General features: G+C 37.6%; 1 protein-coding gene across 1 annotated transcript; it reads right to left on the bottom strand.

The window, feature by feature from the left end:
• Positions 1 to 35,362: 35,362 nt before the first annotated feature.
• LOC149568729 (uncharacterized) lies at positions 35,363 to 36,640 on the bottom strand. The gene is made up of 2 exons (XM_089816768.1): positions 36,010 to 36,640; positions 35,363 to 35,496 (listed from the first exon to the last, which is right to left on the bottom strand). The coding sequence occupies exons 1-2, from the start codon at positions 36,638 to 36,640 to the stop codon at positions 35,363 to 35,365; spliced, it is 765 nt and encodes a 254-aa protein (XP_089672894.1).
• Between the last annotated feature and the right edge of the window lie 35,449 nt (positions 36,641 to 72,089).

The following is a 72,089-nucleotide window of genomic DNA, read 5'->3' as shown; positions in this document are numbered from 1 at the left end:
TGATGGCAATATCCTTTTCTATAGGGTGTTTCATATGTATTCCAATGAAAGTTGATTTTTGTTGAATGTTTATGCTCCCAAAGAATTACTAGTCTAAAGTTGGGGAGCTGGTGTAGACCAGTAATTTAAAGAAAGGTATTATCAGGGGGGATTTTAACACTCTGTTAGTGGATGAGGAGAAGATGGATGGATTGGCACCTGATTGGGAAAGTAAACAGGATCTCTCCAGTTTTATAAACAGCTTGGCTTTTTTGGATCTAGATCTTTGGGGAGGAACTTTTACTTGGTCCAATAAAAAAATTGGATAGGAATGTATTCAGGTTTGATTGGTTAGAGCTTTGATTTCCCCTGATTGGTTACAATCTTTCTCTTGTAAGTTATCTCTTCTCCCAAGAGTTGGCTCAGATCAGTCTCTAATTTCCCTTTCGGTTGTTCCCATTGAACCAAGAAGGAATTTTCCTTTTAGGTTTGAAAAGATGTGGACTTCTCACCCTGACCTTTTAGACAAAGTGAAATGCTGGTGGGGAATAGATGTGGAAGGTACTGTTATGTTTAGAGTTGCTAGAAAGTTGAGCAATGTGAAGAGAAGGATTAAAATATGGAATAAAATGGATTTTGGTCATATTTTTCATGAGAAAGAGGATCTTTTTATTAAAATTTCCTCCATTTAAGATAATATTCAGTAGGAGGGCTATAATGATTTAAATAGGGAGGTTGAGTTGGCTATATTATCTGATTTGCACAACATCATTAGTAAGAAAGAGAAATTTTGGAAGCAAAGATCAATAATTAATTGGCTAATGGAAGGGGATCAAAATACAAAGTTCTTCCACTTATCCACTCTAAAACATAAAGCAAATAATAGAATTTCAGGGATTAAGAAAGGGCAAGATTTGCAAACTCAAGAAAAAGATATTTCTGCTGAGGCAGTTTCCTTTTTCTCCTCTTTGTTGTCTTGGGATCCCTTGTTATCTAAGACAGATCATAATGATATTGTGTCCTGTATTCCTTAGATTATCCAACCCCATCACAACAAAATGCTTTAGGCTATCCCTAATGCTCAAGAATTTAGGGAGGCCTTGTTCTCTTTTCTTGCTGAAAAATCCCTAGGCCTGGATGGATTTCTCACCTTCTTTTTCCAATTTTATTAGCAAGTGGTTATGGATGATGTGGTGAAGGCTGTCCTGGAATTCTTTGGAGCTAGGATTATCCTAAAGGAGATAAACTCCACCTTTTTGGTCCTCATTCCTAAATCTATGGGGTAGATTCTTTGGATAAATTCAGACCTATCAGTCTTTGCAATTCCTTTTACAAGATTATTTCAAAGGTGCTAACTTCCAAGATGTTGAAAATTCTCCCATTGATTATCTCTCAGCAACAAACACAATTTGTTCTTGGAAGACAGATTTTGGAGTCAATAATGATGGTGCATGAAGTTATTCATTCGATGGAAGCTAGTAAAAGAGAAGGTATGCTTGTAAAACATGATCTCTCAAAAGCTTATGATCGGGTTGACTAATCTTTTCTTGAATTGGTGCTTCAGGCTTTTGGTTTTGATTAGAAAGTTTGTGAGATTATTTCCTAGCTTATTACTACTTCTTCTCTTGCTATTCTAGTTAATGGTGCTCCTTTAGATTTTTTCAAACCCTCAAGAGGTCTTAGATAGGGAGATCCCCTCTCGCCAATCCTTTTTCATAATCATGGCTAAATGTATTGGAAGGTTAATTGAGAAAAATAAGCATGAAGGAAGGTTAAAAGGGCTAAAACCTTCCTCCAGGTGGGCTCCCTTCTCCCATCAACAATTCATGGATGATATAATTATGGAGGGGAGGCCTTTGTTAAAGAGGCTAAGGTTATGGAGGATATTCTTGATTTGTACACTAGAGGTTTGGGACAGCTCATTAATTGGGAAAAGAGCTCAATCTTCTTTGTTAATACTCCTAAGGTCAGGCAGAGAAAATTTGTGAGGATCCTGGGTTGTGGAGTGGGAAAGCTTCCTTCCACTTATCTTGGGCTCCCTCTGGATACTAAGCCTCTTGACTCTTTCTGGAATGGGATCATTGATAGGTTCAACAAAAAGCTGGTGGGATGGAAAGGAGCTTTTCTTAGTCAAGCTGGAAAATGCCAATTGGTCAAATCCACTCTTCAGAATTTGCCTATGTATGCTTTGAGTCTTTTTGGAATACTAGTTAAATTTGTTGAGAAAATGGAAAAAAATTAGAGGGACTTTCTTTGGACTGGTTTGGAAGGGAGAAAAAGGTATCCTCTGGTGGCTTGGGAAAATGTTTGTCTTCCTAAGTGTTATGGAGGCTTGGGCATCAGGAAATTAACCCACCTTAATAAGGCCCTCTTGGCAAAGCAGATCTGGCACATTTTTAATAGTACTGGAGAATGGAGAGATGTGGTTAGTAAATACATCAGAAGACCTTCTCTTCAGTTTGCTCTTAATAATGAGGATATTCTGAAGGGATCAATCATATGGAATGGTATACAAAAGGCTAGGGATTTGGCTAAGGCCAGGGTTATCTAGAAATTAGGCAATGGGGAGGATATCCAATTCTAGTATGATAACTGATTAATACAAGGCCCCCTTAATAATAATCCTATGTTTAAAATCTGGGCAAATGTATGCATAAGACAATTTGGGTCAAAAGTTATCAATTATAGAATTGGTCAGGAATGGAGAGATCTTTCTCTCATCTCAGGGGACCTTAAACCAATAATGACAATGTTAAATTCTATGGTTTTAAGCAATAGAGAGGATGGGATTATTTGGGGAGATAATCCCAATGGTTGTTGTTATGTTGCTTCGGGCTATAATTCTCTTTGGAGTTTAAAGGAGAAACCCCTAATGGGCAACTGCTTGGATTCCTAGCCTTATTCCAACGATCAATATCTTTTATTGGTTGGCTCTTCAAAACAATATTATAGCTCAGGATAACTTAATAAAAAGAGGCCATATTATGCCTAATAGATGTATTTTATGTAAAGGCTAGTTGGAAATGGGAAATCACCTGTTCATCCACTATCCTTTTTCAAGGGAGGTTTGGGATTTTTTAACTAAGGATTTTGGGATTAGCTGGTGCATGCCAAAAAATCTTCTCGATTTCTTTTGTCAGTGGAAAAAATTGTTTCAATTTTTCTATCTTGCAGGAATTTGGTACCTAGATTTTTCCTCATTCTTGCTAGGGAATATAGAAGGAAAGGAACAATAGAATTTTTAGAGAAAAAGAGGAGCCTACCTTCATTCTTGGGGAAAAGATTAATAAGAGCATCAAGGAAAATTACCAGGTGAGGAAGGGAGGAGAAATTGAGAAGGGAGGTAAGAAGATGGAGAAAGAAAAGGACAGGAAGATGAAAAGATAGGAAGTTAAATGGCTTCTTCCCCTAGATGGATGGCATAAAACTAACTTTGATGGGGCTTCAAAAGGTAACCCTAGGCCTTCAGGTTGTGGAGGTGTTATAAGGAACAACTTTGGAGAAGGTGTGGTACCTTTTTGTCTTCCTTTAGGAGTGCAAACCAATCATTTTGTTGAAGCCAGTGTTGCTTGTCAATTTGTTAAGCTGGCCTTTGATATGGGCATCAGAAAACTTTGGTTAGAAGGGGACTCTAAAAATATTATTCATTTTATTAACCATATTTCTAAACCTTCTTGGTCTATTGCTAACTTAGTTGAAGAGACTCGTGCTATCCTTGATAAATTTGAATGTGTCCACATCACACATGTGTTTAGGGAAGCAAACCCCATGGCGGATTGGTTTGCCAACGAGGGTGTCAGGCTTGATAAGTTGTTGACATGGCACTTTGGAAGGAATATTTTGGTAGAAGCAAAGAGTCTCATGGAGCTGGAAAAAATCCAGGGGTGTACGGTGGAAATCTAATTGCCATTATGATTATTTATGGATATTGGGGAATGAGATTGAGTAATAAGACATTTACAAAAAATGCAAGCAGCTGAGGTTATCTGTGTCATTTTGACACTTATTGTGGGTCAAAAGTTTCTTTTGCTACTTTTTATGGGGTTATGTAAAACAATTTGGCGCTTTTTAGAGGAACAATAATTTTCTTGTTCTGTCTTTTGTTGTTAGATGTTCGTTGTTTTTTGTTAGTTTTTGCTTATTCTGGCTTTCTATTTGGATGTTCTACAGGCCTTTTCATTGGCCTTTGTTTTAGGCTGGGCTTTATGCTTATTATCAGTTGAGAGACCTATCTTTTTTTGGCTGGGCTTTAATTGCTTATTATCAGCCATAGTTATGTAATTACTCTTGGGTTTCAAGATCCTTGTAAAACTTGTTTATCTAATCAAAAGCATTTCAAAAAAATTGATATAAAATGTTGAAATCTGATTGAAAAGATCATTATTGAAGAAGGGAGATTGTTGATAAAGAATGTTTTCAATCATTTTTTTGTCACTGATGTCAAACCTGTTATTTGTTGGAATGACAATTGCTTATAAGATCCAAGTACTAACACTTAGTTTATTGATGAAGAGGATTTAATCAATAAGATGTAACAAAAGAACCTAAGGGAAAGGTTGAGTTATGGTTTTGTAATGAAGTACAAGGATTAGTTAAGACAATGGTAAAATGATGTATTGATAATACACTTAAAGATATAGAGGTTGGCCACACTTAGAAACTCTAAAAGAATAAGTTATAATGAAACTATCTACGAAGCTTGACTAAATTCATTAGTGGGTGCCGAGAAAGTTAGTTCATGCCTAGTAGATTATCAGTAAGTGCTGAGAAAATGCAAAATCTAATGTGTGTTGAGTGAAACAGAAGGTGTCGAGAAAGTTCAGGTGCCGAGCTAGACAAAAATGTAATAGGTGTCGAGCATCAGTAAAACTTAGTTGATGCCAAGTGAATCCACAGTAGGTGTCGAGTAACATAGTATTTGTCAAGCATCAAAAAGTTAATAGTGTCGAGCTGTTGCATTATTTGAAAAGTCAAAGATTTGCTAGATTTGAGCCAACAAGTTTGCTACCTTGAATTTTGTGAACCAGATGGAAGATAAGAATGTTGAGCTGGTGGCATAGAATTCTAGGCTAACCATTTTAAGGTGAATATAGGTGGATTCCACAAGATGTTTCTAGAAGAAACAAGATAAGGGGAAGATACATTGTATGTTACCTAATCCATTCAAACCCAAAATAAGAGTGGGAAGATTAGAGTGGGAAAGGTATTCCAAACTCCTATTTAAAAAGTTTCAGGTCAAGAAGTAGAAGAGATTGGAGAGAGTGTGTGGTGTCAAGAAGAAGGCATCAAGAGGGAGGAATAGAGTACAGAGACTCTACTTTGATAGGTGATCACAAAGGTGATTGCATTGGCACAATGAGCATTGAGACTTAGGGAGACAAAGTTTGAAAGAAGGACAAGTTGTCAGAGCTGCAAAGACTAAAAGCCAAGCAATTTTGTAAACTAAATTAAGATATGAAATCTACAAGTTATGTTTTGAGTTATATCAGATCAAAAGCCCTTATCGTTACTCTCTAGCAATTGTATCAGTTAGGGAAAAATCCTATGGACTTAGGTTTGGTTTAACGACCATTTTAAAAATCCTTTAACAGGGTGGCATTCTAAGTGAATGTTCTAAAGTCCTTTAACCAAGCCCACTTCTAACAGAGTGGTTGAAATCCTTTAACCAGGTCACATTTAACAGTGTGTTTTGTAGCCTTTAATAGGGCAGGCCTTTCATAGGGCATCACTTCAGAAGAGTGAGAAGGAATAGCATGTTACTGGTGGTTTTTCTCAAATTGGGTTTCCACGTAAATCACTGTGTTATGTGGTGATCTTTCATGTCTTATTCCTGCATGTTGATTTATCAGTAACTTGCTAAGAAGAATGTTTAGCTTAGATGTATGGTTAGTTTGAATGGGCTCACTATACTTAGTGAAAAGTTTTATCAGGACATTTGGACCTTAAATAACTGATTCACCCCCCCTCTCCATTATTCTAAAGCATTTTTAACAATAAAAATCTAAAAATAATATCTTAAATAGGTATCATAATGAATAAGTAACAAATTTAAATTAGCATCTTGTCTAAAGTTTTCTCTTGAATCATAACACTGGATGATTTAACTGAAAGCAATAAATATGATTATTAATTTTTTGATTATGCATCATATGAGGGCCTCTATGTTTTGGCTATAAATTCATAAAATACAACTATAAAGTTTTCAATTGTGTAAACCTCTCTTTTAGAAGTGAACCTCATTATTATGAAATTAAAATATCTCCAATTTTGATGGGGATATTGCGCTTAGTAGAAAAACAGAGCAAAGCACTTAGTGATAACATTTCTTGTCACATTCCATAAAATGATCGAGGAGACACAAGGGGGCATCTGGCTAAGGAAAGCTTTGACAACATATGGAGTGGGTGAGAGGACAAGGAATAGTTGAAAATATCTCTCTCATACCAATGAGATTACTATGCAAATTCATGCACTTCCAAGCACATCATGCTATCCAGGGATCCAGTCCATAAAGTAACCCATTTTCCAACATATCATGACATCCTAATTTGATGGCCCTCTCAACTTTTACAAGAATGTGATATTATGAAATGCATCAAAAATTGTAGAAAATGTAATGGACGTTTAAGCTTCTAAAATCAACACACTAACACTTTCTTCTAAACCAATTTAAATCTCTACAAGTATATTTTCCAAATGCCTTTTACAACACTTTTTCCACAAAAAGTCTAAGATTCTTGAATTGTATTATCACACTTCTTCCACAAAATGTATGAAGATTCCTTCCAATTGTTATGGTTCGAGTTGAGTCAGCTCCCCAATTCGAGTTGGTTGCGGTGGGGCTTAGGTCGGAGGAAAGGGGGTGGGTCAACCTTAAGGCACAATACTCTTCTATTCATTATGTATTAACAACCATTGATTCTAATCCTATTTGTTGTACCAAATAGTGAAATGTCGAATCCAATTATTCACAAGTCAACATATTATTATTATTTCCTATTGTCATAGCTTGGTTCTTCACCAATCGTATTCATTTGATTTAACTACACTAATTGTGATGGGTTATTGTTATTCCTATAAATCATTTAATGGAAAAAATATTATGCCCTATCCAACAATGTATATGCATATGCTACACACATATAAGTATGTAATATTAGAAAGAATCTCAGTTAATAATTTGGCACTATAGAAAGCTTCATTGCAAAAAATAATTGGTGGTATGAGGAAAGGCACTAGCAAGTTTCAATGAGCTTTTTATCCAAAAGTATAATATATTCTTAATACCATCTTGGCTACCTAAAGACTTGATAGGAATACATTAGTAAATCTTCATTAAAATCAAAAATCAAAATATCTTCTTATATTGAAGGCAACAAATGTTCATAATGTCATTTTGTATCGAAAGCAACATATCTTTAACCTCTATCTTTGGCATCTTGATTGGAAATTGGACTACTACTCAAGATCCATATCACCACATTACATATGTGAACTACAAATCGTAGGGATGTGTCTAATTAACACCTCTATTGCTATACTGATCACACAATCTATTTTCACCTTTTTAATGATCCATGGAAAAATTCTGCTAACTCTCTACCTATATGCGATTATGTAATACCGTCTCACACACAACAGTGAAATCCATTCTCATTTTCTATTATCTTATAGTATTTTCAAATTTTGGAAAATACGATGTATTCAAATTAGATTTTATGATTTGTTGTTTTTGCCCTACCATCAACTAGTATAGTTAAACACATCCTCTCAATAGACACACATGCCCTATAAAATAAACTGCTCTATTTGAAAATGAATATATTAATGCAAAAATGCATGAAATTAAACGTTTAGATGATAGCATCTAGAAATAAAAATTGAATTAGTTCATTACTGCTTATATAGAGCTATGGAAGGGCTAGGATAAAGAATGAGGTCACATAATCCAATTTCTTTCCAACCCACCTGATACTAAAGGATGTGTTGTGGCAGTATCATCAATTACATTAAAATGTTTACTTGGTGCACTGCCAATTCTCGTAGTCTAAGAAATATATAGAGCTATGGAGTATATTTTCCTTGAAAAGTACAAATATATTGTTGTAGACAAAAAGAGCAACATGTACAAATATATTGTAGGTATAGTGGCTATGAGTTGCACAAAAATGTAGTGGCCAAGATGGAGAATCTCAAACTCTGTGGGCTATTAGCTGAAGAAATTTGGCAGCTGCTAGGAGCTTACCCTCTAAACTTTGGTTTGTCTAAGGAAAATTTTAGGGAAAAGATGAGCTTTCTAGTTAATAACGCGAAAATCCCTGCTAATTATGTTGGGAAGCACCCTATCTTGTTTCAAATCAGTTTGGAAAAGTTTGAGGCCCAAGTTTCTAGTTTGGCAGGAAATGAAATCCATCAATGACCTCAACCTCTCCCTTTTGATGGTATTTTGGATTTTAGAGGCAAGATTTGTTAGCAAGATTTTAGAAATTTTTAGGGGAGCTAATTGTTATAGCTATTGTGTGCTAGAAAATGTGACCTGTTGGGAGCATGAGTTAACAAACAAACATTAGTTAAAAACCTTGAAAGTGTATCAAAGATTCATCAAAATGAAAGAAAACTAAACTAATGCTTGCTTGGGTTTTGCAACCCTAAGAAGCCAACAAATCAAGTCTTCCAGTCACCTCTACAGCTCAACAAAGGCACCCATGAGAGGCCTTGTTGGTGTGTTAAGATGGGGGGTATGTTTGGTGTGCTCTCCCAAACACAACAATATATTGAATCTCTTGAGTGGATGTGCAAATATGAGTAATAATGAAATATGAACCTAAACTGCAATGAAATGAAGAACACCTCAAGAAATGGCTATGGAGAAAGCCATACTTGAAGGCATTCAATGGTGAAAATATGAAATGCAACCAAGAAAGTAACTAGATATGCAAGCTAAATTAACAAGTAAATGCAAAAGGAAAACTAGCTAACAAATGGTTAGTATTCACCTAGAAATCTCTATGAAAACTCAAACTACAATGAAAACCCTAGCATGAAAACTCAAGACTCAAAATGGCATGGTAACAATGCAATAATGGGAGATGCCAAATGCTTGAGATAAGGCCTCTATTTATAGGCTCAAGAGAGGGCTTGGTGAGGTGGCATCCATGTAGATGCCACATAAGATGATATGCAAGCCATGCAAATGGTCAAGAATTCAAAGTTTGCTCACACATGTGTGAGAAAACTTGAGAAGAAGAGTGGGAGACAAGAGTGCAAAGGGGAGTGTGTAGGCATGCCATCTCACACATGTGTGAGCACACTCTTAGGCTAATGAGGGGGATTAGGGAGATGGTTAGAAATGATTAAGTGGGATTAGAGAAGAAGTAGGCTTAAGAGGATGAAAATGATGGTTATAGGCTAGGCTCTAAGTTAGGCTTAAGATTAAATTAAATGAAATTTAATTTAATCATGGGTTTAGAGGAATTAATAGGATGTGAGGATTAAATAAACAAAATTTATTTAAAAAGGGAATGATGGAGAATCATGTGTTAAATTAATTTAACACATTAAGGCTAGAAGTATTTAAATTAGATTTAAATACTTAAGAGAATGAACTCATTTAATTAATTAATTTAATTAAATAAGTAGAAGAATGTGAGAAATATAATTAATTAATTAATAATTAATTACAATGTTATGGGCAATATTAATAAATTAATATAGTCTTTAGGATGATTTTAAGTGTCTACAGCTATAATATTAATAGATGCAATTTTTGTTACTTCTGAAAGCCATCTCTGGAATCACATTATTATGTTCCAAATAGAAATCAGGCTAGAGCAAGGAGTGAATTGTTGTCACAAAAGTCTTCACCCGAGGTTTGACCCTAAAACTACCTCGCGCAACATGGAAATAACCTCCAAGTGTGGGACTTGCGCTCTGAGGCTGAATCTCTAGAGAAGGTCAATTTCCTTTGCTATCAAGGTGCACCTAAACTACTGCTTGAGAGGAAAAGGGAGAAAGAGAACTGAAATTAAAATGTAGAAAGGGAAGGGAGGTGATGCACTGAGATAGAATGGTGGTTATGACTCTATCCATGTATGCACAACACATCAATGAAAAGTTCATAATACACTAGTCTCAACTTTATTCTATCTCCAAGAATCCACATGCAGGTTTGGAACTAGTTGAAGTGCTAAAAGGAAAGACATCTTCACTTATACAACAACCATCAACAGTTTGGACACAACATACAAACCTTGAAAACTAGAAAGAAACACCCAACAAAAGGCAAGATACATGCACATTTGACAAATGGCAAGAAGAGGTAAGGAAGAAAAACTATTTCATTAATGGTAGGCAAGTAATTACATAGCATAGTGATGTTGCAAAAAATGCAGACAAAGAAGAACCCAAAAAAAAGTTTTACACTTGCCTTTATAGAGTTCAGGCATAACTCAGATCAACTTGAAGTTCAAACCCCACAAGATGGAGTCAAGTTGCAAAGAGCAACAATAAATTAATATCAGAACTAAATCTAATCTTGAAATCAATCTGCTATAGAAGTGACATGAGGAAACCAAAAAATCAACGCATCCAACCACAAGAGATCAAATCTAAAAAATCTAATCATTTAATGTAATAAAGAGGCACAAAGATGCATTAACACCATGGAACAAGCCCCAAAATGTCAGTTTTCCTTGAAGAAATGATCCTTGCAACTTGCCATAGCCGCAACAAATAAATATGCACCACTGTCAAAGAAAACATAGGATAAGATAACACGCAAGTTAACTCGCCACAAAATACATAGTTGACCCGTGTGGAAAAAAATTGATTTTCGTAGCAAAGATGTGAATTGTCAATGTAGATCTTAATTCAAATATGGACGACCAAGATATTGCAAAAATCTCCTCAATAAGTGAATAAAACCCAACCATAGATGCATATTTTCCTTTATAACCACAAACGACTAAGATGCACTCAAAATACCCACAAGATGCCCCAAGATCTAACGACCATTGTATCTTTGCAAGAGCAAAAGGAATCAATGCAAAAATATGACCATTGTTTGATTAAAAGCATCCCAACATAAGAAGGATCTGCCACATGGCATGCAATAGTTGGTCAACACATTTCTTGAAGGTTCGGTTGAAGAAACAAAAATGATTATGGTTAATGTGAGATGTTAACCCTGGAAAAAAATGTGCATTAACCTATAGCTTGGCACATGAAGGAAAAAGGAGCTAACTCAGCACATGAAGAAACTATGTTAACATTGTAATCACCTAAAAATGGTCATCTAGACTATTAGCCCCCTTTTCAACATTTTGGCTAAATTAATTTAATCACTTACCTAAGCCAAATTGCTAATAATCAATTTATTTGATTATAACCTATAGTTTGACTATGCTATCCTAAGTTCATTATTTGATTAAAAGAACATGTCCCCTTTTAATTAAATAAAAGACCCCATTCTTCTAACCCACTTAAAGTGCACACATAAAGTCCTTTTTATATTTTGCAATTAAAAGAAAAGGCTTTGTGACTTTTGTCTTATGTGACAAGTCAACTTAAATTCTATTGGTTGACTTGTGTGTGCACATGGATCACTCCTCTTTTCAAATTCCACCGTTGATCATCCACCATCTTCATCTTGATCTCTACCGTCCATACATCTTTAAAAGGGAGAGAGCTTTCCCCCTCAAATCAATCCATCTTTTGAATATTGTTATGCTGCAGGTTTTCTAACAGGTTTCTTTGGAGCTTTGTGGAGAACTTCTATTTCTTGTCTACATTCTCTCATCCATGGCATCATGGCATTCTATCTTAGCTTAGCTTTCATTTTTACATGTAGCTTAATCTCATATAGCTTAATAATGGTATTGTAACACTCTCATACATGTTCTAGCATAGCTGCATTTTGCATTATCATTCTAGCTTAATTTTCATTTGCATTGCATTCTTGAGGAACTCCTTGGGACATTTGCACTCTTGCTCTTGTCTCAAAGAACCTCCCATTGCATGGTTTACTAGCAAGAAGAGTATCTCTAAGGCTCATCTAAGAGCCTTCTTATTCTTAAAATATACTCTCTTGCACTCCGTGGATAGGGAGCTCTAAGCCGGCATCCAAACATTCCAATCTCATAGAATCGTTTGGATAGAAGGGTTTAGAGTGGGACACTTTCGAGTGTACATTTTTGGCGCCCACCGTGGGGCTTGAATCAAGTTCTAGCTCCATTTGCTTTCATTTTTTATCTCTGGTTTTTTGCAGCAGCATATTGGATCTAATCAAATGCTTTTGTAGAATTATCACTTTGGTTTTAAGGCCAACCCATAAGTAAATTGGTTTGAAGGCCAAAAACTTAGTTGGTTTAAAGATTTGATCATATCTTTTAAATCGGTTAGAGTTTGGTTCTGAAATTTTGTTTTCAAGTTGGGTATATGCTCAAAATGTCTCAGTCCAATTTTCAGAGCATTTTGACGTGATTTTCGGAAGTTATGATTTTTTATTTATTTTTCATAAAAAGCCGTTTTTGATCGCAAATCAGCGTATTTTTTGGAAAAACTTACATTTTCAGAAAGGTTTTTGAATTCTAATGGGGGTTCTTTCTTTGTGTTTTGAATTTTGAAATCGTATTAAGGATAAAAAATTCGATTTGATAAATTTGGCCTGTTTTGACAAAATCAATCTCTAGAGAGAAAATGAAGAGATTTTTTAAAATTTCTTGCATTTTTGGAAAGCTCTCTGATTTTTAACAGGGGTCTCTTTTTTTCATTTTCATTTTTGGATATGAAATCATAGCAAAAAAGTCCAATCTTGTTGACTAGGTCAAAACCAAAGAGTAAAAATGAAAGCATTTGTGATTAACTTGCACTTTCTTTGCATGTACTTGGTTGGAGGATAAATTAGATTTTTGAAGCAACTCACCACTTTTTATTGCAGATTTTTATGTTATTTCACACTAACTTTTGTTGCTAACAAGTTGTGATTTCAGGTCGCCATCCTTGTGAAAAAAATTGAAACATTGCATAAAAAGAACGCATGTCAAAGCTTCAAATGCACAAGGGCTACTAACGATTGTTTGCAGGGCTGCCCAAAGCATAAAAACCCAAATTTCTTGCTTTTTTTTTTTCATGTGTGGCATTGAATAATTGTTCATTTTTCATAGGCACATAAAACTTGTGATTGGAGTCTTTTGGTAATAGGAGAGTATGCTCTTCACCCTTGTGGTGAATCAGAAATCTTGACTTGCCATTTGGTTTCAAAAGCAAGGGGTAAATGAATCTTCTTGGCGTGTTTGGGAGAAAACGATTGGAATAGGAGAGTATGCTCTTCACCTTTATGGTGAACCAGAAATCTTGACTTCCAAAATTTGATCCACTTTGTGTAGTTAGAATCCTTTAGAGGGCCTGCTCTCGGACAACCTGAGAGGAACGACCCAAGTGGGAACAAGCCGATTACCTGGCTCTTCCAACCCACTATAAACTCAAGGCTATCAAGGACACAAAACCTTGGTAGACGTAGTGTTTATCTTCGTCTAGTGTGATCGCTTATGGGATTTCGACCATAGGGAGATCACTAGGCAAGAATGCTTAAGGTACTCTTGTGATCGCGAGATCGGTTACTCATCGCAAGGTGAGGTGTCCCGTAATTGGGAGCAAGAGGAACACTATGAACGGAAGCCCGATCTAAAAACTCTAAGTTAGTAACTACCTTTTTTAGCCGCTCAACTTCTTGGTGCAAGGATTGATCCTAGTGGACTACCCGGATCACCCCAAGATTTACACTCACCATATGTGTTCCCTTGGTTATGCTTATGGCATTTCCATGACAAAGCCAATATCTCTTGTGGGCAACCACTTGGTGTGAGGCGAAGGAGCATCAAGCGTGGGCTAAGTTGTTGAGTAATGAACCATGACTTCTAGGTAGATATTGCTTGATGTGTTCTCGAATGTGGTATACTTGTGAAAATCTTTTGAACATACACATGACGATAATTCTAGAAAATTCTTTTGAGACGTCACGTATGCTTGTATCATGCAAGGTTGTTTTTTCCCTTGCTTGAGTGTTTGAAGAATACTCCATGTGTCACTATCTTGCTTGGAAAGAAATTGCTTTTGAACATCAAACTTTCTATGCTATCAACTATTGTCAAACTTTGTCAACCAAGTCAAAGCATCAAGTCTTAACATTTTTCTTATGTTGCTTGCTAAGAGGAGTCTCATCATTTGAATTTTACTTTCTATGTCTCTAGTTCTTGAACATGCTTAAAGTGGCTCTTTGGTATTAGTGCTCTTGGTCTTTTTGTCTTCATGGTTTATGTCTTCTTGCTAGTTATCCTTTTTCTGAAATGGTTGCCTTGATTTCTTGATTACACTCTTGGGTTGGAGAGTTGTTCACTTGTCACCCTGCTTGCTCTATCTATTTGGCTATTTGGGCATCTTGCCTAGCTATTGACTTGAGTCATTCATGTCGTAAGTTTCTTGGACATATTGTTTGACAAGTCACTTTAATCTCTCTCTACTATCTTGGCAAGTGAACACTCTACCTCCTATAGTTTCAACATCAAGTTATCTTCTAGACTATTTTATGTTTGGCTTTGCATCTAAAACTATGGGATCTAAACCTTGTGCTACCAAACTTCAACTGAATCTAGATGATCATGATATCCTCCATGTCACTAAAGAGTTTCAAGATCTATATGCACAATACAAAGAACTAGAAGAGACAAATGATCTTTCTTACCTTCATCTTTCTAAGCGCATGATAGAAATGAAGTCTAAACTTGAGAAAAGGTTGGAGGAGAAGATTGCATCCTTACATGAATCTTCCTTAAGGTCTTTACATGTATGTGAGTCACCTTCTTTGAGGTCATCCTCTTCTTCTAGGTCTACATGCTCTACTTCAAGACATCAATTGTCTTCATCTTCTAGATCTAAAGACCTCTTTAGAGGACAAGCAAGTGATACCTACTTTGAGCCTATTCCAAAATTTCATGATGGACCTATCTTTGACCAAGATAATGATGAAGACATGAATGTATACCATTCACTTGAGAAACAACAAGAAGATCCTAGACATACTTCTAAGAAAACTTTTGCTCCCTTGGAAGATTCTTATGATGACACTTTGCAAAAACTTCTTAGCAATAAGATCATCATGTTACCAAAGTCTAGCTCATATGGAAACCCATTCTTGGATATCTACTGTGCTTATCATCAACATAATGAGCATAGTACTTCAGATTGCATTGAACTAAAACATAAAATCCAAGATCTTATTGATAATGGAATTATTGGAACCTCTAGTGACTCATGTGTTGAGGATACTTCTCTTGAGCAAGATTATGTTGATGAACCTATGTCTAGTAGTGGCTCCATTACATCTTCCACTTCTTCCAACACTCGTGCATGTCCCAACACTTCAAAGCTTTCCAACATGCCTCCATCAAATAAAGAACCTAATGCTTTCCACATTGACTATGTGTATCCTCAAGGGCTACCTCTAAAAGAAACTCAAGCTAACCTTCATTATTCTAAAAAATCCAAAAAATCATATATGATGCTGAAAAAAATTCTAAAAATTAGAAAATGTCTTGAAAAAATGATCATCTTAGTGAAAACCTCACTTTGATGTATCACCAAAAAAATAAAAAATACAAAAATACAAAAAAAAATTTAAAATTTTTGAAAAAATCTGTCAAGTGGTGAAAAATTGGAAACAGGTGCTACTTGAAACCCTCGCACCTATGTCTATCAATCTCAATCATCCACTTCGCTACACATTTCCTAGCTTGGAATTGTTTCTTGTCCTCATCTTGGGGGCATAGCTACTTAGCCTATTGAGGTATTCTTGTGCATTAGGGTTTCTTTGACAACTCACAAAATAGTGTTTCTCAACACTTCCCCCACCTTGACATCAAGTGTTTTTCAACACTTTTTAGATAGTTTACCTACAATCTCCGATGTTGCAATATTTCTCACTATCAGAATCAAGTCTAGAAGAAATGGCCAAGTGACTTACACACACACACACTTTAACACTTAAACGACTGAGCTATGCTAACATTTATCTACTTTGTGTGCTGTCTATGATGATTTCTTTGCCATGTATTCCCTCCCTAATAGTCTTTCAAGGATGTCATTGACTAGAAGACTGGGGGCATGGGACATATTTTCTTGATTTATGCTTGTGGGTATACTTTTGTTTGTCTATAATGTTGTAAGCATTCATGCTTGTCCTATTCAACACTTTGACTTATAAATGTATCATCCTTGATTGTTTTGCAAGACCGCACTCAGGGTTTATCCTGACGCTTATGCCTTGATACAGGTGTAATCTTGCTAAATTAAACTTAGGGAATCTAATCATGTAGTTATCTTGACTTACATGTCTCTGATGCTTAGATTGGATTTCCACATACCTATCTAATATCGATCATATTCATATCCTCATAGTTATACTAGTGATGGTTGTATGATCTCATGATGTCCCTAATAAATGCTCAATGATGAAATTAAGAGTCTAAATGTTATGCACTTCTTGCTGGTAAACCACTTTTCATATTAGCTTGCATTTTAGGTTCATTTTCTAGGTTAGTCTTGCATTCTTGCATATGGGGAGAGCTCTCTCTTCATCTTTTTGTGGACATATCAGCTAACTCCTTTCATATATTTCTTTACTTTCTTCTTGTTCATCTATTTTCACCTTCTTAATCTTTCACTTCATCTCTTTTCTATCTTATCATCACATTATATAAAGTTTTGACCCCTTAAATAATTTTGACATCCTAGATTCATTTTCGGGATCGAAATCCAAATTCGAGTTCATCTTGATGGTCAAAATTGTCTTTTAAAATTCTACTTTCTTCTGAGCAGTTAGCTGACCTTTTGAGGTCTAATCTCTGAATCATCACTCGGGCATCTTCATTTCTTCATGTCTTCATCATTTCCATACTTCATAGCTACTTAAATTCACTATTTCATGTCTAAAATCACCTTTCTACTCATTTTGACCTAATTTTTATGCTATATCCTTCAAGGTCAACTCTAGTCAAACTGGGGCATTTTATCAAAAAAAATTATAGTCATTCTTGGGTTCTAATCATCTATCTATCATCTTGGACATTGCTATATTCTAATTTTCTCATTTCTAGCCAGTTTTTGCATCCCCTTACCTCATTTCAATTTCGATCCCGAGGGGGCAGAAATACTCTATCACTACTTAGGAGCATTTGTTTGATCTTCTCACTTGCTCTCACTCTATCTGCTTTTCTAAGTGTTAGTATTCTTCTTGAATTCTGACATCATCTCTTCCTAGTGTTCAGTACTACTGCTATCAGGCTGTGCATTCAGGACTTGCTATCTATTTCTGTATTTCACTCTTCAGAATTAGACATCTATATCTATCATCGCCTACTTGGCTTTCTATTTTCTTTGACATAATGTGTTCCCAGATCGATCACACATTAGTCAAAGAGGGGCAAATGTAATCACCTAAAAATGGTCATCTAGACTATTAGCCCCCTTTTCAACATTTTGGCTAAATTAATTTAATCACTTACCTAAGCCAAATTGCTAATAATCAATTTATTTGATTATAACCTATAGTTTGACTATGCTATCCTAAGTTCATTATTTGATTAAAAGAACATGTCCCCTTTTAATTAAATAAAAGACCCCATTCTTCTAACCCACTTAAAGTGCACACATAAAGTCCTTTTTATATTTTGCAATTAAAAGAAAAGGCTTTGTGACTTTTGTCTTATGTGACAAGTCAACTTAAATTCTATTGGTTGACTTGTGTGTGCACATGGATCACTCCTCTTTTCAAATTCCACCGTTGATCATCCACCATCTTCATCTTGATCTCTACCGTCCATACATCTTTAAAAGGGAGAGAGCTTTCCCCCTCAAATCAATCCATCTTTTGAATATTGTTATGCTGCAGGTTTTCTAACAGGTTTCTTTGGAGCTTTGTGGAGAACTTCTATTTCTTGTCTACATTCTCTCATCCATGGCATCATGGCATTCTATCTTAGCTTAGCTTTCATTTTTACATGTAGCTTAATCTCATATAGCTTAATAATGGTATTGTAACACTCTCATACATGTTCTAGCATAGCTGCATTTTGCATTATCATTCTAGCTTAATTTTCATTTGCATTGCATTCTTGAGGAACTCCTTGGGACATTTGCACTCTTGCTCTTGTCTCAAAGAACCTCCCATTGCATGGTTTACTAGCAAGAAGAGTATCTCTAAGGCTCATCTGAGAGCCTTCTTATTCTTAAAATATACTCTCTTGCACTCCGTGGATAGGGAGCTCTAAGCCGGCATCCAAACATTCCAATCTCATAGAATCGTTTGGATAGAAGGGTTTAGAGTGGGACACTTTCGAGTGTACAAACATGAGATGTTAACCCGATTGAAAAGCGTGTTAACCCACATCAAAGAATCCAACCCATTGAAGATCTCTCAGATCGGTTATCAATGATGGGCTAAATGGGGGCCAGAATGGCCAACATTCTTGGCAACTCAGAGGGGATGCTTGCTTGCTATGCATAGACCAGTAGCCTTAAGCAATCCATTGGCATAGAGTCACTACCAAGAATTGACGTGTTATCCCACCTGCAACTTCACAAAATTCTGCAACTGAAAAAAAAAAAAACTCCAGGGAGCTCTAGAAAGCTTAGAACAACTCTAGAAAAAGGAGTAAATGTGCATGTGCACTTCTTGGAAAGCAGAAAACTCCTACTCTATTATGTACAAGTATTCATAATGTAAAAAATTAAACAAAGCCATTAACTGGCTTGTTAAAATAGCTTCCCTTCCTCACAAGTTGATATGTTGTTCTAAGCATAAGGGTAGCTGAAAATAGCAACAAGTATAACAAATACGCTGCTGCATGGAATGCCTTCCTTCCAATGTTGAAAACAAAGAAGTTGCTCTCCAGTACTGGGGCATTATCTTCTTGAGCAAAACATGCTTGCTCTTCCTTGTAAAATTCTCCCTCATGCTCAAGAGTAAGCATGACTAAGGGTAACTTGTTGATTTTTTGTATAGCTATATGCCTAATGGGGCATCCTCTTGATGGCTTTGGGTCCAAGAAATCATCCTTGACCGTATTGTGCTCTGCAACCTTGGTATCCTACTGGTTTGGAAGTGGTACCTCCTCTTCTTGTGAAGAAAAAATCTCCACCTCTTATTCATGTTGCTCGTGAACCACTTCCTTGGGAGCTATTGGTATGGTGTGACTCTTCACTTGTTTCTATTGTAGCTCATGATTATTTGATGAAGGAGTGGATTGTTTCATGTCCAAGGATGAACAAAACATCTCTAGCTCATCTCAAAAAGTCTTCTCATCAGAATCCTCTTGCTCTATTGCAATAAAATGCATAGGCTAAGGGGCAACCTCATGCATATCAACATGTTCCTCCTCAAGGATAGAGCTATCCTTGAGGCTCTCTTTTCCATCCTCCACATCATGGAGGACTATTCGTTGCAACAAAGCATTCTCTTCTTGCTCAACTTGTAGCAGATCCTCATTTTCTTCTAAAGGCTCAAAAGCCATGATTTGTTCCTCAAAGAAAGGAACAACCTTTTCTTCTTCTTCTTCTTCCTTAACAAAAGATGGAAGCTCCTCAAATAAGAGAATTGGGTCCTCTTCCTTTAGCTCAATAGCTACCTCTTTGTCATCCTCAACAGGCTGTAACTACTTCCATGGTATCTTTGTGGGCTTTGTTTCACTCTCCCAAAACTCCATGTTTAGGCCATCAGGAGTCCATACAATTGGTCCACCCTTAAAGAGTGAAATAGTGATGGGTGCGGAAGGCTCATGACCCAACCATCTTTCTCACATGGGTAGTGGAGAGGTGACAAAAATAGGCTCTTGTAAAGGAGGGGACTTCTTGAAGCTTGGAATGAAATATTTTGGAGAAGGGGCTGCCTCTACTACTTTGGTTTGAAAATGAGCCAAATATAGCCTCATTTCCTCTTCTCTTGTTGCAACAACTTGTCTTGTAAGATTCTCCTCAAAATGTCCCTTTCTCTCCCTCTCTTCTTCTTCTTGTTGGAGATAGGCTTGGTATGCCATCTCCTCCTACTGTCTCTGAATCTCCTATTGCCTTGCAATCTCATCAAGCCACCTATCATAGGCTAGCAATTGCTCATGGCTTTCATCCATTTTCCTACTCCATGTGTCCAACACTTGCTCTTGGCTTTCATAAAACCTCTGGTCTATCTTTGTACTACTCTCCAGGAACTTGCAGTCAATCTACCTTTCAAAATCCAGCATCATATCTTTAAGCTTCTCATATGAGAATGTTGAGACTGGTGGAATAGGGGTAGGAGGGGAGTAATAATTTTGAGCATGTTGGCTATAACTAGCTTGGGGCTGAGATTGAAACTAGCAATATGAGGGCTGAGGAATAACATTGTCATGATATGGGGGGGGGGGGAATAGTAGTTATTTCTTTGGAATGGGTCCATGGTTAGAGCTTCATAAAAGTTGCAATTTCATAAAAGAAAATTGAGAATCACCAAAAGATCGAGAATGATCTTTACATACCAGCATTGGGTCTATTTGAAACCAATAAATTTGCACTAGAGTCGCCATGGTGTTAGATAAGTGCCTCCAAAGGCTGATGGCACTAAGAATAACACCCAAATTCTTAGTGAATAAGATTGTAGCTAACTAACCATCAGACTTATGAGGTTGAAATCTATGTCCCACAGAGCATGCCAAAAACTGTTGTCACAAAAGTCTACACCCTTGCTTGAGGTTTGACCCTCAAGCGACCTCGAGCAACATGGAAACAACCTCCAAGTGTTGGACTTGTGCTCTAAGGCTGAATTACTAGAGAAGACCAGTTTCCTTTGCTATAAGGGTGCACCTAAACTACTACTTGAGAGGAAAAGGGAGAAAGAGAACTAAAATTAAAATGCAAAAAGGGAAGGGAGGTGATGCATCGAGATAGAATAGTGGTTACGACTCTATCCATGTATGTACAACACATCAATGAAAAGTTCAGAATACACTAGTCTAGACTCTATTCTATCTCCAAGAATCCACATGCATGTTTGGAATTGGTTGAAGTACTGAAAGGAAAGACATCTTCACTTATACAACAACCATCAACAATTTGGACACAACATACAAACCTTGAAAACTAGAAAGAAACACCCACCAAAAGGAAAGATACATGCACGTTTGACAAATGGCAAGAAGAGGTAAGGAAGGAAAACTATTTCATTAATGGTAGGCAAGTAATTACATAGCATAGTGCTGCTACAAAAAATGCAGATAGAGAAGAACCCATAAAAAAGGTTTACAACTTGCCTTTATAGAGTTTAGACATAACTCAGATCTAACTTGAAGTTTAAACCCCACAAGATGGAGTCAAGTTATAGAGAGCAACAATAAATAAATATTAGAGCTAAATCTAATCTTGAAATCAATCTGCTATAGCAGTGACAGGAGGAAACCAAAAAATCAACACATCCAACCACAAGAGATCAAATCCAAAAGATCTTAGCATTAAATGTAATAAAGAGGCATTGAGATGCATTAACTCCTTGCAACTTTCCATGATCGCAACAAATAAATTCACATCATTGTCAAAGAAAATGTGGGATGGGATAATAAGCAAGTTAACCCGCCACAAAAATACAGAGTTGACTCGCATGGAAAAAATATGAATTTCCCCACAAAGATGTGAACCATCGATGTAGATCTTCATTCAAATGTGGACGGCCAAGATGCTACAAAAATCTCCTCAATAAGTGAACAAAACCCAACCATAGATGCATATTTTCCTTTATAACCACGAACAATTTAGATGCACTCAAAATAACCAAAAGATGCCCCAAGATCTAACGACCATCGTATCTTCACAAGAGCAAAAGGAAGCAATGTGAAAATATGACCACCGTTCGATTAAAAGCATCCTAACATAAGAAGGATCCGCCACATGGCATGTAACAGTTGGTCGACACATTTCTTGAACGTTCAGTTGAAGAGACAATAGCAATTATGGTTAATGCAAAATGTTAACCCTGGTAGAAAATGCACATTAACCTGCAACTTGGCACATTAAGGAAAAATGAGCTAACTTGGTACATGAAGAAACCGTGTTAACAAGAGATGTTAACCCGACCAAAAAGTGTGTTAACCCACATCAAAGAATCCAACCCATTGAAAATCTCTTAGATCAATTATCAATGATGGGTTGAATGGGGGCCAAAATTGCCAACATGAACCACTAATGATACATAATGTTTAGTAAATAAGTTTTCTAGCTCACAATGTTTGCAGAAGTTGTATTGTAATTTTGATGTGGTACTGTTCAGAAAACTGGGGTCGGTCTTTAGTAAGATTCCATATGAGTCCTTTAAAAAATACATAAAATCGATAAATTAGACTACAGGCTTTTCAATTTACACTAGAAATTCATCAACAATCAGAAAATATTAGAAAATATTTTGTTGAAAGCTAATTAATAATTTAGAAAATATTTTTTTGCAAGTTAGTTAATAAATGGTTTTAAGCATAGTTTTGGAACTGACACTTGTAGGTCCATTTTGGGCTCTAGTTGGACAAATTTAAAATTTGTATTGAAGATAAAATGGATGCCTATTTTTCCCAATTTAGAATAACCAATAACATCAATGACATAGGGATCTAGAGTCAAAACTACCCATTTTCTCAAAATGTTGGAACAACCACAAATTTTTAAATTTGAATGGATTGGTTGTTGTGTTATACCTAGTCCAACTAGAGAAACTGCTAATGATTCAATGGATCTGAGATCATTCATAATTGAAACAAAAAGTTGAGGGTAGCTATAGCTAAACAAATGAATCTTTAAAATGAAGACGTGTTTTAAGTTTTTGACTTTTTGAAACAAGTTGGTCCTGAGATTGATTGAGTAAGAACACACAATGTAGAAGGCTCAGTAGGTCTCTTTAAAAACTATGAGTTGACTAATTTAAAGAAGCCAAAGTTTCTACTTCTAGTTGAGCATAGGGGTTTGCAAGTATTGTTATATGGCATTTTCTATTGAAGTCGACAAATATCTGTATATCATTTTGTATTGGGTGGCTGGGACAGTTGGGATGGAGATGATAATTTAAGTTCAAGAGGATGGAGAAATGGCCTTTGAAATGGTCAAGAAAATGGTGAGTCTAAATCTCTCCCCTAAGCAACATAAAGACAACACATTTACACAAACAACACTAAACATCAAAAACCCTAATCACAAACTGTACTCAAATTCCCAATATAGTTTTCCACAATAATCAGAAGCCATATCAAGCACATTATATTGTTCTAAATTTTATCCGTGCACAAAATTATTGTGATCTAAAATATACTCACATATCTTCGCAAAAAAAAACTCAATTCTTTTTATAATAAACTTGATTCTACACAATAGATCATAGATCTCATATTTTGAAACAAAAAACTCAATTCTTTTACAACAAAATTGATTCTAAATAATAGATTTGGACAAGCTTCCATAGATAGATTTCATGTAAATATGATGATCACAAAAAACAATACAACTACAACACAATTTTGAACAATAGATTCTCATTCATGTTGAGCACAAGCAGAGGGAGTGGAGGGAGTGATGGTTTTCAAAATTTGAATTCTCGATTGGGCGGGACACCTCTAGATTTTTGGGATCGGGCCCCTCGACTGAAACACGAGTCACAAATGGGGGACGGTCAGGCAGTTCCTGATACTGGGGACCAATTGAAGATCGTGGATGGGGACCCAGTTGTCCCCCCCAAGGAAGTGGTCAAGATTCCTTCGGATCCCAAAGTGGATCAACAAGGCTCCACAAAATGGTCCTCCCTTTTTGGTATCAAACCCTCAGGTAAGTCTTCTTTCCCACCTATCAAAACTCTTTCTACTTGGAAGAAAGGCTCCTATACCATTGCCATCCCTGATGAAATCGTGGATCATAGCAGTCGATCCATGGCTTCAACTCTAATTAGAAAGTTTCAGGGGCCCAGACCAAACATAGATTATGTCAAATCTTTTATCAAGAAGAAATGGGCTCTCAAAGGCCAAGTTTCGATCATGGCAATGGCGAAGGGATTTGTGTCTTTCAATTTTTCATGCTTGGAAGATCTTTCCAACATTCTGTGTGAAGGATAGTGGGCTATTGGATGTTCCACTTTGGTGCTTCAAAAGTGGTCTTCCAATCTGAACTTAAACGATCCTTTTTTGTTCAAGCCCCTGTCTGGGTTAGATTACTCGAGCTGCCTTTAGAATTTTGGAACGAGGATGTTTTTGTGGGGCTTGCGAGAACCTTTGGTGAACTCCTCTCAACGGAGCCTATCACTGCCTCAACTTTTCTTGCATATGCATCGACGTTAGTGAAGGCACAAATATGCCGGAGATTGTGGCCTTTCATTCCAAGCTCGAAGTGCACATCTAGAAATTGATCTATGAAATTGTTCCTTTTTCCTGTTTTCTCTGCCTGAAGGCTGGTCACAAGGCTCATCAGTGTTCCAGGGTGAAAAAGTAGAAGACCAAGGCTCCTGATACCTCTAACAAAGCTAAGAAGATTTCCTTCCCCTCTCGCCCTTCATCCAAAGGAAAGAAGAAACTAATCTGGAGGCATAAACTAGCCAAGTCTTTAGATTCAAGGGACAACAAGGAAGACAAGCAGAGTGCCCCTAGGTAGAATGAAACCAAGAAGGGTGATCCTGCTTTGGAGTCAGTGGCTGTAGCTTCCCCAGCAGAAGCCCCAGATGTAGATGAAGTAGTTATGCCAGAAGGGCTTGAGCAGATCGCCTTGAGGTAGGTCTCACCCCCTAATACAGAGAGAGAAGCTTAGAGGAAGGAGTCCTTCCCCTAGAGGCCTTCCCCTAGGCCCAAGGATTCTTCACTTCACCCTTCATGCTCAATCCTAGGCTAGGGGAAGGCTGAATCTGTTCCCATGGGTTTGGAGGCCAAACTTCTACAACTCATCAACAATTCCTCTCCTGACCAAGTCTCTCATTGGGAAGAATGGATTGATAGTTGCTCTCTTGACAGCCTAAACAACTGGTGCATGACGAAAAAGAAAAAGAAGAGCCATCTTTGAGATCACCCCCCTTTGTCCTCAACGACTACTCAAAGCAAGTTTAAGGCTGATGTTGGTTTTACTCCCAAGCAACCAAGCAGGAAGAAAACCAACCAACTCTTGCAAGAAGAAACCAAAAGGAACCTGGCAGACGGGAGCGAGAGAACCATCAAGGAATTCTTAGGAAGTAAGAAATGAAGGTCATTTCTTGGAATATAAGGGGCCTTAATGTGGCCCATAAATAGGAATTAGTAAGAAATATGATCAGAGATCAAAGACCTAATTTTTTGTTGATCCAGGAGACCAAGATGAAAAGGGAATTGGTTAATAAGTTATCTTTCATGAAACTCATGAATAGTGTAGCCACTAATTCGGATGGAGCCTCTAGAGGGGTGTTGATTCTTTACAACAACAGGAAGTACTAGTTATCCACCATTTTCAATGCTAATAATGCTCTCCTCTGCAAAGTCTCCCTTCAACATAGTGATGATTCTTGGTTCATCCTAAACCTATATGCACCTAATTCTAAAAGGGAAAGGAAAGCCTTCTAGGATAGTTCCATCGCAGTCATCAACAACATCAACACCAAAAAAGGCATCATCATGGGGGATTTCAACTCCCCTCTCACTGATGATGACAAATGTGGAGGGCTAGCCCTAGATTAGGAAAGTAAGCTTGACCTTGCCAACTTCATCCACAATCTTGCTTTTATGGATGTGGATCTCCTAGGGGGTAGTTGTACTTGGTCTAACAAAAGAGTTGGAGGGGAATGTATCCAAGTTCATCTCAACAGAGCCCTCATCTCTCTTGAGTGGCTTCAGACTCACTCTTATAGACTATCCCTCCTCCCTAGAGTTGGTTCAGATCACTCCCCTATTTCTCTTTCTGTTAGTCCCCTTGTTGTCAAAAGGACTTTTCCTTTTTGATTCGAGAAAATGTGGATAACCCACCCGGCTCTGGAACCTAAGATTTCTTCATGGTGGAACATTGAGATCAAAGGCACTGCCATGTATAAGGTTGCCCAGAAATTGAAAAATGTTAAAAGAAACATTAAAATTAGGAATAAAATTGACTTCGGCCATATTTTCCTGGATAAAGATGAGAAGACTGCCCAGCTTAGCAATATCTAGGAAGAAATTCAGCATATCGGTTACAATGATCAAAACAGGTTGGAAGAGAGGGCCATCCTCCCAGATCTCCATAACATCATTTCAAAGGAAGAACACTATTGGAAACAAAGATCTAGAGTTAATTGGTTAAAAGAAGGTGACCAGAACTCAAGGTTATTTCATCTAACCACCCTAAAACATTAGGCAAACAATAGGATCTCTTCCATTAAGAAAGGCTAGGCTCATTTAACGAGGGATGATGAGATTGCAAATGAAGCTATTCAGTTCTTCTCCTCCCTGCTTTTGAAGGATCCTTCTCTCTTGGATCCCAACCAAGTTGACATTTTGTCTGCTATTCCATCCTTGTTGCAAGTGCACCACAATTCGATGTTGAAAGCTATCCCCTCCTTGGAGGAAATTTTCCTGGCTCTCAAGTCTCTCCTAGGAGACAAAGCCCCAGGCCCAGACAATTTCCCAACTTTCTTTTTCCAAGTCTTTTGGGAAGTGGTAAAAAAGGATGTTATTAAGGCAATGCAAGAATTCTTTGGCACCAAAAATCTTCTGAAAGAACTAAATGCCACCTTCCTGGTTCTCATCCCTAAGACTCTGAGAGCTGACTTGATGGATAAGTTCAGGCCCATAAGCCTTTGCAACTCTTTGTACAATATAATTTCTAAGGTTCTTACCTCAAGATTCCTCAGCATCCTCCCTTTGATTATTTCCCCTCAGTAGATTGGCTTTGTTCCTGGGAGATAGATTCTTGACTCCATTATCACGATCCATGAGGTCATCCACTCTCTTGAGGCTGTTAAGAAGGAAGGTTTCTTGCTCAAACTGGATATGTCTAAAGCCTATGACAGGGTGGACTGGAATTTCCTTTTGGCGGTTCTACAGGCTTTTGGTTTTGATGCCCAAGTTTGCAAGCTCATCTCTCAACTTGTTACTTCTCCTTCTTTATCTATTTTGGTTAATGGTTCCCCTTCTCTTTTCTTCTTTCCTTCGAGAGGACTGAGATAGGGCAACCCCATTTCCCCTATTCTTTTCATCATTATGGTTGAATGCTTGGGAAGCCTCATCCAGAGGAAATGTCAGGACATGAGTTTGCTTGGTCTTAAGCCCTCTTCAAGTACCTCTACCTTCACTCACCAACAATTTGTGGATGATACCATTTTGGGGGGTGAAGCCACTGTTAGTGAGGCCAAAGTTTTCAAGGGCCTCCTGAACACCTACACCAGGGGCTCAGGCCAGGTGATCAATTAGGAAAAGAGCTCGGTCTTCTTCATCAACACCCCCTTGGAGAGACAGATGAAGATTGCCCACATCTTGGGAAGTAGTATTGGGTCTCTTCCTGCCAACTATCTTAGCCTACCCTTGGGCACCATATCCCTAGATTCTTTTTGGAACAACATCCTAGATAGATTCAACAAGAAACTCGCAAGCTGGAAAGGTACCATCCTAAGCCAGGCTGGCAAGTGCACTTTGGTTAAATCCATCTTTCAGAACCTCCCAACTTCTGCCTTAAGCCTTTTTGGCATCCCAATCAAGCATGCTGACAGGATGGAGAAGATTCAAAGGGACTTTCTCTGGTTGGGGTCTAATGACCATAAGAGATACCACCTCCTCACTTGGGATCTTGTTTGTCTCCCCAAATGCTATGGTGGTCTTGGCATCAGAAAAATCAGACATCTCAACAATGCTCTCCTAGCTAAGTAGATATGGCACATTTTTCAAATTTTAGGTGTCTAGAGGGATATCCTGACTAAGAAATACCTGAGAAGGTAGTCCCTCAACTCCTTGTTTGATGGGTCTGAGATTTCCCAGGGGTCATACATTTGGAATGGGTTTTTGAAGGCAAAGCCCCTGGCCAAATCTAACGCCAGGAGGAAAGTCGACAATGGGGACAATATCCTTTTCTAGCATGATAATTGAATGTGTTAGGAACCTCTAATCAATCACCCTTGCTTTGGTAGATGGGCTAAACAAAGTATAGAAACATATGGTCTATATGTCAGAGATTATAGATCTAGAAATGATTGGCATGACCTATTCGAGCTATCTCTAGACCTCAACTCTATGATGATCTATCTGAAAGCCACCTTCCTCAAAAATAATAGGGATACCCTCATTTGGGGGATTCTTTGAGTGGGCAATTCTCTATTGCCTCAGGATATTTCTCCATATGGGATGGGATGGAGAAGCCAATTTGGGCTAAAGCTTGGATTTTTGGTCTCACTCCTAAAATCAACATTTTCTTCTGGCTTCTCCTGCAAGACAAAATCCTTACCCTGGACAATTTAGCCAAGAGAGGCCAAATTATCCCCAATAGATGCAGCCTCTACAAACATGATCTAGAAAAGGTTAATCATTTGTTCATTCACTACCCTTTCTCTTCCAAGGTGTGGAATCTCCTAACCAAGGACCTCGATTTCAGTTGGTGCTCCCCTGATTAGTTTCCAGGACTTCTTCAGCCAATGGAGAAGCCACCACTCTAGCATGAATTCACATTTATTTAGCCTATGGATTCTCCCACACTTCTGCTGGGGAATTTGGAAAGAGTGCAACAATAGAATATTCAGAGAAAGGGAATCTCCAAAATTCATAATTGCTGAGAAAATTGAAGGTCTCACCTTGGATAACTATGTTATAACCAAGGGTGGAAACATCAAGGAAGGAGGGAACTATAAAGCCAGAAAAGAAGACAGGGACAAGAGGAGACAGGAAGCCAGATGGTCCTTTCCCCATGAGGACTGGCACAAAGCCAACTTTGATGGGGTAGCAAAAGGGAATGCTGGTCCCGCCAGAAGTGGAGGCGTTATTAGAAATAGTTCAGGCAGAGGAATTGCTACTTTATCTTTCCCTCTAGGTCACTAGACTAACCACTTTGTTGAAGCCAGTGCGGCCAACCATATTGTTAAACTGGATTTGGCTTCCAAAATTGAGCATCTCTAGCTTGAGGGCAATTCCTTAAACATCATCAATTGTATCAAAGGTCTCACCACGCCATCCTGGACTATTGCCAACATCATTGAGGATACCAAATCTGACCTGGGCAAGTTCAAAAAGACTTACATCAGCCATATTTTTAGGGAGGCCAACCCAGTTGCTGACTAGTTTTCCAACTATGCAGTCACAAGAAATTTGGTGATGATGTGGAGGAACAATGACAAATTTTTGGTTCCGACGACTGAATTACTCCAGTTGGACCGAATCTAAGGCACAAATATTATCCCTTTTTAATTATGATAGGATTTTCCAAATCACATGTTGGTAGAAGAGTAATAAGAAGTAATGCAGAGCCCTTTTCAAGATATAATTATGTGTACTAAAGGCACGCTTTGAAGGTAGGCTCGAACAGAACCACTAAAAATCGTAAAAATGTTTTCATTTTTTGCATCCCAACCAATTCTGTGCTCTAGAATACTACTAGTGGTTTCAAGTTTTTTGAGCCAAAGACTACCATGGTGGGTGAAAGGATTAGAAGAGAGCCTTTGGGGGAGTTGGAGAGTTGGAAGGAGAAGAAGAAGGTTTGGCGTAAGCTCGAAAAAGGTGGAATAACCAAGTTCATGGATAAGCTACATGGCTTTGATGCCGGGGTTATGAAGGTCATGGTGGATTCTTGGAGCAACGAGAGAGTCAAAATTGATGGTGTAACCCACCAAATCACTGAGGGCTTAATCGCGAAGGTGACAGAAATCCCGCTGGAAGGCATAAAATTTTACAGGGACAAAAAGATGTCAGCCAATGTTGTAAATGATTTTGTCAAGAATGACAAGGAGAGAGATAAGCTCATCAAGATTGACACCTACTATGATATTGAATCCATCAAGAAATTATGGAGGTATGTCCTCAGAATCCTCACTGAGTACATTACTCTTGATCCCAGGTTCGATAGGATAAGAACACACCATTTTGTTTGGCTGAACCACTTTAGGCATGGTCTTAAAATTTCTTTTCCCTTCTATCTTTACACTTCCATGTCTAAGGGTATTGAGGGTTTCAAGAAAAAATTTGTTACTAATCCTGCCCTCCACGAAGGCCTTCTTCTCTTGGTTTACAATTTTTTGAAAACCCAAACTAGAGGAAAATCCCTTGGTGACCTGGGTAGTGAATTGGAGGATACTACCAGTTCGGACTCGAAGGATGTTCAAGTCATTAAAATGGAGGATGTCAACCCCCCCCCCAAAGCTTGAGCCTCAGGAGGAGAAAATCGATAGTGGGGAAGAGGAGGAGACGAAAACTAATTCAGAGGAAGAGGACAAGGAGCTGGGGAAGGACAATGTGAGTGAGGAGGAGAAGGGGAGTGATAGAAAAAAAAAGGAGGCTACCCCTGTTTCCCCTCTATGTAACCCCAGGAAAAGAAAGGCTAACCATGCCGTGATTCAAGAAGAAGCCTAGATTCTTGAAACTCATGGCCCTAACTCACCCATATCCCCGCCTGAGGAGATGAATGAAATTATGGTGGAAAGAAGTGGGGAGGTGGAAAGTAAGAACCAGAGGAGGGCTTGGAGAAATTTCAACATGGACACAGCCAGACTGGGTATTGTCAGAGAACTAGTGAACATCCAGGTGTTGGAGGACCTTGATGACATAACCCACTATGACGAGTTAATTGACCCTGCTATATTGGTCATCTTCGACAACACACGAGAAACTGGCTTCAATTTCCTAAATAATGTGAAGAATTGCTTGGTAGACAATTTCTGTTCTATCAAATGGTTGTTTCAGGAAATTGAGGCCCTTAAGGAAAAGTACAAAAGGAAAAGTACAACCAGGACACCAGTTAGAATACCCACAGGGTTCAGGAGATCAAAAGAAAGAACACTGCCTAGGTTAGTAACCAGAACATCCACAGCAGCCAAGACACCAGGGAAAGACAAGAGGACAGAATCTCCTTGGTTGAAAAGAAAGTCCAGAAGTTCGAATCCATCCACCAAGTGTTGACTAAACAAATTGTGGACACCCTGCACACTCTGAATGAGAATATTGTCAACTTGGGTGACTCTTTGATGAGAGCCGGCTTAGGTAGGGACACTGCACAGAAGAATGGAAAGGATTTCGAGTAGTTGGAGTTTGCTCAAACTAAAGCCATGGACTAGGTGAACAAGGTGGACCAGGTGGAGACCCAGAACATTAACCAAGAAGGAGTGGATAGTTAGAAGGACAACAAAGTTGTAGAAACTCTGCAGGACTTGGAGAAGGACAACCAATAGTCTGCTTCACTTTTGGTTTTGTTCTTTGTTTTGGTTTTTGGCCTTTGTCTCTTGGCCTTGAGCTTTTTGTCAGTTTTTGGCTTTTAGCAGCAGTGTCATGTTAGCTGAACTTTTTATTTTCCTTTCTGTTATGCTGTAAACTTTTGGGTTTTAGGATCCCTGTAAAACCTGTTTTACTTAATAAAAAATAATAGATTTGGACAAGATTCCATGTAAATATGATGATCATAAAAAATAATACAACTAGAACACAATATAATCTCAAATAAAAAGAATAGAAAAATCTCAGGCATACCTTGTACTCTAGTAGGAAGAGAGGAAAGCCTTTAGAAATGTGAATAAAAAACAATCAACCAATGCTATAAATAAAGAAACAAGAATTATAGAGGATTCCATAATCAATGCTCACACAGGACAGATGTTGACATCAAAATAATTTATAAGCCACAACTATAAAGAAAAATATCTCCTAGCATTCTTTCCAAATAAACTTATGCAACACAACAATAATAAATGCCAAGAAATGTCATCTCTCTAATTGCTTATCATGTTATCTTATTTTGTTTGTTTGTGTTGATTTTTTAGAAATGGAATACAACTATAACCATGACAATAATAAATGACAAGAAATGTCATCTTTCTAATTGCTTATCATGTTGTCTTGTTTTGTTTGTTAGTGTTGATTTTTTAGAAATGGAATACAACTATAAGCACAATCTATAAATGTTTGACAATATGTTCCATTCTTCTTCTTCTTCTTCTTCTTCTTATTCTTAGTATTGATATCTAAAGTTTGGAAAGAGAGAAAAAATAAATTATTTTGTGTGCAAAAAAAAATGAAAAATTTTCAAACTCATGACTGTAGCACAGATAGGCCAATCAAATTACATAAAAATAAGTTTCACTAAATTTGCAAAAATGTCAAAAAAAAGATATGTTTGTAGTGGAAACCAGATAAAAATAAACAAAAGCCCCTAGTTGGACAAACTAATAAGATCATTCGCTTTTAATGAATGCATAAGTTTCCTGCCATGGCAGGAACTAATAATAATAATTTTTTATTTTTAACAGCAACTAATGTTGATTAATATATTTATATTAGCACTTGTAGCTATAAGAGGTGAAAGGAATTACCTATAGCCAATTTGGGATTAAGTGTATTTGATAATTGTTTACTTATAGTAAAATTTAATCTATTTGGAATTCTTAAAATAATAAAATAATTGACATTAATTAATTAATGTAAAATATTCGCTAAGTGTGATTCAAATGTATATATTGTTGAACTTGATATAGTAACATTGTATCTTTGTTTATGTACTTTTTATTATTGGTTAGAACTGATTTTTTCTTTGTAACACGAGGGTACATAGTTATGAAAACAATATTAAGAATTAGAATAGGGATATAAGACTAATTAAGTAGGAAACCAAGGTTTCTTTTTAAGAACAATCAACAAGTTCAACATTGACTTTTATGATCATGGGTAAGCTTGCAAGACATGTGGTATGTCATAAAACCAAGTTTCCAATCCAAAACTAGGTAAAAGGCAGTTTCTTGTGTGAGTCAAGTATTGTGGCAGTTGTATGAGAGAACCTCACAAGTAAAGCCTATCAACTAATTATTTTTTATTTTTTATTTTTATTTTGAAAAAGGGGTAAAAATTTATTCAGAATAAGCCAAATTACAAAGGCCTTAAGCCCAATCCACCAAACCACAACGCAGAAACCATTAAGTTCTATCCTTTTCCACTAAATGCTCGAAAATCCCCACATAATCAGCAGGAAGATCATCCCTATTGGAAATATCCCAACTAGCTCCCTTCTCCAATGCCCATTTTGCCAAGACATCAGCAACTCCATTCCATTCCCTAGGAATATGACAAAAAGAGATCTCATCCACAAAGCTACTCAAGTGAAGAATCTCTCTAACAAGAGAGGCAATATGCTAGTTACAGTCCTCTATTCTCTGGTTACTTATCATGTCCACAACAATCTGAGAGTCTGATTTACACACCATTCTCCTCCATCCAAGAGAGCAAGCCTACTCCATAGCCACCTTAATGGCCAAGGCCTCCATCACGTTATTGGAATGAACTCCTTTGTGAACAGAGAATATGAAACAAACCTTGCCATCCGCATCGCTCCCAATCCCCCCCACACTAGCCTGTCCAGGATTCCCACAGGAGGAGCCATCAGTGTTAATCTTTAGGACATCATTTGGTGGAGGTCTCTATCTCCCCATCCTACACACTCTTCTTTTTAGTTGCTGAGATCTATTACCACTTCTACTTCCAAATCCTTTGTCCACCAATCCCAAATTCCTAACTATCCTGAAGTCATCAAGATCCACTGGCTTCGTCATATCACATTTAGCATAGATGGTCTGCTGAAGCCTGCTTAAGATGAACTGGCATAATTTAGTGACTCCCAGGCTGGAGTTACAAAAAATTTGACGATTACGCTCCAGCCAAAGATTCCAAAGAATGAAAGAAGGTCCAATAGCCCAAGCCACCTTGAGAAATGAAGTTTTCGTAGGGGGTCTACCGAGGCTATCCCAAAACTCAATAAGAGATTCAACATGAATGCATCCAGGACACCATGCCTCCCACCACTTATGCCAGATTTCTCTAGAGAGAGGGCATAAGAAGAATAAATGAGAAACATCTTCTCCATGCAACCTACAGAGGGGACAGAAAGAAGGACCCTGAAACCCTCTTCTCTGGAGGTTATCCCAAGTAAGACACTTTTTTTGAGCAACCAGCCATAGAAAAAAATTATATTTAGGCCATGAGAACCTATTCCAAACCTTCTGCCACCAGGGAATCTCCTGAATTTCATTACATTGACTATCCAGTCGAGCATACCCCTGGGCCACACTGAAAATACCTTTAGGGCTGGGACCCCAAGCTAGGATATCTTTGTCCTTAGAAGAGCTGTACAACCTAACAGAGAGAAGATTGGCCAGCTCAGCCCGAATCTCTGAGGAGCCCCCTAGGGGCCAATCCTGAGGATCCTTCCAACTAGCCACAACCATCAAACCACACCTCTTCATAGTTTTGAAGTGAACTACTTTGGTCCATCCTGCAACTGAAAAAATATGACATAGAGGCTCAAGGTGTGGATAGTTGGAGAGAATGGGAGGATAGCCATCCTAGGAGTCTTGCTAGAATAACACACACGATCCCTCATTACATATCCAGAAGAGGTCATCCTTGATGAGAGGAGCACCTCTTTTAAGAGTGTCCCAAATAAAGGATCCCTTACCATCTAGCTCCAATCTAGGAATATCTTGAAGTTCCACTCCTGGGAAATACTTATGGGCCAGAATTTTAGCCCAATCTCATTCTTGATTCTTGCACCACCTCTAATATAACTTAGCCGCTAGAGCCTTGACACCAAGAGCCATACATTTAAGGCCTAATCCCCTAGCAAACTTAGGCAAGAAAACAGTGTCCCACTTGACCAAGCTCCATTTAGAAGAGAGGAGATTGCCTGACCAAAGGAATTGTCGCGACAGAGCATCAAAATCTTTCATAACTCCAATGGGAGGAGTTTGCACCAGACACCTATAAATGGGAAGAGCTTGAATCACAGTCTTGAGGAGGATGACCCTTCCAGCAGAGGAGAGCCATCTATGAGTCCAGTGACTCACCTTGCTATGAAATTTGTCCAACAGACCTTGCCAATATTCTTTCAGCTGAGTCCCCAAGGCTAGTGGTACTCCAAGATAAATCAAAGGAAGGGATCCAACCTGAAACTTGAGAATTCTAGCAATCCTAACCTGAATCGACTGAGGAGTATTAAAGAAATAAATAGATGATTTACCTTCATTAATTTTCTATCCAGAAGCTTTCAAATAAGTATCCAAAATCATTCTGAAGTTCCTCGCTTCATTAATGGTAGCCAAACCCATCAATCTAGTATCATCCACAAATTGGAGGTGCGTGTAAGCTGGAATATCATTGTGCCACCTCCACCCTTGAACAAGTCCCTATTCAGCTTGAGATTTTATAAATCTGCCCAAAGCCTTTGCCATAATGATAAAAAGATATGGAGAGATAGGATCCCCTTGCTGAAGCCCCTGAGAAGCAGAGAATAGATCAGTAGGTTCTCCATTAATAAGAACTGAAAAGGATGTGGAATTCACACAGCTGAGAACCCAATCCACCCATTCCATATCAAATCCAAAAGCAAGAAGCACACGACCCAGGAACTCCCAACTAACTCAGTTGTAAGCTTTAGCTAAATCTAGCTTAATAAACATAGCCTTTTCCTTGGATGTGGCCATAGAATGAATAGCCTTTGAAGCAATAACCACTCCATCAAGAATCTGTTTACCACCAACATAACCTTCGTGTTCCTCAGATATCAAAGAGGTAAGAAAAGGCTTAAGCCTTTCAGCAATTAATTTTCTAATAATTTTGTACGTGACATTACATGAAGCAATAGGTCTGAATTGATCCAACCTGTTAGCTCCATCAATCTTGGGGATGAGAGTGAGGAAAGTAGCATTCAAAGACTTGAGCATTTGTTTATTTTGATATGATTCCTGAACAACTTCTAGAAGATCAAATTTAATAATCTCCCAAAATTCCTAGAAAAAATCAATGGGAAATCCATCTGGGCCTGGGGCTTTACCTTTCTTCATACCAAATACCACCTTCTCCAGCTCTTCGAGCGTAACAGGTTTTAACAGATCTCTATTCATACTGCTAGACACAAGATGAGGAATGCAATCTAAAATAGCCCTTGTCTCCACCAAGGAAACATGTTCCTCCTTAGAGAAGAGTTGAGAGAAGTAATTAGTGGCCTCTAAAGAAATTGCCTCCTTGGAAAAGAGATGATCTCCAGAAGAAGAAACAAGAGAAGTAATGGAATTTCCAAACCTGCGAGCTTTAACAGTGTTGTGGAAGAAAGCAGTGTTTCTATCTCCCTCCTGCAACCAATCCACTTGAGACTTTTGTTTCCAAAATATTTCCTCTCGAAGCTCCCATTCTTCAACCTCCCTCAAAGCTGAGGATTCTTCAGACATTAAATTTGGAGTCATTCCTTGGTTCCTGATCTGGCGAGTGACACTATCCAGCTTGGCCTGGGCTCCTCTTAAATGCTCTTGAAGGTTTCCAAAGCACTGTTTATTCCACTGTTTCAGCCTGAATTTCACATGCTGAAGCCTCTTCTCAAAGGTGTACATGGAAGTACCATGAGGAGGCCTGCCCTCATACCACCAGGCTATCCTAAGATCCTGAAGGGAAGGATCCCTCAACCACATCAGCTGAAACTTGAAAGAGGGATTCTTAGAGGTCTTGAAAGGAGTGACAGAGAGCCTGATAGGTCAGTGGTCAGAGCCTCTCCAATCAAGAATTTTTGAATTGGTAGACCATCTAATATTCATCCAAAAACAAGATACCAGGAACCTATCAAGCCTTTCAGAGATAGCCTCAATCCCACTCCTTCTGTTATTCTAGGTGAATATACCAGAACCAGGTTTAACATCAATACGATTCAAAGAACTAATATTATCTCTAAGCATACTAGAAGAAGGACCTAATCGAGAAGTCCCGCCCGTCTTTTCCTCTAGATTAGTAACAGCATTAAAATCTTCGGCAACAATCCAAGGAAGGAAAGAATCTAAAGATCGGACAAATATAATATGTGACCACATAAGAGATTTGCCTACCAAATCACTAGGAGCATAAATATTGGAGAACAAGCACCTTTCACCTGTCTCAAAGTGAGAAGCCATAAAAGAGATGGAAGACCTGTTCGCAATCCACCACAGGGGAGTCACCTTCTTAGGATTCTAGAGACAAGCAAGACCACCTGAGCTTCCTTGAGCACCTACTCCTTGCCAGCTACCATGGGGCCATAAATTTGGCCCACAACTATTCAATTCATCAACTGAAAGTTTAGTTTCCTAAATGAAAATAACATCTGGAGAGTGAGAATCTATCAATCTATGAACAACCTTTTGTCTAGGGATGTTGTTCAACCCCCTAACATTCCAAGAAATAACAATCATTTAGAAGATTGCGAGAAGTGGGAGTCAATAGGCTTCACAAACCCCGCCTCAACCAAAGTCTCACCCATCATCTTAACTTTCTCTTGATCCGTCTTCCTTCCACTCTTAGCAGACTTCTCTAAGGTCCCTTTTTTAAAGGGCTTTTGCTGTAAGCCCAATGTGGATGTAGCTTTAGAGCCTTTTGTGTTGTCGATCACTCCTTTCTTGCCAGGATGGGTAGAAGCTATGATATTTGGACTGTCACGAGGATGTGACCCACCAGGAATATCACAACTTAACTCCTGAACCAATCCATCTAAACCAACTGGTTGGCCTTGTACTTCCTCAGGAATCTAGACTAGATTCCTAACTTCCTCTAGCTGGGGTTCTAAAAGAGAACCATCACCCGGGGATATCTCAACAGGTATACCTTCCTCCTGTATCAAGTTCTCTAGCACATTAAACCTGTTGAAGGTGTCATCACTTTGTCTATTCATCCAAGTTCTCTTCTGCCCCTTTCCTTTATTACGTGGCTTCACTGGGATGAAACCCTCCTTATCCCCAGAGGGACCAGTTGGCATAAGGGCTTTACCCTTGTCATCCTTAGGGGTCAGCATAGTGGTTGTTGTTAGTGTAGTTTTTTATTTTTCCTATTTTGCTAGGTTTTTCCTACATTTTTAATAATCTCGCTTAGGTTAATAAAGCATGTCTTATTAGGTGAATGGTTGTGAGGTGTCACCTTCCTACATGTGAACATCCATTAGCTATCTTGGGAAGATACTTTGCTATCTTTAGTCCAATAGATGGTTGCTCCTCATTGGTTGGTGTTGCCACCTCCTCCCTCTTCCTAGCCTATATAAGCATGCTACCTGGCTTGTATTTGCATCTCTTATTTTTGCATCCTCTTAATGCTATTTTGCTTCCAGCATTTGCATTGCTCTCTTGGAGACTAACTCTATGATGCTATTTTGATTTTGTATCATTTGCATTCATAGTTTAGATATTTATTTTTTGCACTAGTTTTCTGAGTTATTAATCTTATCAGATTCTAACATGGTATCAGAGCTTTTCTATGTGCAAGAATAGATTTTAGTTTCCTTATTTGAGAGATTCGGGAGGGGCTAATAAACTTTATTGTAGTTTTTTGAAAAATGAAGTATGCTCTTCTCTTGCATCTTTGGATGATCCTGAGAATCAGAAAAGTTTTGACAATTTTTTTTTTTCTCTGGGGTTTCAATCTCAAATCTGACAACCAACTTGCATATTTGGAGTTTTCAATCAGTATTGCAGGTTCCAACATACCATTGATAGACTTAGGAAGTTGATCCAGCATTTTCATGTCATATTTTGGTTGCTAGGGTCATTTCTTGATTTTTGGAGCCGTTTTTTACTGTTAAAAGCATTTGATTTACACTACAACAACATCTTCTATACATCAGCAAGGAAAATGCTTTCTGGGTTTTGTTCGTAGTGCTGAAAAACCATCTGGGTATCTTTTAGATTTTGCATGCAATCTATATATTTTTCAAGAAATAGCACGAAAAGCTACAACAATACCCCTCTCTATTGGCAGTCGCAGATTTGAATACAGTTTTCAAATGTCTCGTTCTTGCTCATAAGGACTCTGATTTTGATGATTCTTGTTATGAAATTGGCTATTTTTTTGTGCTCTATCCACTAGTGGAGTTATTTTTTGATTTTCATGCATGAATTCTTCAAAAATTGCAGATTCTCAGCCGTGACTGTGCACAGTTCTCGTTTTGGAAACTTCGAAGGATCATAACTTTCTCATACGACCTCGTATCGAGGCGATTCTTTTTTTGAAAGTGCATGATTTTTTGAGAAGATCGCAGTGGTGCTATTTGTTTTCTTGATTATTGTGCCCAAGTTTCACTTTTAGCATATGCTCTTCATGAGGGTTTGTAATGCATTGAAATCAAGACCACTAAGTATTTCTTTCTAGTGGTAGTTGTAAACGCACTAAAAAAAGTGCCAAATCATATTTCTTTGGGGGGGGGGGGGGGGTGTTCTTTGATTGAGTAAAGAGGGGGGGCATTATCGTGGTTGGGTTCTCTTCTTTCTAGCATTTCTTCTCTGCATTTCTTCATCATGGATCAAACAAATATGCCCATCCTAACTTCATACAATTACTTTGAGTGGAAATCATGCATGAAAATTCACTTAAAGAAAGGTGGATTAAATAGGATAACTATGGGACTTGAAACTGAACTTGCTAAAGATGAAGATAAGCCTAAGTGGTTTAACAAATGTGATGAGGCATTTGGAACATTGTGTTTGTCTGTTTCTCCTAACTTGCTATTTCACATTGAGTCTTTGGATACACCAAATGAAATATGGACAAAGCTAGAAACACTATTTGGCACACAAGATTCAATGAGGGGTCATATGTTGGAAAATGAATTAATTAATTTGAGTCCAGGCAATTTCAACACAATCCAAGATTTCTTCACCAAATTGAAATCACTAAGGCTACAGTTAAAAAAATGTGGAGTTGAAAAGAAAGATGAACAACTGATTCTTAGTATTCTCTCTAAGCTAAGTTCAGAATATTCTGTGTTTGTCTCTACCTTCTATGCTACTAAGGGTGCACTTGGTACTCAATTCACCATGCCATCTTTAGATGATTTTGCTGTCAATCTCACTCGAGAATAGGACAAGCTAATCCAGATGGGCATTCTTAAGTCCTCTAAGTCACATGCCTTGGTTGCCAACCAAGGCACAAAAGAACAACAAGGACAAAGTAGTAACAACAATAGTAAGGACAAGAAACAAAAGAATAGTGAGGAGAAGAAGGATCAGATGCTGGTTTCTTCAAAAGCAACTATTGATACACCATCTTCCAAGGGTGATAAGCCTAAGAAAGAAAAGGTCAAATGTGCCTATTGTAAAAGACCTGGTCATGATGAACATAAATGTTTGCAGAAACAACTTGATCACTTAACATACATTCTTGAGAAGAATAATATCAGTGTTCCTGAGTCTATCAAACAAAGTTCTAATGAAGGGTCTAACAAAGAAAAAGAAAATAGCAAGGGGAAAGGAAAGGGCAAGGCCCTTTTTGTAGTTGCTTCCTCACCATCCACTTGGGTTCTTGATTCAGGTGCTTCACGCCACATGGCTTCATCTAAGGAAGAACTTGCATCCTTGGAGCCGTGTACTATGCCTTCTATTTTGATGGGTGATAACACTCTTGTTGAGGTGTGTGGGAGAGGGTCTGTTGATGTGGGGGATGACACATTCCATGATGTTCCTTATGTACCCTCATTGTCAACTAATCTCCTATCGGTACACCAGATCACTCACATAGGTTTAGGTAAGCAGGTTGAGTTCACTCCTGATTCAGTGGAGATACGTGAGTTACACAATGATTCTACAGCTGTAGTTGGTAGAGCAGATCATCAGTCATGACTCTATATGTTTTCTCACTTTGTTCCTGATCCTCCTTTGATTGTTTTTCTCACTCACTTTAATGATGTGAGCAGATTATGGCATGAGCAGTTTGGCCATCTTAACTTTCACTACTTGCATCAGCTTAACCAGTAGAGCATGGCCACAGGGTTGCCTTCTACTTTGACATTGGAGTCACTTGGAATACATGATAGATCTTCTGATGGGTTAGATTCACTTGAGCAGTCTTCTACCTCCACTTTTGATGCAGAGAGTGATTCAGAGGACTCACATCCTTCCTCTCCTAGTCATCATTCACAGGTTGATGATTGTCCTCTAGATTCTCCATCTTTCGGTCCACTTTGGGCTAGACAGACCTTGCAGTTTGTAGGTGATTGGGTTGGGGATCCATCAGACACCAAGCAGACTCATTTACATTTCCAAGAAGCTCTACATATCTTCATTGCTACTGCCTCAAATCCACAGTCCTTTCATGAGGCTTCTGGTATTTCTGAGTGGGATACAACTATGCAAGAAGAGTATAGTTCCTTGATGAGGAACCACACTTGGGATCTTGTCCCTTTTCCTAAGGGAAGAAAACTTGTTCGATGTAAGTGGATCAACTAGACAAAATTTGCAAGCTTTGCTGGAGGTGTGGGATGCTTCATCTTTTTGGGGGGCCTCTTCCTCTCACTTGGAGTCCTAATTTTCTTTGGGGAGTCTCTTTTCTCTCTCTTTTGGGGGAATTTTATGTATATGGGTACCTCATCAGGCTTGACTTGCTGGGACCCATTTCTACATCCATCTAAGCTTCGCTTATGGGGGGGTGTTAGTGTAGTTTTTAATTTTTCCTATTTTGCTAGGTTTTTCCTACATTTTTAATAATCTCGCTTAGGTTAATAAAGCATGTCTTATTAGCTGAATGGTTGTGAGGTGTCACCTTCCTACATGTGAGCATCCATTAGCTATCTTGGGAAGATACTTTTCTATCTTTAGTCCAATAGATGGTTGCTCCTCATTGGTTGGTGTTGCCACCTCCTCCCTCTTCCTAGCCTATATAAGCATGCTACCTGGCTTGTATTTGCATCTCTTATTTTTGCATCCTCTTAATGCTATTTTGCTTCCAACATTTGCATTACTCTCTTGGAGACTAACTCTATGATGCTATTTTGATTTTGTATCATTTGCATTCATAGTTTAGATATTTATTCTTTGCACTAGTTTTCTGGGTTATTAATCTTATAAGATTCTAACAGTTGTTGAGGATTGAGAAAGTTTATTCCAGGGGCATTTGCATTGCAAGTGCCCATACTCACGGCAAATCCTACTTCTGAAGGGTAGAGTCTCATAGTCCAACTGCTAAATCCATGAAGAAGGGCCTAAGCAAATTTCCATAGAATCAGGCAGCATATTAACAAGATCAACCTCCACACAAATTCATGCATATGAAATTACCTTTCGATACTGGGTTTGGGTGGCCGACCCAACAAGTTTCCCAAGAAAAAGAGATATCGAATGAAGAATATCCTCTCTCCAAAATTCCAGTGGTAGATGTGGAAGCCGAATCCACATAGGGCCCTAAGACGAGATCTCCTCAGCGGAATTGAATCCAGTGTGCCAGGGTTGGATGAACAACCCAACTTGGTTAAAGAAGTATGGGCCTCCTTCGAATACTTTGTTCCTATCTGACATGCTTGAGAAAATAACCATAAAATAGTTGTTAGTTGCCAGTGGAATTTCCATATCCCCTTCTAGATTCCAAATTTGACGCACCCATGATTCGAACACAGGGAGAGAGAGTCGGAGACACAAAAACTTACATATGAGCACATGCTTTCCCCAATACTCCACATCTTCTAAAATTTGCTCTGGTTGAATAATCAACATTGGTCAATCATCAGATCTCTCCAAACACCCATTCATCTTCTTAATTCGGATAGAACCTTTTGATGATGTCACATTCTCTCTAAATGGGATATTGTCCGTCTAGCCTTTAGCCCCCCCTTGCATCTGAAAAGATGTATAAGCCATATCCAAATCATCAGACAAAATCTGAGCCCCAGGGGCCTCCGATTGCCCCATGCTCAGACTCAAAGGCATTATCTCCAAGCTAAAACCTAAAACCAGACCCACCAGTTCACTTTTGTGCCCCCCACACCACCGTAGAAAGAAAACTCCCACCTATCAACTAATAATTAACATTAATGTATTAATACAAATATTCGCCAAGCATGATCTAATTGTAAACATTGTTTAAGTTGGTATAGTATCATTGTATCATTGTACAAAGTCTACACTGGAGTACTTTTAATCATTGATTAGAACCAATGATGTTGTTATTTTCTATTAGATACAACTTAGAAGGAGACATAATTATATAATAAAAATGAGATTTTCTTTTGTAATGAGATTGTTTGGGGAATTTTTTAAAACCAAGTAGCATTTGTGAATTGATATTTGTTTTGTATACCAGTCAAATTAGTAAAAATTAATTTAAAACCAATGCATTTGTCAGTCATTGGAATGAAAATTTGAAATTATATGGCAAAATTAAGATAAAGTTGTAGAATGGACATCATTGTCTACTACAAGAGGCAAGACATGTTCCAAGGCTGAGTAGGAATTTAATTTTAGGAGGGCAACTTGGTGATGAGGGTTGCAAAGTTACTTTTAATGATAAAAATTGGAAGGTTTCAAAAGGTTCCTTAGTAATAGCAAAAGGTGTGAAAGTGGGCACCTTATATCTTTGTATAGGTCATACTATTCCTTCTACTTTAATTGTTTGAGGGAAAAATGAATGTTCAGGAATATTTTCTGCAATTGAGCAGGGAGAACAAACAATTGTTATAGATCTTAAAACAACACTATGGCACAACAGACTTGGGCCCTTTTAGTGAGAAAGGTATGAAATTAATTCATTCCAATAAATTTTAACTAGGTCTTAAATGTATTAATATGGATTTATGTGAAAGTTATATTTATGGAAAATAAAATAGAGTTATTTTTATAAAGGGTGGGAAGGAAGAGAAAGATAAGAAATTAGAGCTTGTGCATTTAGGTGTATGGGGACCAACTCAAGTATCTTCCCTTAATGGCTCTAATTATTACGGGGTATAATATAAAAATACAAAATTGAATGTACCCATAATAATGGGTTACATTTTTTTGCCTAAACTGACATTGAACTATGAATTTTCAAGAAAACTTTCACTTTCGGATGCAACTTTATGTTTAACGGTTAGGAATTTAAAGATAAAGTAAAATATATATATATATATATATATATATATATATATATATATATAAAATTTTATTTTGAATTGATTTGGTTGAATTATTTTTTCTCCCACGAAAATTGGTATGTTATCAAAAACTCAATTTTTAAAGAGTGAAAATATTTTTGACACACATAACCATTCTTTTTCAATAGATATCAATGTGATTCTTTTGAATTTAGTTTGTTAACATCCATATCGAAACTGTGGAGGTGGTTTGATGTCTTTATCCTTAGTATTTCACATTTTATCAAAGTTTAAAGTTGATCTAACACTAATTTGCACATACATGGCTTTTGACACATGTAACTTACTATATATTTACCCGATGTCAAAAGTTCTTTTTTTGATTGAAAGAGGACTTGAATATAGAGACCGTAGTCTCTTTAAAAAAAAAAAAAAAAAATTCTCTTAGTTACTATTTTTCAATGAGCATCCAATATAGAGGTTTATTTTCTTATAATGAACCTCTATTCAATTAGCTTAAAAAATATATACTTAAAATTTTCAAAATGTACCAAATCCATAGTCATTAGAAAGATCATTCTAAGTACTTGTGTCATGCAAAATGACATATCTTCAGTGCTCCATCTGAACCTAGTAATTGGACTTGGAAGCCATGAAAACAATTGAAAATATTATAGACTTTGTAAAAGTGATGGGGACACAACCCAAGCACAGAATGGACACAATAGAAAAGGAGAAATTATATTAACTAAGACAATAAGCTAGTATAAATAGTACAGAGAAACTAAACTTCAAAACATGCCCTAAGGGCTTACAATAGCATAAATCTGGAGATAATTTCTCCTTTCAGTACCTCCTCTCAAACACCACTCCGAACTGCCTTTTACAATGCCAGGAATCTCCTTAAATAGACCTCGAAGGGTTAAGGACTAGGAATACATTCTAGAAGGTGCTAGTAGGCATCCACTGACTAAATAGAAGGCTCTAGAAGCTGCATTAGAAGTCGGCGCAAATCTAGAAGAATCCAGAAATGGTAACTGAACTTCTGGGAGGCATAACTTTTGAACCGTAGCTCCGATTGACGAACCGTTTACATTTTCAAAAAGCTCTCAAAGCGCTCTATAGCCCTATGGACCAACTTTGCTTGTCCCCCATTTTTTGGCCCTTTTCAAGGTCATTTAATGCCCCTAACTTGACTTTGAAGCATTCTTAGGAGGTCTCCAAAACCTGAAAAACTGCAATAACTTTCAAACCATGGGGCCTTTTGACCTGATTCTTTTTCTGGAATGTTCTAAATCACAATTACATTCATTTGGCCAATTCACACCTTCTAGTTTACCAAAATGATGGCCCAATTACATGCTCCTATTTTTTTGGGATTTTCTAACACACTGATAGTGGAACTGTGAGAGTTGGAACCTTTATTTGACCCAAATGGGTGCCCAAAAATGAAAACACATGAAACAGAAACTAAGTATAAGTACATTTTTTTGGGTGACACAGGATTGCCCTTATACCTCTGGATGCTCCTGCATCAGACACCCAGGGTAGATTGAAAAGTGACCCTGTCACTTTATGAATGGTAGAGGAAATCCCAAATGGGAAACCTCAACTGCTGAAATCCAAGTTGAGTCCTCGATCGGCCGTCCTTTCCACTTCACCAAATACTCTTCATACTACCTATTTCTGGTACTCCTACCCACACGATGATCTAGAATGTCTTCTATATCCTCCTTAGAAGCAGGAATTGGACATGGCTCTAACACTGGCTCGTTATCTGCACCATCATCATGATACTCTGTTAAGTCTGCAATGTTGAAAATAGGAGAAATGTGAATACCATCTAGAAGCTCCACCTCATATGCATTTCCTGAGTCATGTTTCTTCAGAATTTTGCAGGGGGCCAAATTTCTTCATTTTCAGCTTGTCGTAAGTACCGGCTGCAAATCTTTCTTTTCGTAAGTGCAGCATGACTAGATCCCCTACTTGAAATTCCTTATGTCTTCTCATTTGATCAGCCCTAGCTTTATACTCTTGATTCATCTTGGTAATGGTGCCTGAACCTCCTCATGTAGACGCTTGATATGTTCAGCAAATTCTTTCGCTTCAGCACTTGTCCTCTCCCCTTGCTCTATCTTCCTCAATTCTGGTGCAGTCCTTGGGCTATTCCCATATACAATTTGGAATGGTGATTTTCCAGTACTCCTATTTATAGAGTTATTGTAAGCAAACTCTGCTTGTGGTAGAATCAAATCCCATCCCTTGGGCTTATCCCCAACTAAACATCTCAGCAAATTGCTCAGACTTCTGTTTACCACTTCTGTTTGGCCGTCAGTTTGTGGGTGATGCATGGAACTAAATTTCAAGTGTGTTCTCAACTTTTTCCACAATGTCCTCTAAAAATACCCCACAAATTTAGTATCTTTGTCAGAAACTATACTCCTTGGAAGACCATGTAGTCTTACCACCTCTTTGAAAAACAAGTTTGCAATATGGACAACATCATGAGTTTTGTGGCATGGAATGAAATGTGCCATTTTGGAGAACCTATCAACCACCACGAATACTGAGTCATTACCCCTTTGTGTCCTTGGCAATCCAAGAACAAAATCCATACTTATGTCCTCCCATGGTTTTGATGGAAGAGGCAATGGCTGATATAGTCCAGTATTGTGGCTAAATCCCTTAGCAACTTGACAAACTTGACAACTCTATACAAACTTTTTCACATCTTGTGACATTTGAGGCAAAAAATAATGTTCTCTCAGAATGGCAATGGTCTTATCTCGACCAAAATGTCCTACCATCCCTCCACTATGTTTCTCCTTAATCAAAATTTCCCTCATGGAACTCCTTAGAATGCACAATTGACTACCCTTGAACAACATGCCATCCTGAATCAAATAGTCTAACCACTTGGTTCTATCTATAGCAATAGGCTCTTTACAAGCTTTCCATGCTTTAGCAAAATCAAGATCCTCAGGGTAAAAATTCTTGAGTTCATCAAACCCAAATACATCAACCTACATTACTGTAAGTAACAACTGTCTCCTACTTAGTGCATTTGCAACCCTGTCAGATTTTCCACTTCTATGCTTCAACACAAATGCGTAGCTCTGCAAGAACTCTACCCACTTCATATGCCTCTGATTCAATTTACCTCGGCTATTTAGGTACTATAATGCCTGATGATCAGTATAAAAAATAAATTCCTTTGGTAATAAATAATGCCTCCATTTCTTTAAGGCCTAAACTATTGCATAGAACTCTTGATCATAAACAAAATACTTCTTCTTTGCATCATTCAATTTTTCAATAAAATATGCAATAGGCTTACCTTCTTGGCTTAATACAGCCCCAATAGCACTGCCACTGGCATCACAATCCACCTGAAAAACCTTTCTAAAATCTGGAAGTGCCAACACAGGCTTTTCTATCACCTTCTTCTTTAGCAATTCAAAACTTCTCACAGCTGCTGCAGTCCATTTGAACTCTTTTCTATCCCCTCTTATTGTATCAGTTAGGGGTGCACATATGTCACTGAAATTCTTAATAAACTTCCTATAAAAACTAACGAGACCATGAAATGATCTTACCTCAGTAGCAGACCTTGGAGTAGGCCATTCCAAGATGGCTTTTACCTTCTCTGGATCCATTTTGAGACCTTCAGGTGATATAACAAACCCCAAATAGACTAACTTCCTTTTTGAAAAGATACACTTCTTCAAATTAATTAACAGTTTCTCTTCCCTTAGCCTTTCAGGGATGCTACAAATATGCAATAAATGTTCTTCCAAAGTCTTGCTGAAAATTAAAATATCATCCAAATAGACAATAACAAATTTTCCCAAGAACTTCTTAAGTACCTCATTCATGAGCCGCATGAAGGTGCTTGGGGCATTCGTCAATCCAAAGGGCATGAATAACCACTCATAAAGACCCTCCTTGGTCTTGAAGGCTATTTTCCACTCATCTCCTTCTCAAATCCGTATCTGGTGATAACCACTCTTAAGATCTATCTTTGTGAAGTACTGAGCTCCACTCAAGCAGTCCATAAGATCATCCATCCTTGGCAAAGGAAACCGGTACTTGATGGTTATCCTATTTATAGCTCAAGAATTTGTACACATCCTCCACTCTCCATCCTTCTTTAGTACGAGTACTGCAGGTACTGTACAAGGACTCAGGCTCTCTCGAATCAAGCCCTTCCTCAACAGCTCCTAAACCTATCTATTTAGCTCCTCTGTTTTAGTAGAAGTCATCGTGTGAGAAGCCTTGTTAGGAAAACTAGCTCCTAGAATCAGGTCTATCTAATGACTGGTTTGCCTTACTGGTGGCAATCCATCTGGAACATTATCAGAGATAATATCTCCAAATACCCCTAGTAAATCTGAAACTTCAAGTCGTATTTCACTACTACCTTCTTTATCTTTCCTAGGAATCAAAGCATAGCACATATGTTGATGTTTCATGCCATCTAAAAACATCCTTCTATCAACAAGACAAATCCTAGCACTGCTACATACCTTTTCACCTTCCTTTTTCATGGGCTTCAATTTGTGGCAAACTCCATCCTTTGTCAGAGAGTATGTGTTTGCATGCCCATCATGTACTGCATGTCTATCAAACTGCCATGGTCTACCCAACAATAGATGGCAAACATCCATCAGAATAGCATCACATAGAACTTCATCATGGTAACTCCCAATTTTGAATTTCACTAAACATTGTTCACTTACTAGGACCTTATGACCATCTTTTACCCAAGCAATCCGATAAGGCTGGGGATGTTTCTCCCTCTTGAGCTTCAGCTTAGAGACAATCTCTTTCGATACCAAGTTATCCGTGCTACCACCATCAATGATCACGTCACAACATTTATCCTCACACTTGCATCTGGTATGGAGCAAACTCCTCCATTGTCCTGGTTCAATCTACCACCTAGTAGGACTCTTTCATTTACCAAGGTCTCTCCTCTTTCTGCATCCTCTGAATGTGATGATTGTGCATCCTCATCCACATGAGCAACCCTAGCTTGGCCCTCAGCTCTCCTATCTATCCTTCCTTGTCGTTGAGGGCATTCAAAGGCACGATGACCTTCTTCATTGCAATGGAAATAGGTACCATAGAAGCCTCCTCTTTCTTGTCCATGTCCTCTACCTCTTCCTCTCTGATTTCCAAAGTCTTGATCATGGGAGCGGTTGAAACCCTCATTCCTCTGGTTCTTGCTAGTACCCACATCTTCATTTTTCTTTTGGGTTTCATTACGGCCTCCAGATGATCTACTGCTTCCCCTTCCTCCTTGACTGCGCCCTCTTTGTCTTTCTTCAGACCTTTTATTCAGCTTCTCTTCAACTCGTAGGGCAAACTAGTATGCCTCTTCAATGCTGGTCATTCTTACCAGACTTAATTCCTCCTGGATGCTAGGTCGCAACCCACTAATATAACGAGCAACCTTCTCCTTATTTGCTTCTGCATGCCCTGCTCTAATCAAGAGTCAGTAAAACTCCTTTGTATATTCTTGGACTGATCTTCCTGCTTGCTTTAATGCATGCATCTTCTTAAACAAATCAAGCTCGTAGTCCACATGAATGAACTGTTTCTTCAATTTGTCCACCATGCGATCCCATATTGTGATCTTCTCCTTTCATCTTCTATTTCTTTCCAATTGAACCTCTTGCCACTAGATTTTGGCATGGCCTTTCAGTTTGGCCTTTGCAAACTTAACCCTATCTGGGTCCCTGATATCCTCATACTCAAAGTATTCTTCCAGTTCATTGATCCAATCGATCAACTCATCTGGTTTCAGATTTCTTGAAAATACACCCACTTCAATTGTAGGTCTTTTTCCAAACTTAGTAATGGCCCTAAAAAGCCTTTCCTCTACATGATTCAGAACTTCCCCATCAAATTCCTCTTCTGGTCCAATTTCGTCTTCTTCATTGTCATCCTCAATGTCGTCACCTGCGGCAACATTTGCTCCTCTACGGAGCTCCTCTTACAATGCTTGTACCTGCCTTTGGAGGGCTCTAACCTCCTTAGGATTAATAGCTCTAGCCCTTCTGCCACGCTCTCTTCATGGTGGTATCTTCTATCTCGAACCCACAACCACATAGTCTTGGTGCAAACTGCCTCACAGTCGGCGCTCTGTCTGCACACTCAGGAAAACTAGCTCTGATACCACTTGATGGGGACACAACCCAAGCACAAAATGGACACAACAGAAAAGGGAAAATTATATTAACTGAGAAAATAAGCTAGTACAAATAGTACAGAGAAAATAAACTTCAAAACATGCCCTAAGGGCTTACAATAGCATAAATCTGGAGATAATTTCTCCTTTCAGTACCTCCTTTCAAACTCCACTCCGAACTGCCTTTTACAGTGCCAAGAATCTCATTAAATAGACCCTAGAGGGTTATGGACTAGGAATACATTCTAGAAGGTTCTAGTAGGCATCCACCCACCAAATAGAAGGCTTCAGAAGCTGCATTAGAAGTCGACGCAAATCTAGAAGAATCCAGAAATGGTAACCGAACTTTCGGGAGGCATAACTTTTGAACCGTAGCTCTGATTGACGAATCATTTACATTTTCGGAAAGCTCTCGAAGCGCTCTATAGCCCTATGGACTAGCTTTACTTGTCCCCCATTTTTTGGCCCTTTTTGAGGTCATTTAATGACCCTAACTTGACTTTGAAGCATTCTTAAGAGGTCTCCAAAACTCAAAAAATTGCAATAACTTTCAAATCGTGGGGCCTTTTGACCTAATTCTTTTTTTGGAATGTTCTAAATCACAATTACATTCATCTGACCAATTCACACCTTCTAGTTTACCAAAATGATGGCCCAATTACATGCTCCTATTTTTTCAGGATTTTCTAGCACACTGATAGTGGAACTGTGAGAGTTGGAACCTTTATTTGACCCAAATGGGTGCCTAAAAATGAAAACACATGAAATAGAAACTAAGTCTAAGTACATTTTTTTGGGTGACATAGGATTGCCCTTATACCTCTTGATGCTCCTACATCAGACACCCAGGGTAGATTGAAAAGTGACCCTGTCACTTTATGAATGGTAGAGGAAATCCCAAATGGGAAACCTCAGCTGCTGAAATCCAAGTTGAGTCCTCGATCGGCCGTCCTTTCCACTTCACCAAATACTCTTCATATTGCCTTTTTTTGGTACTCCTACCCACACGATGATCTAGAATGTCTTCTATCTCCTCCTTCTTAGAAGCAGGAATTGGACATGGCTCTAATACTAGCTCATCATCTGCACCATCATCATGATACTCTGTTAAGTCTATAATGTTGAAAATAGGAGAAATGTGAATACCATCTGGTAGCTCCACCTCATATGCATTTCCTGAGTCATGTTTCTTTAGAATTTTGCAGGGGCCAAATTTCTTCATTTTCAGCTTGTTGTAAGTACCAGCTGCAAATCTTTCTTTTCGGAAGTGCACCATGACTATATCCCCTACTTGGAATTCCTTATGTTTTCTCCTTTGATCAGCCCTAGATTTATACTCTTGATTCATCTTGGTAATGTGTGCCTGAACCTCCTCATGTAGACGCTTGATATGTTCAACAAATTCTTTCACTTCAGCACTTGTCCTCTCCCCTTGCTCTGTCTTCCTCAATTCTGGTGCAGTCCTTGGGCTATTCCCATATATAATTTGGAATGGTGATTTTCCAGTACTCCTATTTATAGAGTTATTGTAAGAAAGCTCTGCTTGTGGTAGAATAAAATCCCATCCCTTGGGCTTATCCCCAACTAAACATCTCAGCAAATTGCTCAGACTTCTGTTTACCATTTCTGTTTGGCCGTTAGTTTGTGGGTGATGTGTGGAACTGAATTTCAGGTATGTTCTCAACTTTTTCCACAACGTCCTCCAGAAATACCCCACAAATTTAGTATCTCTGTCAGAAACTATACTCCTTGGAAGACCATGTAGTCTTACCACCTCTTTGAAAAACAAGTCTGCAATATGGACAACATCATGAGTTTTGTGGCATGGAATGGAATGTGCCATTTTGGAGAACCTATCAACCACCAAGAATACTGAGTCATTACCCCTTTGTGTCCATGGCAATCTAAGAACAAAATCCATACTTATGTCCTCCCATGGTTTTGATGGAACAGGCAATGGCTGATATAGTCCAGTATTGTGGCTAAATCCCTTAGCAACTTGACAAACTTGACAACTCTATACAAACCTTTTCACATCTTGTGACATTTGAGGCCAAAAATAATGTTCTCTCAGAATGGCAATGGTCTTATCTTGACCGAAATGTCTTGCCATCCCTCCACTGTGTTTCTCCTTAATCTGATTTTCCCTCATGGAACTCCTTGGAATGCACAATTAACTACCCTTGAACAACATGCCATCCTGAATCAAATAGTCTAGCCACTTGGTTCTATCTATAGCAACAGGCTCTTTACAAGCTTTTCATGCTTCAGCAAAATCAAGATCCTCAGGGTACAAATTCTTGAGTTCATCAAATCCAACTACTTCAACCTGCATTACTATAAGCAACAACTGTCTCCTACTTAGTGCATCTGCAACCCTGTTAGATTTTCCACTTCTATGCTTCAACACAAATGTGTAGCTCTGCAAGAACTCTACCTACTTCATACGCCTCTGATTAAATTTACCTCGGCTATTTAGGTACTATAATGCCTGATGATCAGTATACAAATCAAATTCCTTTGGTAATAAATAATGCCTCCATTTCTTTAAGGCCTGAACTATTGCATAGAACTCTTGATCATAAACATAATACTTCTTCTTTGCATCATTCAATTTTTCACTAAAATATGCAATAAGCTTACGTTCTTGGCTTAATACAGCCCCAATAGCGCTGCCACTAGCATCACAATTCACTTGGAAAACCTTTCTAAAATCTGGAAGTGCCAACACATGCTGTTCTGTGATCTTCTTCTTCAGCAATTCAAAACTTCTCACAGCTGTTGTAGTCCATTTGAACACAATTTTATGCCCTCTTATTGTATTAGTTAGGGCTGCACATATGCCACTGAAATTCTTAATAAACTTCCTATCAAAACTAACGAGACCATGAAATGATCTTACCTCAGTAGCAGACCTTGGAGTAGGCCATTCCAAGATGGCTTTTACCTTCTCTGGATCCATTTTGAGACCTTCAGGTGATATAACAAACCCCAAATAGACTAACTCCCTTTTTGCAAGGATACACTTCTTCAGATTAATTAATAGTTTCTCTTCCCTTAGCCTTTCAAGGAAACTACGAATATGCAATAAATGTTCTTCCAAAGTCTTGCTGAAAATTAAAATATCATCCAAATAGACAATAACAAATTTTCCCAAGAACTTCTTAAGTACCTCATTCATGAGCCGCATGAAGGTGCTTGGGGTGTTCGTCAATCCAAAGGGCATGACTAACCACTCATAAAGACCCTCCTTGGTCTTGAAGGCTATTTTGCACTCATCTCCTTCTTGAATCCATATCTGGTGATAACCACTCTTCAGATCTATCTTTGTGAAGTACTGAGCTCCACTCAAGCAGTCCATAAGATCATCCATCCTTGGCAAAGGAAATTGGTACTTGATGGTTATCCTATTTATAGCTTGAGAATTTTTACACATCCTCCACTCTCCATCCTTCTTTGGTGCGAGTACTGCAGGTACTGCACATGGACTCAAGCTCTCTCAAATCAAGCCCTTCCTCAACAGCTCCTAAACTTGTCTATTTAGCTCCTCTGTTTCAGTAGGAGTCATCCTGTGAGCAGCCTTGTTAGGAAAACTAGCTCCTGGAATCAAGCCTATCTGATGACTTATTTGCCTTACTGGTGGAAATCCATCTGGAACATTATCAGAGATAATATCTCCAAATTTCCCTAGTAAATATGAAACTTCGAGTGGTATTTCACTACTACCTTCTTTATCTTTCCTAGGAATCAAAGCATAGCACATATGCTGATGTTTCATGCCATCTAAAAACATCCTTCTATTAACAAGACAAATCCTATCACTGCTACATACCTTTTCACCTTCTTTTTTCATGGGCTTTAATTTGTGGCGAACTCCATCCTTTGTCAGAGAGTATGTGTTTGCATGCCCATCATGTACTGCATGTCTATCAAATTGCCATGGTCTACCCAATAATAGATGGCAAACATCCATCAGAATAAAATCACAAAGAACTTCATCATGGTAACTCCCAATTTTGAATTTTACTAAACATTGTTCACTTACCAGGACCTTATGATCATCTTTTACCCAAGAAATCCGATAAGGCTGGGGATGTTTCTCCCTCTTGAGCTTCAGCTTAGAGACCATCTCTTCCGATACCAAGTTATCTGTGCTACCACCATCAATGATCACGTCACAACATTTATCCTCACACTTGCATCTAGTACAGAACAAAATCCTCCGTTGTCCTGGTTCAATCTCACCACCTAGTAGGACTCTTTCATTTACCAAGGTCTCTCCTCTTTCTGCATCCTCTGAATGTGATGATTGTGCATCCTCATCCACATGAGCAACCCTAGCTTGGCCCTCAGCTCTCCTATTTGTCCTTCCTTGTCATTGAGGGCATTCAAAGGGATGATGACCTTCTTCATTGGAATAGAAATAGGTACCACAGAAGCCTCCTCTTCCTTGTCCACATCCTCTACCTCTTCCTCTCTGATTTCCAAAGTCTTGATCATGGGAGCGGTTGAAACCCTCATTCCTCTGGTTCCTTCTAGTACCCACATCTTCATTTTTCTTTTGGGTTTCATTGTGGCCTCCAGATGATCTACCCCTTCCCCTTGTTGACCGCGCCCTCTTTGTCTTCCTTCAAACCTTTTATTCAGCTTCTCTTCAACTCGTAGGGCAAACTGGTATGCCTCTTCAACGCTGGTCATTCTTACCAGACTTAATTCCTCCTAGATGCTAGGTCGCAACCCACTAATATAACGAGCAACCTTCTCCTTATTTGCTTTTGCATGCCCTGCTCTAATCAAGAGTCGGTAAAACTCCTCTGTATCTTCTTGGACTGATCTTCCTGCTTGCTTTAACGCATGCATCTTCTTAAACAAATCAAGCTCGTAGTCCACAGGAATGAACTGCTTCTTCAATTTGTCCACCATGCGATCCCATCTTGTGATCTTCTCCTTTCCTCTTCTGCTTCTTTCCAATTGAACCTCTTGCCACTAGATTTTGGCATGGCCTTTCAGTTTGGCCTTTGCAAACTTAACCCTATCTAGTTCCCTGATATCTTCATACTCAAAGTATTCTTCCAGTTCATTGATCCAATCGATGAACTCATCTGGTTTCAGATTTCCTGAAAATACACCCACTTCAATTGTAGGTCTTTTCCCAAACTTATTAATGGCCCTAAAAAGCCTTTCCTCTACATGATTCAGAACTTCCTCGTCAAATTCCCCTTCTGGTCCAATTTCATCTTCTTCATTGTCATCCTCACTATCATCACCTGTGGCAACATTTGCTCCTCTACGGAGCTCCTCTTGCAATGCATGTACTTGCCTTTGGAGGGCTCTAACCTCCTCAGGATTAATAGCTCTAGCCCTTCCTCCATGCTCTCTTCATGGAGGCATCTTTTATCTCGAACCCACAACCACAGAGTCTTGGTGCAAACTGCCTCACAGTCGGCGCTCTGTTTGCACACTCAGGAAAACTAGCTCTGATACCACTTGATGAGGACACAACCCAAGCACAAAATGGACACAATAGAAAAGGGAAAATTATATTAACTGAGAAAATAAGCTATTACAAATATTACAAAGAAAATAAACTTCAAAACATGCCCTAAGGGCTTACAATAGCATAAATCTGGAGATAATTTCTCCTTTCAGTACCTCCTCTCAAACTCCATTCCGAACTGCCTTTTACAATGCCAGGAATCTCCTTAAATAGACCCTGGAGAGTTAAGGACTAGGAATACATTCTAGAAGGTGCTAGTAGGCATCCACCGACCAAATAGAGGGCTCCAGAAGCTGCGTTAGAAGTCGGCACAAATCTAGAAGAATCCAAAAACGGTAACCGAACTTCTAGGAGGCATAACTTTTGAAACGTAGCTCCGATTGAGGAACCGTTTAAATTTATGAAAAGCTCTCATAGCACTCTATAGCCCTATAGACCAGCTTTTCTTGTCCCCCTTTTTTGGCCCTTTTCAAGGTCATTTAATGCCCCTAACTTGACTTTGAAGCATTCTTAAGAGGTCTCCAAAACTTGAAAAACTGCAATAACTTTCAAACCGTGGGGCCTTTTGACCTGATTCTTTTTCTGGAATGTTCTAAATCACAATCACATTCATCTGGCCAATTCACACCTTCTAGTTTACCAAAATGATGGCCCAATTGCATGCTCCTATTTTTGGGATTTTCTTGCACACTGATAGTGGAACTGTGAGAGTTGGAACCTTTATTTGACCCAAATGGGTGCCCAAAAATGAAAACACATGAAAGAGAAACCAAGTATAAGTACATTTTTTTGGGTGACACAGGATTGCCCTTATACCTTTGGATGCTCCTGCAGCAGACACCCAGGGTAGATTGAAAAGTGACCCTGTTACTTTATGAATGGTAGAGGAAATCCCAAATGGGAAACCTCAGCTGCTGAAATCCAAGTTGAGTCCTCGATCAGCCATCCTTTCCACTTCACCAAATACTCTTCATACTACCTATTTCTGGTACTCCTACCCACACGATGATCTAGAATGTCTTCTATCTCCTCCTTCTTAGAAGCAGGAATTGGACATGGCTTTAACACTGGCTCGTCATCTGCACCATCATCATGATACTCTGTTAAGTCTGCAATGTTGAAAATAGGAGAAATGTGAATACCATCTGGAAGCTCCACCTCATATGCATTTCCTGAGTCATGTTTCTTCAAAATTTTGCAGGGGCCAAATTTCTGCATTTTCAGCTTGTTGTAAGTACCGGCTAGAAATCTTTCTTTTCGCAAGTGCACCATGACTAGATCCCCTACTTGGAATTCCTTATGTCTTCTCCTTTGATCAGCCCTAGCTTTATACTCTTGATTCATCTTGGTAATGTGTGCTTGAGCCTCCTCACGTAGACGCTTGATATGTTCAGCAAATTCTTTCGCTTCAGGACTTGTCCTCTCCCCTTGCTCTATCTTCCTCAATTCTGGTGCACTCCTTGTGCTATTCCCATATACAATTTGGAATGGTGATTTTCCAATACTCCTATTTATAGAGTTATTGTAAGCAAACTTTGCTTGTGGTAGAATCAAATCCCATCCCTTGGGCTTATCCTCAATTAAACATCTCAGCAAATTGCTCAGACTTCTGTTTACCACTTCTGTTTGGTCATCAGTTTGTGGGTGATGCATGGAACTGAATTTCAAGTGTGTTCTCAACTTTTTCCACAATGTCCTCCAGAAATACCCCACAAATTTAGTATCTCTGTCAGAAACTATACTCCTTGGAAGACCATGTAGTCTTACCACCTCTTTGAAAAACAAGTCTGCAATGTGGACAACATCATGAGTTTTGTGGCATGGAATGAAATGTGCCATTTTGGAGAACCTATCAACCACCACGAATACCGAGTCATTACCCCTTTGTGTCCTTGGCAATCTAAGAACAAAATCCATACTTATGTCCTCCCATGGTTTTGATGGAACAGGCAATGGCTGATATAGTCCAGTATTGTGGCTAAATCCCTTAGCAACTTGACAAACTTGACAACTCTATACAAACCTTTTCACATCTTGTGACATTTGAGGCAAAAAATAATGTTCTCTCAGAATGACAATGGTCTTATCTTGACCAAAATGTCTTGCCATCCCTCCACTGTGTTTCTCCTTAATCAGATTTTCTCTCATGGAACTCCTTAGAATGCACAATTGACTACCCTTGAACAACATGCCATCCTGATTCAAATAGTCTAACCACTTGGTTCTATCTATAGCAACAGGGTCTTTACAAGCTTTCCATGCTTCAGCAAAATCAAGATCCTCAGGGTACAAATTCTTGAGTTCATCAAACCCAACTACTTCAACCTGCATTACTATAAGCAATAACTATCTCCTACTTAGTGCATCTGCAGCCCTATTAGATTTTCCACTTCTATGCTTCAACAAAAATGTAAAGCTCTGCAAGAACTCTACCCACTTCATATGCCTTTGATTCAATTTACCTTGTCTATTTAGGTACTGTAATGCCCGATGATTAGTATACAAAACAAATTCCTTTGGTAATAAATAATGCCTCCATTTCTTTAAGGTCTGAACTATTGCATAGAACTCTTTATCATAAACATAATACTTCTTCTTTGCATCATTCAATTTTTCACTAAAATATGCAATAGGCTTACCTTCTTGGCTTAATACAGCCCCTATAGTGCTGCCACTGGCATCACAATCCATCTGGAAAACCTTTCTAAAATCTGGAAGTGCCAACACAGGCTGTTCTTTCACCTTCTTCTTCAGCAATTCAAAACTTCTCACAGCTACTGCAGTCCATTTGAACTCTTTTCTATCCCCTCTTTTTGTATCAGTTAGGGGTGCACATATGCCACTAAAATTCTTAATAAACTTCCTATAAAAACTAATGAGACCATGAAATGATCTTACCTCAGTAAAAAACCTTGGAGTAGGTCATTCCAAGATGGCTTTTACCTTCTTTGGATCCATTTTGAGACCTTCAGGTGATATAACAAACCCCAAATAGACTAACTCCCTTTTTGCAAAGATACACTTCTTCAGATTAATTAACAGTTTCTCTTCCCTTAGACTTTCAAGGACATTATGAATATGTAATAAATGTTCTTCCAAAGTCTTGTTGAAAATTAAAATATCATCCAAATAGACAATAACAAATTTTCCCAAGAACTTCTTAAGTATCTCATTCATGAGCCGCATGAAGGTGCTTGGGGCGTTCGTCAATCCAAAGGGCATGACTAACCACTCATAAAGACCCTCCTTGGTCTTGAAGGCTATTTTCCACTCATCTCCTTCTCGAATCCGTATCTGGTGATAACCACTCTTCATATCTATCTTTGTGAAGTACTGAGCTCCACTCAAGCAGTCCATAAGATCATCCATCCTTGGCAAAGGAAACCGGTACTTGATGGTTATCCTATTTATAGCTCGAGAATCTGTACACATCCTCCACTCTCCATCCTTCTTTGGTGTGAGTACTGTAGATACTGCACATGGACTCAGGCTCTCTCGAATCAAGCCCTTCCTCAACAGCTCCTGATCCTGTCTATTTAGCTCATCTATTTCAGTAGGAGTCATCCTGTGAGCAGCCTTGTTAGGAAAACTAGCTCCTGGAACCAGGTCTATCTGATGACTGATTTGCCTTACTGGTGGCAATCCATCTGGAACATTATCAGAGATAATATCTCTAAATTCCCCTAGTAAATATGAAACTTCAAGTGGTATTTCACTACTACCTTCTTTATCTTTCCTAGGAATCAAAGCATAGCACATATGCTGATGTTTCATGCCATCTAAAAACATCATTCTATCAACAAGACAAATCCTAGCACTGGTACATACCTTTTCACCTTCCTTTTTCATGGGCTTCAATTTGTGGTGAACTCCATCCTTTGTCAGAGAGTATGTGTTTGCATGCCCATCATGTATTGCATGTCTATCAAACTGCCATGGTCTACCCAACAATAGATGGCAAACATCCATCGGAATAACATCATAGAGAACTTCATCATGGTAACTCCCAATTTTGAATTTCACTAAACATTGTTCACTTACCAGGACCTTATGATCATCTTTTACCCAAGCAATCTGATAAGGCTATGGATGTTTCTCCCTCTTGAGCTTCAGCTTAGAGACCATCTCTTCTGATACCAAGTTATCTGTGCTACCACCATCAATGATCACGTCACAAGATTTATCCTCACAATTGCATCTGGTATGAAACAAACTCCTCCATTGTCCTAGTTCAATCTCACCACCTAGTAGGACTCTTTCATTTACCAAGGTCTCTCCTCTTTCTGCATCCTCTAAATGTGATGATTATGCATCCTCATCCACATGAGCAACCCTAGCTTGGCCCTCAGCTCTCCTATCTATCCTTCCTTGTCGTTGAGGGCATTCAAAGGCACGATGACCTTCTTCATTGCAATAGAAATAGGTACCGCGAAAGCCTCCTCTTCCTTGTCCACATCCTTTACCTCTTCCTCTCTGATTTCCAAAGTCTTGATCATGGGAGCGGTTGAAACCCTCATTCCTTTGGTTCCTGCTAGTACCCACATCTTCATTTTTCTTTTGGGTTTCATTGCGGTCTCCAGATGATCTACCACTTCCCCTTCCTCCTTGACCGCACCCTCTTTGTTTTCCTTCAAACCTTTTATTCAGCTTCTCTTCAACTCGTAGGGAAAACTGGTATGCCTCTTCAATGCTGGTCATTCTTACCAGACTTAATTCCTCCTGAATGATAGGTCGCAACCCACTGATATAACAAGCAACCTTCTCCTTATTTGCTTCTGCATGCCCTGCTCTAATCAAGAGTCGGTAAAACTCCTGTGTATATTCTTGGACTGATCTTCCTGCTTGCTTTAATGCATGCATCTTCTTAAATAAATCAAGCTTGTAGTCCACAGGAATGAACTGCTTCTTCAATTTGTCCACCATGTGATCCCATCTTGTGATCTTCTCCTTTCCTCTTTTGTTTCTTTCCAATTGAACCTCTTGCCACTAGATTTTGGCATGGCCTTTCAGTTTGGCCTTTGCAAACTTAACCCTATCTAGGTCCCTGATATCCTCATACTCAAAGTATTCTTCCAGTTCATTGATCCAATCGATGAACTCATCTGGTTTCAGATTTCTTGAAAATACACCCACTTCAATTGTAGGTCTTTTCCCAAACTTAGTAATGGCCCTAAAAAGCCTTTCCTCTACATGATTCAAAACTTCCCCATCAAATTCCCCTTCTCATCCAATTTTGTCTTCTTCATTGTCATCCTCACTGTTGTCACCTGCGACAACATTTGCTCCTCTACGGATCTCCTCTTGCAATGCCTGTACTTGCCTTTGGAGGGCTCTAACCTCCTTAGTATTAATAGCTCTGGCCCTTTCATCATGCTCTCTTCATGGAGGCATCTTCTATCTCGAACCCACAACCACACAGTCCTGGTGCAAACTGCCTCACAGTCGGCACTCTATCTGCACACTTAGGAAAACCAGCTCTGATACCACTTGATGGGGACACAACCCAAGCACAGAATGGACACAACAGAAAAGGGAAATTATATTAATTGAGAAAATAAGTTAGTACAAATAGTACAGAGAAAATAAACTTCAAAACATACCCTAAGGGCTTACAATAGCATAAATTTTGAGATAATTTCTCCTTTTAGTACCTCCTCTCAAACTCCACTCCGAACTGCCTTTTACAATGCCAGGAATCTCCTTAAATAGACCCCAGAGGGTTAAGGACTAGGAATACATTCTAGAAGGTGCTAGTAGACATCCACCAACCAAATAGAAGGCTCCAGAAGCTACGTTAGAAGTCACTGCAAATCTTGAAGAATCCAAAAATGGTAACCAAACTTCTGGGAGGCATAATTTTTGAACCGTAGCTCCGATTGACGAACCGTTTACATTTCCGAAAAGCTCTCAAAGCGCTCTATAGCCCTATGGAAAAACTTTGCTCGTCCCCCATTTTTTGGCCCTTTTTGAGGTCATTTAAATCCCCTAACTTGACTTTGAAGCATTCTTAGGAGGTCTCCAAAACCTGAAAAATTGCAATAACTTTCAAACCGTAGGGCCTTTTGACCTGATTCTTTTTCTAGAATGTTCTAAATCACAATTACATTCATCTGGCTAATTCACAACTTCTAGTTTACCAAAATGATGGCCCAATTACATGCTCCTATTTTTCAGGATTTTCTAGCACACTGATTGTGGAATTGTGAGAGTTGGAACCTTTATTTGACCCAAATGGGTGCCCAAAAATGAAAACACATGAAACAAAAACTAAGTCTAAGTACATTTTTTGGGTGACACATGATTGCCCTTATACCTCTGGATGCTCCTACATCAAAAAGCCATCTACTTTGTTAGTTTCGATAGAAACCAACTTTCTATCAAAAATTTTTAAATAGTTTTGATAGAAACTATTTATAGTTATTTTGATAGAAACTAAATTATTTCTATAGAAACTATTTAGGCTGATTTTTTTTTGTGTTTAGTTAGTTTCAATAGAAACTATTTAGGCCACATTTTTTTTGTTTGATTAGTTTTGGTCGAAACTGCCTTCAAAAGTAGTTTCAATCGAAACTTTTATAGTTCTATCAAAACTATGTGATTACTTTCTACCAAAAGTTTTGGGGTCCAAAATTTGTCTTGTGCTATTTTGGAGGAATTTCTTCCTCTAAAAGCCAAGCATATTTTATGCTAGATAAAGGATGATGTAATAACCCTAAATGTCAAAGTAATAGTTTGTATGTGTTTGAATTGAATACACATAAGATTTGTCATTATTCAATAAGAACTTTGTGAAAATTTGTATTGTAGCCAATGTTTGAAGAATGTAGCTACGAAGAGTAGCTTTTTAAGATATAAAAAATCCCCTTTTTCATACATATTTGTGTAGTCCCAAGGTTTTGATGGAGAAATATGAGCTATGAAAGGGTAAGGAAATGATGGGAAGAAAGAAGTACATACATCCATGAAAAACAAGAAAGGTCGAGAATTTGCGGTAGAGAATGAAAAGGTAAATGGTTGTGCAAATCAGGGGAATAGTGTGTTGGTAACTAGAATGCATAATAATTAACAAGCTTAGTACGTAAGATTAGTATGTTAGCCTCAACTTATCTTGTTGAAGATAAGGGAAATATTGTATGTGAAAGAGTCATGCCAATTGTTATGTATTCATTGATGTCAAGACTGAAAAGGTAAGACATTATGCTAATTCATTAAGATGCCATATCATCTGAAGGATGTAGTGTTAGTTGAAGGATGGAAAAGAAAATGAAATGAAAGAAAGTGTTGATAAGTATGTGAGTTTCAATGGATATTGGATGAGTTAGATTTTGGCAAGATAATATCGGTTTAATTATTTTACATGATTTTATTAAGTGTTGAGATAATGTATAAGCAAGTTATGATAGTTTTTAAAGAAGGAAAGAACTCATGAAGAGGAAAGATGAAGAAATAATGAGTTGTACCAAACTAGACGGTGAGGTTGATAAATGAAGGACTAAGTCACTGAGCACATGTTAAGTGAAGGATAGACAATGCTAACCAAGCAAGAATAGTGTTAACCAAGCTTAGTATTGACCAAGCAAGTGTAGTGTTAACTGAGTGAGGGAAAGATGAACAATTTCTAGAAGAATCAATTAAAGGTTGATTTTGATAAAAATATGGATTGATTGAGAAGTTTTTGAAGGATTTGAGCAATATGAATCCACAAAGCCCAAAGAATACTTGCATATAAAAACCTGTCAGAGATGAAAATGACAAGAGGAGGCAAGGGTTTTGCTCTAAAAATATGCAAATTGTATTCTCAAAAATGAAAAAGATGTAAGATAATTACAAAGGATCTATCCTTATAGAAGGAGATTGAAACCCGAAAAGGGTGACTTAAAAGGTAAAAGGACCTAAAAGGTAAATGTTATTTAATAATTACTAATTAATTATTAAATGAGAATGCAAAAGGTGCATAAAGTGAAATATTAAGAAGGGAGAAAAGGTAATTTAATAAATGAAATGAAATTAACCTTTTTCTCTAACACCCCCCTTTAAGATGAACAACAATGCAACTACAAACAGTGTAGAAAGAGAAAGGAAACTACAATGCAAGCAGAAGACAAACTTGGGTCCTAGCAATAAGGCCTGATAAGGTACCCAATCACAATCAAATCTCTATGAAATGGAGAAATAGAGAAAACCTAGTGGGAAAAACTCTACTCCAAAAAAAGATAGAAAAAGGATGCACAAATGAAACATCTCAAGAGAATCTCTCAAGACCATAAGTACAATGATAGCCTCCATGATAAAAGCTTGAGACTTCATAGCACCCCCAGAATGACAAAACTCCTATGTCGATAAACATACCAATGTGGATCCAATCTAAAGGAAACAAAGGCAGTGGACAAGGATGATAAAACCCATGTATGTAAGGTGCAACTGGAAGTCCTGGTTGATGCTCAAAGGATAAGAATCCTAAAATGGAATATCCAATGGAGGTGGGATAATAGGTGTGTTGAATCTATCATCTAAGAGGAGATGAGTGTCCTCATATATATCCTCAAAAACTACAATAGGTGACTCAATGACTAGAACTGCAATAGTAGGCAATGCTAAAGAATAATCCTGTGCAAGAGATGAAATTTGAATAGGAGGTGGAGATGTCGAAGTTACAACACTAGTCCCAGGAACAACACATAAGTTTAAGCGACCTGACTTCACCCTTAGTAGACTCTCATGAAAAAAGAGAGCGAGTTTCCAATAGTGGAGATGGTGGAACAAATTGTGAGAAGGAATATAGACAAGAAGCATATTCAACAATCCTTGTAGTAAATATTGCATGTCTCACTATCTCTGATGTGCACTAAATCATGTGCAAACTCAACTATCTTCCATGTCCCACTATGTGTAATATGATAAATAGAGAGAAGGTTAGAGGAAAAATATGGAACACAAAGTACATCATGAAATGTACCATAATCAATGTCAATAGAACCTTTTCCACATACAATCATAATAGTGTTGTTCCCCATCAAAATGTGTGGAGTAGGAGAAGCCTCAAAAGAAGAGAAAAAATCCTGAGAAGATGACATATGGTGTGAAACACCTAAATCTAGTAACCATTAGAAGAATGAGGAATAATAGTTGCACATGGTGCATGACCCTTTCTTATATCTTTATCATCTAACTGAAATGATGATGACGAAGAAGATCTATGAGAAGTATAAGGAATATCATTGTTGCTCTTTTGAAGGAGAGTTGTCAACTATGAAACCTGTTTGGCATAGCCATCTAACTTCTTCTCATAGCAATGTGATTCATCATGATTAGGCTTATTACAATAAGCACACTTCAATCTTTCTGGCTTTGGTTTACCCCCATTAGGAGGAGGTGGCCCTAATAAACTATGAGTGCTAGAATCAATTTGAGACTATGTAGAATGAGAATTTTGTGTCTTCTCCTTCATCCCTAAAGATGGCTAAGCTACCAATGCACAAGTCTATGAGCCTATGAGAGAATCCAACTGAGAGAGCTTAGCTTGCTCTTGAGTCAAATGATCACAAAAAACCTCAAAGGATGGCATAGAAAATCTATTACCCAAAACATCTTTGGTGGAATAGAAGGTAGAAGCAAAAATTTGAAAGTTTTCACAAAGCTTAGAAATAATAAGATAAGTGCACTCATCATTAGTCTTGGTCTTCCCATAACCCTGGAATAAAGATATTTGTTGATTGAACTTCATCAAGAAGTCCTTAATGGAAGGAAATGAATCTGGTGTAAGAGAGGTAAGCTCTACCTCTATCTGAAGTTCCCTGAACTCATTCACAATACCAAACAAGCTATGAAGCTTAGTCCACATAGCTAGAGGAGTATTGCACCCATCTATATGAAACTATAGATTGTATGATACTTGTAAAGCAATTAATCTTATTGCCTTATCCATCTTGCTCCTATGTTGCATGACCTCAAAATACCTTTGTAAAATTGGTTGTACTGCATCTAAACAAGACCACAACCCTTTTGACTAGAGAAGTCGTGTCTTCAAGGTCTTCCATATGTGATAGTTATGAGGGGTCAGAAGTTCTAGACAAGAAGATGTCTCAACCATTGTTTTAGAAGGCATTGAGTTGTTTTTTAATGAAGTTTTAGTTTACATAAGTAAATAATAGAAAAAATATGAAAAAACACCCCCACAACGAAAAAAACTAAACCCCAACTACTAGTAGGAATGTGTAAATGAGAGGAACAAAAAATCTTCGGATATCAATCACAAATAACTATTTTTTGTAGGCCAAAAAATGACCAAATGTTAAAAATACTATGTCCACTCAATATTACTCCAAACTAATACTAGATCTAGAAAGTAGACAATAAATCATGCACTTAAAAAAAAATAGCACCGAATATGTGTCCATATGAGCCTAAACGAAGCCTTTGAAGTTGCAAAAATAAGAATTTATGATTTTAAAAAATAATTAAGAAATAGAGATCACAAACAACCTGCACTAATGTCTAGATCACGAAATTCTACCCCAAAACAAACTAACAAAATTGCTCAAAAAAGGAGTTTGTATGAGTGAGATATCGTTGTTTGAAAATCACCTTTCTAATTTTTTTTTGAATCGTTGTTGTCACACCTCCAAAAATCAAAGAAAAATGCCTGAACAATGTTAGATATGTTCTATCAAAGTCTTGTTCTTTTTTTCTTTTTTTTTCCAAATACTGAATAAGCTATAGTAGATCTGGCTCTAATACCATGAAGGATTTGAGCAATACAAATCCACAAAGACTGAAGAATACCTGCATGTAAAAAGCTATCAAAAAGATAAAAAAGACAAGAGGAGGTAAGGGTTTTGCTCTAAAAATATGAAAATTTTATTCTTAGAAATGAAAAAGATGTAAGATAATTACAAAGGATCTATCCTTATAGATTGAAACCCAAACAGGGTAATTGAAAAGGTAAATGCTATTTAATAATTACTAATTAATTATTAAATGAGAATGCAAAAGGTGCATAAAGTGAAATCTTAAGAAGGGAGAAAATGTAATTTAATTAACCTTTTTCTCTAACAATTTTTAAGATAAGGATGAGGTTTGTTGAGAGATCTATAGTTGGAGAAATTCAAAGAAGATTTGATGATGGAGATTTATTTATTAGAAAAGAAGTTCAAAGTTCAAGGATAAAACATGTTGACTGATTATCTAGATTCTACCTATCCAAGCTTGGTGATGGTCAGATGGTTGTGATTAAGCTACAAAATGTTGGAGAATCTAATGAAGCGGCAATAACCTGTCCATTTAAGGGATGAATGAGATGTTCATTATTATTGATCAAGTTAATGTTGTAATTGATAGCCAAAGGGTCACCGAGCAGAGAACCATTGTGAAATCTAGCAGAATAAGTATGAATTTGATGTACGTGAGTGGATCAACCAAAATGAACAAAAGAGGTAGAATTACGAAAAAGGATGAGTGAAATGGAGATCTAAAACAACAAAGGTAATTGCATTATTTATCATATCATTCATTGTTACTCTCTAACAGTTGTAGTAGAAAATATCTTAACCAAGTGGACTTAACAATATTATTTGTAAATCTTTTTAAGGTGACATTCCATTAAATATTTGTAAGTCCTTTAGAGCATGCCATTCAATTGAGGAGTGATAAGGTCTAGATTATCTTTGGTGCAAATTTCCTTAACAAGGTTTCCATGTCAAAAATATTTGTGTCAAAAGGTGTGGATGACTTTGATGCACATTATTTCATGTTTACTGTTGATTTTTGTAGCTTGGTATATGAGGTTATTGAAGTGTACAGTGATAGTCAATTACTCTAATACTCAGTATAAGCCAACAATTTACTGACACAAATTGAATTGACTATTATTGTGAAGTTTAGATCTTGTTCGTTGGAAGTCAAAGTTGTTAAGTTTATGAAAAGTGTTATTAAGGACCTAAGGATAATTAATTCATCCCCCCAGTTATCTAACAATTGGTATCATATATAAGTGCTTGAAGAGGAGAGTTTAAAGGGACTTATGCCTAAAGATCTGGAGATGTATAAGAGAGAGGTTCCTAAACTGAACAAAGAGAACTTTGCATCATGGAAAAGTAGGATGAGATTGTATATGTTAGGAATAGGAGACTATGCATTGCACTATCTGGATAAGTAGTAACTTCACCATCACTTGGCCCAATGACACTTGAGAAAATGAAGGAAAAACAAGAACATAATACCCTGATGATAGACATTGATTCTTCTCTAGATGATGCTAAATTTGATTGCATCAAGGACTGTGCTACTGCCAAAAAAATGTGGGATAATCTTGCACTTATTTATAGAGGAGATCAGAATGTGATGAGGGAAAAAGATGAGATTCTGAGAGGAAAAATTGAAGATATGTAGATGAAAGAAGGAGAGAGCATTGTACAATACAATAACCAAATCAAGGAAGTGGTTGGTGTCATCAAAGTTGTTGGAGGAATCATAAGCAATGAAGATGTTGTAAGTAAAGCACTAAGCACCTTATTGCTTATTTATGCTATTAGAGTTTTAGTTATGCAATAATTCAAAGTTGTGCCTAATAATATCCTTATTCTTGATGCTTTGGTCGATAGATTGACTAATTTTGAGTTGATTAACTTTGATAACAGTTTGCCTAAGGTAGAAAATGCTCTCAAGTTAGGTAATGCCCCACTAGGGAACCCAAAAGAAATTAACCTAAAGTTTCACTAAGTTTTTCAAGCATTTTTTTTTGAAAGTGTATAGGGACAGCCAATTAATCTGATACTCAATATAAGCTAACAATTTATTGACACAAATTGAATTGACTATTATTGTGAAGTTTAGATCTTGTTCATTGGAAGTCAAAGTTGTTAAGTTTCTGAAAAGTGTTATTAAGGACCCAAGGATAACTGATTCACCCCCCAGTTATCTAACAATTGGTATCATATATAAGTTCTTGAAGAGGAAAATTTATAGGGACTTATACTAAATATCTGAAGATGTATAAGAGAGATGTTCCTAAACTGAACAAAGAGAACTTTGCATCATGGAAAAGTAGGATGAGATTGTATATGTCAGGAATAGGAGACTATGCATTGCACTATCTAGATAACCAGTACACTTCACCATCACTTGGCCCAATGACACTTGAGAAAATGAAGGAAAAGCAAGAATATAATACCTTGATGATAGATGTTGATTCTTCTCTAGATGATGCTAAATTTGATGGTGTCAAGGATTGTGCTACTGCCAAAAAGATGTGGGATAATCTTTTATAGAGGAGATCAAAATGTGCTGAGGGAAAAAGATGAGAGTTTGAGAGGAAAAATTAAAGATATGCAGATGAAAGAAGGAGAGAACATTGCACAATAGAATAACCAAATTAAGGAAGTGGTTGGTGTCATCAAATTTGTTGAGGAATCATAAGCAATGAAGATGTTGTAAGTAAAGCACTAAGCACCTTATTACTTATTTATGCTATTAGAGTTTTATTTATTCAATAATTCAGAGCTATGCCTAATAATATCCTTAGTGTTGATGCTTTGGTTGATAGATTGACTGATTTTGAGTTGATTAACTTTGATAATAGTTTTCCTAATGTATAAAATGCTTTCAAGTCATGTAACACCCCACTAGGGAACCCAAAAGAAATTAACCTAAAGTTTCACTAAGTTTGTCAAGCAATTTTTTTTGAAAGATAATAGCATCAAAAGATAATATAGTGGAAGCATTAACAAAAAGAGATAGAATAATAGTAGAAGCATTAAATCACATCCATAACAACCATCATAAACATATTACATCTCTTAGGGTTCCGTGACATTGAATCACATTTAATTTTAATTAATATTAAATCTAACACTCAATAAATCCACATCATGGAATAACTACAAGTATGAATGCATTTAAATAATATACAATCACAAGATGCCACTTGGCAATGAACAGAATGCACAATCATCCACTGTACAAGTCACAGGGTATGAGAGGCTAAAAGAGTATACATCATAAAATAGATTACATCATCTCATAAGATCTATGAAGTCAAATACAATACACTTAGAGCATAACCATCCATCATAGAAATGCAAGATCAGGTAGAAAGAAACATCTACACAAACACATCCAACAATGAAATCCAACGGCCAAATCTCAATAGTATAAGAAAATGCACTACCACCCAACCTCATGGAACCTAAATGGGCCACTCCCACCGTGCTGAGGAGATAAACTCAAGTCCCAAACAAGATAACAAAATACAAGTCATAACTAACATCTAGGTTTAAAAGGAATCACCTGAAAGCAAACTATCCCAAAGGGAACCGAGACACAAGTATCAACTAAACCTAGAGACAACAAAGAAACATAGGAAATCTACTATGAAAGTGGGCAAGTGTAATCACATGAGCCAACTCTAAGGTTACCCTAGCAACCACTATGGACTCCAGACCCCCTAGTGTCTCTATGGGGCATCAGTATCTTTTCGTACAGACAAGGCATACTAAGAAGTCAACTCTAAGGTTAACCTAGTAGTCTCTCAAGACTTTAGCCCCCTAGTGACTTTATGTGGCACCGATATCTTATTAATTCAATAGGTTACCTATTTAATGAAATGTTATCACTTATTAAAAAAACCTACAATGGGTTACCTAGGCAACCTCTTTAGGGCTCTGGTCTCTATTGTAAGCCACTTCCCAACATGACATACACATAACTTACCCTAAGCTTAGTAAAAATAGAAGGTCTCATATGACCATAAAGAACACATCAATTCTTAAACAAGCACCTAAAAAATACTAAAAACATTACTGATCATAACCACAGATTTCACCAATACGATCTTTCTAATAGGACTGATCCAAAGTCAAGTAAACATATACAAAACCATGACATCATATGAAATCACCTAAAAATAATAACTCATAATCACCTCATTCCTATACAAGCAACTGGGAAGTAATCCAAAGATAATTGATCGAAGACTCAAAGGTTATATTAGAAAAGACACATCATCCACCTCATTTTTATACAAGCAACTAGAAGCATTAACAAACAATGATAAAAACTCATCATAGACAACACGTGACACATTACCATGGTTAGGTATAAAAGATTATTAACATAACATCATCATAGAACAAAATCCCCAAGCCTTTGGTGAACATCCTAACTGGTCAAAGCTAAGTCAACTCTAAAACCCATAACAATAAACCACACGTCATAAAGAAAACATACAAAAGTAACTTTTGTAATTCATAAGGTTTTGAAAACTCTAAAGTTCAATATTTACTAAAGGTTTTTAGATTCTAATTTTTGTTATCAAGCACAAGATTTGATTTTCAAAACTAGGGTTTTAGTTTTCATTTTTCTAGTTGCCAGATTACCTACGATTTTTGAGTTCACTAGAATCCTCAACAATTCATATAAAGTTGTTTAAACATTGTTTCATAGTGCAATTCGTTATCAAAATATAAGAGTTCAGTAAACATACACATTACAGTTTTCATCTTTTCAAAGTATCATAATTACTAAGGTTTATGTATCATAAAATTTCCCCAACAATATAAATCATTTTCATATAAAATCAAATCATCAAGCACAACCCAAGTTTACTAAAGATAACCATTTTTCCCAATTTATAGTTCGTAATAAACTTATACAATTACATTTTAATAATAAATTAATTAAGTATTATTAAAATTCAATAAAAAATCATTAGATTATTAATGATTATAATCATCTATTAATAAAATAACTTAATTTAAATTATTAATAAAATAAATTACTTATCTATTAATAAAATAGTAATGTACAATAATAATAATATAATTAACAAATTATATTAATTAAATTAATCAACAAAAAACCATATTTAAATTTTTTTACTAAATTACTTAAAATTTAATAGATTTAAATTTAAATAAAAATATATTATATAAACTTAATTTAATATAATATAATTATAAAATTTTATTAAAAAAATATTATTTAATATATAATAAATATAATAATAAAACAAAACCAAAAATCACAACTTATACAAGCTTGCATTTCAAATGCAACCCCATAAAGGGGAGGTCATTATCGGTCGGTTGCTTTAGCAGTTGTTGCCTTAGCAGCCTACACTGCCTCGGCAGTGGCTGTTGCTTTGGTAGTAGTCTACCATCACAGCCGTGAGGAAGGGGGGAAGTTCACAGCCCCCTTCTCATTCCATTTTTTAATTTTATTTTATTTTGAAAAAGAAAACGCATACAACAAAGCAACACCCCCTCCAAATTCAATTTGCCAAAATATTATATTCACAGAGTCTAAAGTTGTAGATCAACAACATGAAAAAATTAATAATGTATATAAAATTATCACAGTAAATTTATTTACTATGGTAATTTTATA

This window comes from Cupressus sempervirens, chromosome 3 (assembly GCF_028749045.1).
Source record: "Cupressus sempervirens isolate cs-2001-9-10 chromosome 3, ASM2874904v1, whole genome shotgun sequence".
Classification (NCBI taxonomy): domain Eukaryota; kingdom Viridiplantae; phylum Streptophyta; class Pinopsida; order Cupressales; family Cupressaceae; genus Cupressus; species Cupressus sempervirens.
This window is presented reverse-complemented; position numbering and strand designations above follow the sequence as displayed.

Excerpts from the sequence above, each read along its gene's own strand:
- LOC149568729 (XM_089816768.1), bottom strand. The coding sequence starts at position 36,640 with ATGTGGTTGAGGGATCCTTCCCTTCAGGATCTTAGGATAGCCTGGTGG. Across the intron at positions 35,497-36,009 it reads GGTATTTGGTATGAAGAAAG|TTCTTATTAATGGAGAACCT; the intron begins GTAAAGCCCCAG and ends CATCCTTTTCAG.